At 37.8% G+C, this 60,948-nt stretch overlaps 2 protein-coding genes across 2 annotated transcripts; both read right to left on the reverse strand.

The window, feature by feature from the left end:
- Nucleotides 1-11,909: 11,909 nt before the first annotated feature.
- Nucleotides 11,910-17,968, reverse strand: LOC144425095 (uncharacterized). The gene is made up of 4 exons (XM_078114384.1): nt 17,951-17,968; nt 15,386-17,897; nt 14,859-15,005; nt 11,910-12,253 (listed from the first exon to the last, which is right to left on the reverse strand). The coding sequence occupies exons 1-4, from the start codon at nt 17,966-17,968 to the stop codon at nt 12,102-12,104; spliced, it is 2,829 nt and encodes a 942-aa protein (XP_077970510.1). The 3' UTR covers nt 11,910-12,101.
- Nucleotides 17,969-27,580: 9,612 nt separating this feature from the next.
- LOC120332005 (mucin-6-like) lies at nt 27,581-59,962 on the reverse strand. The gene is made up of 31 exons (XM_078114385.1): nt 59,796-59,962; nt 59,341-59,501; nt 58,152-58,247; nt 56,546-56,724; nt 56,134-56,261; nt 55,644-55,731; nt 55,129-55,249; nt 54,153-54,253; nt 52,888-53,104; nt 50,746-50,868; nt 50,526-50,640; nt 50,054-50,100; nt 49,481-49,643; nt 48,211-48,332; nt 47,763-47,885; nt 47,356-47,532; nt 45,622-45,837; nt 44,048-44,176; nt 43,176-43,290; nt 42,634-42,683; nt 42,065-42,193; nt 40,480-40,606; nt 39,830-40,085; nt 39,260-39,442; nt 37,338-37,583; nt 36,160-36,316; nt 35,446-35,587; nt 34,515-34,759; nt 29,978-31,072; nt 28,770-29,356; nt 27,581-27,625 (listed from the first exon to the last, which is right to left on the reverse strand). Exons 1-31 carry the CDS (start codon nt 59,960-59,962, stop codon nt 27,581-27,583), a joined length of 5,850 nt encoding a protein of 1,949 aa, XP_077970511.1.
- Between the last annotated feature and the right edge of the window lie 986 nt (nt 59,963-60,948).

The following is a 60,948-nucleotide window of genomic DNA, read 5'->3' on the forward strand; positions in this document are numbered from 1 at the left end:
AAGTTTTTTTCATTTCGTCGTATACTGAATTATTGCATCATTCGGATTTTATTTGGCTTCTTCTCAGTAATAACTAGAATATTGCATCACAAGTTTTTAGTTTAATTATCATCTTGACAAACAGATATTGCAGAAGATCAGAAATTGATATTTAATAGATTCAAATGTCTAAATGACATGTCATTAGAATCGATGCAAACAGTTTGAAGTACTTGAATTAATTGCACCGTAAATTGCTTTGCAACCTAGTACGTTTGCAAAGTAGCGCCTCAGCATGTTTTTAAATAAATTATGGTACCTTCTGCAGACGTCTTGTTGCGCACAGGCGCAAGGAATCGCTGTGTTCTATCTGCATGATCTATAAAATTGTAGTTATATTTGGTAATAACTTACTGTTAAAAACAGTAGGAAGTTCAAAGTTGCAATAAAACGTCATGGTACCAGAAAACGTTACGTTCATACCAGCTTCAACTCGCGAGAGTGGGAAACAGGCGTGACTTATTTGTCAGCACGCTCGGTACGCTTTTACGCAATCACCATCTATTATAGGCTACTACGCTCAATTCTGTATACATACAACAACTGCGAAGAGCTTATCATTTTTCACACGACGAAGAAGAATTTCATTTATCATCATCCATATACAACCAACAAAATTATATTCATATATTTGAGCATCGCTCTCTTGTTATTATTCCTGATCGCAAACAGTCTCATGTGTGCAATTAACTCCGATGCATTGCTTTTGTTTGAGACAGATAATGACCCCAAACCTAGCCAAACACCGCCGGGAAGCAAGATTAGTAGTGATTGTTGTGGTTAGGGCTGGGCAAAATATTCGAATAACGAATAGCGAATCGAATATTAAATTATTCGAATGGCATTTTACTATTCGAATATCGGGTACCACGTGATCTGCGCCGCTTCACTTGGGCACAGAACGTTTCTGAACCGATCGTTGCGCGAGAATTCACCTACAACACTCGCTTACAGACAAAAGCGACAAATTTGAAAAATCGTCCTTGCGTTGTGGTGTTATTTGTTTTCTTTGCGTTTCAATCGTTCGTTTCAATTTCCTATTTTACAAAAAAGGGTCCCGACAACGTTCCCCAAATTTAGAAACGTCAAATCAGACGAGGTATTTAAAATGAATATCCCAGATTTCAAACTCCGTATGATTGGCGGCACGGCCGTTTTATGCATGAACCAAACATAAATTTGTTTAATGAAAATTAAAAGTTGAAATAACTTTCGCATAAAACCATACATAGTATATCACGAACAAGCAATGACCAGAAAAGAAATGGCAGGACATAGTTCTTTTAATGTACATTCAAATAATCCCTTTCATTCTTGACCAAGTAATGTTTCGAAAATGCATACATTTCACTCGGGCATGCATGGGGGGTGGAGTGTAGAAATCGTGAACAGGAGTATAACGTAAAATCAATCGTGAATTTCGATGTAACAACGCGCACTGTCTCGTTTACGAATTGTTGTATCATCGGAAATGATTACATTCCTTATATTTTGAGCATTTTTGCACTAATAAATAGGGCGTGACATTATCAAAATCGTCAAGAGAAGTAAAAGTAAATTTGCAAATTCCGTAAACAGAATTCCGAATTACTCGGTAACGATATTAGCTATAATGATCACGGGGTTTGTTGAAAGAAAACGTCGGAACTTGAAAGAGTTAGTTATAATTAGCGCATGACCATCTATTAGGTACAAAAGTACAAAGGCGCAATTATTTTTAGCATTAGGGTCGCATATGTAAATTATTATTCACGAAGCGCTGTTTATTAACGTCATCTCGCCATATGGCCACGCAGAAATGCCTTTATTGCCGAAATACTCGTATTTAGTCACTATTTTAAATCAACATTCAGGATTGACGCAAGCGCAGCTTTGTGAGGTTTATCTGTAAAGTAACATAGACAACAAAGAAAAGCATAGCAAAGTTATTTACGGTATTGTTTTTATAAATATCTGCATCCCGGTATCGATAACAATATTACCGTTCGCTTTAATATTGTGACGGTAAATTTACAAACGTTGATAAGAAATATGAAAGCCAACGCAAATGATAAAAACTTATAATATCAATTTGGGTTTTGAAATCAATCCTTAATGTCTTTAACAGCTGTTGCCGAAGTGAACGCACGGGTAAACCCGAAATATAAACTTCGATGTCCGCCGACCCGAAAGAATTAATATTTTTAAAAAACAATAAAGGCGGTAATATAGATTATATATCACCGCAAAAACGGTCACGGTGACAAAAACAATTAGCGATTATGACGGAATTAACCAGAAAAAAACGTTTGTAGCCGATTTTTCAATGTCTTTATTAATTCCCAAAGGGAGTATCGACCGACTTTCTGGACCTCCTGTTGTGTATAAAAAATATTCGATATTCGACTATTCGGTATTCGTTAAAAATTTCGAATTATTCGATTCGAAAAAAATATTCGATTTTGCCCACCCCTAGTTGTGGTACATTTGCGTTATTTCGTTGCACAGTAACGAAGGCAAGTGTGGTATAAGATTGTAACTTGTAACGACTATAAAGACTTAGCCGACTGTAACCAAGACTATACTTATAATCTGTAATTTATCAGGAATTAAGCACAAATATTCGCAGGACAAAATCACTATGGGTGCTAATACACTAAAGTAGAAAATATCCACGGGTTCAAATTTTTATGTATACAAATATACGTGGGGTTTGGGGCACCGAAACCCGTTTTTTAGTTTTATTACCCGGCGTGTGGGATTCCCATGGGATGGAACAGCACACATTTGTATTTCCCATGTGACACGCGGGACACGGAATTTTTGAGACTCCCATTTTTATATTTCGGGTAGTTTGTAGACCAATATAATATGCAAAATTTGATAAAGTCCCGACCAGATGTTAAAATTATCTATCTAACTAAGAAATTATTGTCCCATCTAACATGAATGCTACCATATTATTTTATGGTACTTTTTCTATTTTGTTGGATTTTCCTTCCCGATTTTTTATGTAACTGCAATAACTCATATATATATATACATTTCAATTGCCAAGATGTTTGTTAATTTATTGCAAGCACAGATTGCTTTACTATTGTATGCGATTTCCTTTTTATTTTTGTCGGGTTTTCTCTTTTTTAATATTTAAGTCAAATTTTTGATCAGATTTATCAGTTTGATTTATGTTGATAATATTAGCCTAATTGAAGAATTACCTCGAAACCATAATTTCTTGAAACATTGTAATCAGGATATATTTTTGGCAATAAACTTCTGGCGCATTCAATGATAAGACATAAAGTCATGTCTTTGATGTAATTAGTCTGCTTTACAAATGTGTCTTTCTAACAAAAAATATACGAATTATCTCAATCGATCATTTAAGGATCGAGCATATACTATATATTTGTAAAGATAGGCTCATTCACCGATAGAAATCCTCCCCGTTGAGAAATTTTATCGTTCTTGGGTTAAAAGTTTGCTTTTGTATTTGTTGTAGTAAAACTGATTTCCTAGAGTTCGTTATGGTTACTATAATATATATGCACACATTAGAAAAAACTTGAACTGTACAAATCGGGGTCGCAACTAGAGCATAACAATAAATAAAAGTCTGAAGATCACATAAATAAAGTAGTTCTTATGCATAATGAGGAAGGAATAATGAGATCCAAAATTGGAGAAGGAAGAAATTTAAGAAAAAGATTGGGAAGCACTGCTGGCTTGTACGCCTACATCTCATACATCAGATGGTTTGTCCACGGGGATCCCATTTATCATACATACCATTTAACAGATGTTTTGACTATATACATTCATATCACGAAATGTTTTAACCACCAACACCTCATTCGCTATGTGGAGTTTTGTCCACATAAATCTTGTTTCGTCAAATATTTTGTCCACATGAATCCCGTTTATCATACATCTTATCAACAGAAGTTTTGTCCATATACATCTAATCCAGCCGTATTTGGTTCTTATAGATCTCGTTCATTAGGGTTTTTGCCACATACATTGCATTCAACAGGTGTTTCGTTCAAATGAATTCCACTCATCAGATGTTTCGTTTCGTTCCATGTTTCGTTCACATACATCATCTCATTAACGATATGTTTTGTCCACATCCATTCCACCTTCAGGTGTTTTGTCCACATCCATCACATTCTTCAGGTGTTTTGTTTACATCCATCTCACTCATCAGTTGTTTCGTCCACATCCATTCCATTCTTCAGGTGTTTCGTCCACATCCATTGCATTCGTCAGGTGTTTCGTCCACATCCATTCCATTCTTCAGGTGTTTCGTCCACATCCATTCCATTCTTCAGGTATTTTGTCCACATCCATTCCATTCTTCAGGTTTTTCGTCCACATCCATCCTCTTTGTCAGGTATTTTGTTCACATCCATTCCATTCTTCAGGTTTTTCGTCCACATCCATCCTATTCGCCAGATGTTTCGTCCACATCCATTCCGTTCTTCAGGTTTTTCGTTCACATCCATCTCACTCATCAGGTGTTTCGTCCACATCCATTTCATTCGTCAGGTGTTTCGTCTACATCCATTTCATTATTCAGGTGTTTCGTCCATATCCATTCCATTTTCAGGTATTTTGTTCACATTCATTCCATTCTTAAGGTGTTTCGTCCACATCCATCCCACTCATCAGATGTTTTTTTGTCTACATCCATCTCATTTGTCAGGTGTTTCGTCCACATTCATCCCACTCGCCAGATGTTTCGTCCACATCCATTCTATTTGTCAGGGGTTTCGTCTACATCCATTTCACTCTTCAGGTGTTTCGTCCATATCCATTCCATTTTCAGGTGTTTCGTCCACATCCATCCCACTCATCAGATGTTTTTTTGTCCACATCCATCTCATTTGTCAGGTGTTCCTTCCATATCCATCCCATTCGCCAGGTGTTTCGTCTATATCCAATCCATTATCCAGGTGTTTCGTTCACATCCATCTCACTCATCAGGTGTTTCGTCCACATCCAATCCATACGTCAGGTGTTTCGTACACATCCATCCCACTCATCAGATGTTTTTTGTCTACATCCAATCTATTCTCCAGGTGTTTCGTTCACATCCACCTCACTCATCAGGTGTTTCGTCCACATCCATTCCATTCTTTAGGTGTTTCGTCCACATCCATTCCATTCTTCATGTGTTTCGTACACATCCATCCCACCCAATCTTTTTTTTTTGTCTACATCCATCTCATTCGTCAGGTGTTTCGTACACATCTATCCCACTCATAGAATGTTTCGTTCGGTGACCGTACATTTGAACCCACGTACATTTGAACCCATGTGTATATCCGCGGGTTCAATCTATATGCGGGTGCTAAAACCCATGGGTTAGGTTAGTATGGGTTCAAATATCCGCAAAACAAAAAAATTTCCATAGGTGCAATAGTATGCAGGTGCAATTGTCGTGGGTTCAAATGTACGGGAACCGTTTTGTTCACATCCATTTCATTCGTCAGGTGTTTCGTCCACATCCAATCCATTCTTCGGGTGTTTCGTCCACATAAATCTAAATAGATACACGAGACAAGGGATACAAGTGTTGTAGCACGTGAAACAACCCAACGTGCTCCAGACATATGCAGTGTACTGATTTAGGATGGGTGTCCTAAATATAACTTTAGCCGGCGTAAGAGATCTTTCGTAGCCTTTTAATCGGAGCACGGGCTCTTAGCTTTTAACTTGCACGAATTGTTCTTCACCTCTATGTTCGGTTTTGTAGGCGCTCGCCCCCCAGCAGACAATAGATGATAGTAGACAAACGACAATTGCGACAATTCTTCTTTACTTTATTGAGCAGTATACACGTCAAGGTTGTATTTACAAGACTGGATAATACTACAGAGAAAGCGATCCTTATATACAGAAAACGAACGATAATTATGTCTCTCCCAGGATTTTAACATAATCAGAATTTTAAATAATACTGTAAGGATTTGATCTATAAATCTATATTCCGGGGATTAAAATGGTGCTATCGATCCCATTAGCCTTATTGATCGAAGTTTTGAATACTAATTACCACCTGGACGTTATTGATCCAGTTATTTTTCGTTGCCATATGTTGCCTAATTTAAAATGGGTTTTTTATCGACCTAATTTATGAATACGGAGAATTTCGAAAATACTAATAATTAGCCTTTCCCTATGTATTTAAAAATGTTTGTCCAAATTACTAATCTTTCCCTATAAAATACTCCCTTCTTTTGGAATGGAATTCCGGGTTTTGAGACATAATTATCGTGCCTATACGTTCGAAAAATGGAATAAAAAACATTTAAATTGCGAAACACGAAAAATATGAAAAGTGAAGAAGAAAACATGCAAAACGATAAAATTTAGTCGACTGAAAATAGTTTCTCTTTTCTGTTACGATATTGAAAGATGTTTGTTACATATTCTATAAACGAATAATTAGATACATTTTTTTTTTCCACGTATATATATATATATATTACGTTTTTTTTTTGTTTTTTTTTTCTTTTTTTTTCATTTTTTTCTTTTTTTTTAGTACGTATACATTTGAATAAACAAACACAATTCATGAAAACTAACACAAATCGCCAAGGGAGGCAAAAAATCAAAAAGAAAGAGTGGGGTATAGGTTAGGGTGGGAATTGGAAACGTGGGGAGCATGAATGGGCACAACAGTCTCGATGTCTTCTCGATTTGATCTATTATTATTCTGAGTTGTTTCTGCTATGGTTGGTTGGGTAGGATTCCCATAATCGACCCAGTGTTGTCTTATTGTTTGAATATAAGGGGTTGATTTGTCTCTAAGCATTGGAATCATACGCTTTATATAGCATATGGTCCATACAACGCCCCAAAACATTCCTAAGTGTAAGCTAACATGTATAGCGCTGATAAAATTGGATGATTAATGAACGACAATGCATTCACGAAGTTATCTTCCACTTCGTTTTTGGCCATAATATAATCGTTGTTTTTGTTTGCTTTGATGGACGGCTTGTGGTCCAATAATATCTTTTCTCTAACCAAATTCAAATGATTGATCGATTTTAGGATATTATTGAAATCCTCAAAGCCTGAATGTCCAGCATGAGGCATATTTTGGAATATGGTTTCATATTACAATGCTTTGAAAGTCTATTTCATTGGTTTCAATGTTGGCCTCAATGCATTGATGTTGGCATTTGTATGCCTTAATGTATAGTTAGTATAAGTATAATAACGACCATCTAATAAAAAAGTAAAAGTACGACCATTTGAGTGTTTACTCAAATTGTAAATAATCTTATGACCAATTGATTATGCAATGAAGGTGAATATTCGATTTCAAATTTCTTGTCATTTATATTAATTAAAATTTGACGGATTCAAACTATTTCCATTAGATAGATTTCATTAACACTGAACTATTTTTAAAAGATGACTCAAACGAGTCACTCTTTTAAGCGTTTATAACATCGTCATAAGAACGGTGCATAAATAAGCTCATCAATATATTCGTCAAAACGAGTATATGACAAATTTTTTTAACAAAAAAGCGCTATTTTTTCTTTTTTTTTCAAAGCCCGAAGCTGGCATCATCAACATATCGCAACAAGCGAACTTACAAAGCGCTATTTATTCAAACACATGAGCTATCTGTAATTCAGTGTGACGAAGTATATTGGATTGAAAGATCAGTTTTATCTGTCGAAATTAAATTTAAAAAACAATAAATCGCCTTTTCTTTTCTAATCTATACTCTTACTGTCATCCTACTTCCCTCTCATTATTGAATCTTCTCGTCCCATATTTTTGAATTTCATTATGTATATTTTTCGATTGTGTTTTTTTGTCATTTTCAATGTGTTTTTGAAATTTACGTATGTTAGGTGACAAATATGCCCAAAACCCCGATTTCCAATCTAAAGGGCGTAGATATATTTAGGGATAAATTCGTTATTTCAAGTAAAATTTATAAAAAGACTGAAAATTGCTTATTTCGAAATTCTCCAAATTGATAAATTAGATCGATAAAGGTCCCGTTGTAATTATATAACAGATGCCAACCAAAAATATAGTTGGATCGATGACACCAGATGCTAATTAGTATTCCAACCCGAATCGATAACCCTAATGGAATCGATATCACCATACGCGCATACGTATATAAGGTTTCAATTGGATATTTGAAAGGGGATATTTAAAAAAAAGGTATTGAAGAAGTCATTTATTGAGAGGTCTTGTATTATGAGTCAAGTCGTCTGGAGCGGTGTCGTGTCGTCATGTCTTCATCGTTTGTGCTCCGTGTCTATCTACAACATTAAACTACATCAACAACGTTCAACAACATGTTCACGAATTTATCCCTAAACTGACACTGACTTTCTTGAAACTAGAAAGGCATGGTGTATTACGATTACTAAACACTGCATTTTATAGGCTACTTGTTAATTAATAATGTCACAATCAAAGTTATTTTAAATGTCTTATTCAATCGACAATATACTTATATCTATGCAAAGTCGTCGTCGTTGAAATTAAATATATATAAGTGTATAATTGGTATAATTGCCGAAATCATCTTGTTAATATCATCACGTGCTCCGACATCAACCATCGGATAATTTCTCAATTTAATAGTCAGAATAGCTGTAGACTATTTTTATTTTTTGTATGTATATACAATCATTTTTTTTTATTGAAAAATATCTGTCATATTCCGCATGGTAGGGATAGATGATGATGTCAATAAATATTGTTATGTGGTTCGGTGCCTGAACGACCACCAATTAGAGACTATACGCTCACGCCCATCCCACCATCATCCCAGTTGTTATCGACTTTTGCGGGAACTTCTGATCAATGCTTACCGCTTAGAGATCGCATACGAGATATCTACAACGGCGGATGCTCTAATTTCGAACCATCCAAAATTTTAAGAAAGCTGCGCAGTTACGTTTGTCCAAATGATGCCCCAAACACCATCCAGGAATTTTTTTGAAGGAAATGTTTTTCCAGCAATTACCACCAGATATTGTTTCAGCTCTTGCTGACCATCCAGATGATACCATCGATAAATTAGCTACTCGAGCTGATAGTATATTCGCCAGACGATCTTTACAATATGCTAATCACATTCCTCAAAAAAATCATACCCATCAAACCCTGTCTATGGTGTTGACAACAGTATAAACTTTTTCAATGTCGAAGTTAGCTAACGAACTTGGTAATTTTCGAATGGAAATTGACGATATAAAGCATAACCCGACACATTGGTCTTCGGAAGCTGCACCCCCTACTTCTATTAGCTCTAATGCGTCAACTCAACATCCTGTGCGTGCCAGAAACGGAGAGCGCACGAGTTCTAGAAATCCATCGACAGCCCATATGCAAAACCATCAATCATTATATAGTAATGGCAGAGGTTACAATGCCAACTACAGAAATCACCGATTCAATGCTCCAACGGCTTGCTGGTATCATCAACGTTATGGAAACCTAGCACATAACTGCGTCCAGTTCCTTTTCCAGTCGGGGTCCTTTTTTCGTCTAGGGTGCTGTAAAAGATCTTCACAGCGCCATAAAAATTCACTTCATAGATTCCAATTTTCTTCTCTACATATTTGATAAAAAAAGGGGTCGAAGATTTCTGGTGGATACAGGAGCAATAGTTTCCATTCCCCCCAAATCGAAAACGTTCCAACCGTCCTCGGCCTGGCCGTAACGAGCTGTGACTCTTGCACTAACTAACGATATCGAATACGACTGCAGTTTTCAAATACCCTATATTTTTCGACCGATACTAGGACCTGATTTATTGTCAAAACATAATCGCGTGGTCGACTTAGGCAACTCGTATCTCTTCGATCCAAACTCTAATACCTATATATATCCGTTCCGTTTAACTACATCGTTTAACTACACGTTATAGAGTTATATATATATATGGTAAGAAGTTCTTAGGCAGATCAATAGCAGCCAACTTCATTTCACGAAGACATCAGGACCACTACGGCCATTCGGAGATTTGACAATCCCTCGACATGCATCTGTTAGAGCGAAACATAAGACAATCCATCGTATTATTACAACCGGCCAACCAGTACATTCTAAAGCTAGACCTCTTCCGCCCCACACACGTCATAAAGTCCGGGACCAACTTGACATACTTGATAAATCAGGAGACATAATTCCTTCCAACTCTCCTTATTCGTATCCTTTTGTAATATCCTCACTTACTCCTAACTTATTACTGTCGCGGACACATTATATCGCATCCAAATTAATTCAATTCATCACAACATCCACGTCAATAGCATTTTTCAGCCTCCACAGTCAATTTTCTCGCATTAACTTCACGCCGCTCAACAAAACGATCAAGAACTGACCGAATATAAAAGCGATCCTGAGAAACATTCTCTCGAATTAGTAAATGTTCCCATCGCAGAACTAAGCGGAACTTTGGTATTCGATACATCAGCAGCTGATAAATTGAGGCCATTTGTACCCAAATCGTTACGCAGGAAACTATTTGACAACATTCAAAGTTTAGCTCATCCTGGTGTTAGAGGCTCAACGGATCTAATTTCATCACGCTACGTGTAGCCAGGAATGGCTTAAAACATTAAACAATGGGTTCGTGAATGTGCTAAATGTGAACGTTCGAAAGTACGTCAATTCTCTCATTGCAATACCCTTTCAAACTTTCTTGTAACCATTAGAAAATTTTCCCTTGCAATATGAACGTTTTTCTGAAATTTACATGCATGTGAAACTGTGTTTTAAAACTGTGTAACCTTACTGTATATATGAAACAAACAAAAAACGGGACAGTGCGGATTGGGTTCAATACATGGGATTCAATTCCGAGGCTTAGTAATATTTGAATCATATGAATATTAGTAATGATTAAATTTTAGGAAAACGAGAACTTTCTTTTCGGCATTTTGGTTAATTTAACGTCAGTACAGCTGACGTTAGATGCCAAATCGACGTATTAGATCAGGGGTCGGCAACCTACGGCCCGCGGGCCGGATCCGGCCCGTGGAGTAATATAAACCGGCCCGCGACGCTTCACTGAATTATAAGTATCAAAACACCCGTTTTGACGATTATATTCTTTAGACTGAGTTATATTATAACCAAACAAGTATATATTTCACAATTGTTCGTTTAATGAGCCTATAATTTAATTATAATTGGACAAATGACAACAAAAAGCAAAAAGTTGATGCTAAGTGCAAAGGGTCCAACGGCGCTGAAAATATTCAAATGAAATATTTTGAGATGCGATGAGGAAATAAATCTAAATTCTATTTGAGAGATGTATCACTGCTTGATTTTTATTATAAAAAATATCATCCGTTTGGTTTTCAACTTTCTAAAAATATGTGCGGCCCGCCAATGACTTGCAACCCTCAATTTTGGCCCGCGCGGCAAAAGGTTGCCGACCCCTGTGTTGGAAATATAATAATTATGACATAACAATATAGTCGTCTCTTTCTTTCACTATACTAGTGCAAATGACTCCTTTTGACCGTCTCACGTAACATTTAAGTCTATCGGACGGGACTGTCTCGCGAAACGGGCACGTATGTTAAGCGTAGTTTCTACGCAAGCGCCTCATGTATGAACCTCAATACTGCACGATACCATCCAACGATTGTGAGATTTGCGAGATACATACAACAGCAAGTTACTCATTAATGTATTATCTATGTCCCACAGTCTTCTTTTCCGTGATATGAATATATATTTTTTGAACCACTCCATTTCCCCATCCCTGGTCTATAACGTATGATACTTTGATATGGAGCAATGAAGGGATCTAGGACAGTATCTGATTATTGAAACTGAATATTCTGATTTCAGTAAATCAAATTAAAAACAGTAAATTGAATGCTGGCATTGCACTAATGCATTTATTGCAGAATCCATCACAATAATGTAATTTCTATCACAAAATTACCCAAAGGTAACATTCAGGTATCAAAGTAATACCAATCATAGCAGTTTGCAAACTACAAAAGCAATAGCTAAAATCAAAAAAAATATTCACGGTCGTCATATAAGCATATTTAATGTAACTGTCATTATTTAACTTGACAAGAAGATGAATCACAAAGACATCCACTTGCAGACTTCACTTTTATTTCTTCATAACTTTCCACTGAGCTTCCATCTGTGCATGCTAATTCCACAGACATTTCATTGTAGCTTGTAGGTGTGCAACAGCTACACAAACCTGCAAAGCATTTTCGAGGTTAACTTGGAAGTCTGGCATACAGCTGTTGCGATGATTTGCAATTGATTATTCACATTCTGTTGAAGCTTATGCAAACTAGGTGGCACTATCTAATAATAAAAAACTCCTATATGAATTAAACTCACAAACAAATGACAAGAAACCAAAACTACCAACACAGACCAAAATGTACACATGCGGTGCTTCCATGTGTTTCAACCAAGTTAATTCACTTATCTTTTTAATATCAATTGATATCGAACCTTGCGTCAACAATTTTGCTTATGCTGTTGGAATTGTGTATATCAGTCGTTCCAAACATATTTTCAAAGTGACTAAAATTTGAAAAAAAAAAAAAAATTTTCCAAAACCTCGCTTCCCAAGCGGCATGTATAGCTTTTAAGGCTGAAAATTTGAATTAATGACAAAATAATAATTTTTAAATAACATTCATTTTACAAGATCTTACTCCAAATTGAGAAACCTTAGCTTATTTGCCATCAGCGAATTTTGAAACCATAACGTGGCTTCACGCAAGCGAAAGAGATGCTGGCAAATTTCACGATGAGATACTTCCCATATGTGCAATTACTATTGAGCAACACTTCAATGCAAGACAAGCGAGGAAGCGAAAATTTGCAGGCGACACAAAGCCGGATCGCCGCGACCCATAGGTTGGGAAACACTGGTGTGTATAACGATGCACAATAGGCCTGCGTTCATAAACAAAAATGTTGATTTGATTTTTATTACCTTGTATAGATGAAACTCCTTGCTTTCATATTTAAAGAAGATAATTGCCCATAATAAACACTGTTTGAAAGTGGTATCGACCAGTGAAAAATTTTCAGGTAGGCCTACAATTTTGCTATATTCGCTGATGGCGTGATTATTCAAGCTGTGAACATCATTATATTGCTTCCTCGAATTCTCCCTTATCACAATTATCAGTTGATAGTTGACACATGTACGTATTATGTCACGCAGACAGGGTGCGCAGAAAGAGGGGTTTCAACAACGGAATTGGAAATTCCCTTGCAACGGCTTCCGAAACAGTGGTCGCAGGGGGTAATTATTTTTATGTTGCGTAGAATATTTAATCTATTATAATCGATTAAATGCGAGATTGTAAAAAGTCCTGCCCTTTTAATTAAGGGTGTTCAATGTAACTCACGGTTCGTCGACTTACGAGAAAATAAAAGTATCGGATATTTATTTCCGTCGTGCAAGAAATATTGTATAAATATTCAAAAGAATAAAAAACGGTCATACAATATTTAGACATAAATTTATCTATCCCAAGTGATTCAAGAGTCTGCACACGAACACAAGTATATTTCGTTTGACCAAAGTCAGACCTCCTCGGACAAACATTATCCAACTACCAAACGTTACAGAAATATATTTGTGTTAGTGGGCAGAAAGCCTCTTGAATCACTTAGAATAGTTATCTTAATATTTGCGACAGCATCCTTGCATTATATGCATACGAATCCACCAGCACAAAAGCACAGAAGAAGAATAAGTAGTTCTCGTAGAAATCGATAATACAATATTTCGACCGCAATTGACGAGGAACCGCGAAGGACTATAAAGGTTTGGTTTATTGTTTTGGTATAGAATTTTATCGTTAGGAAAAATGTGGACCTGATTTGATAATACAGAAGTGACTCGGATCAGATGGTATTTCAATTCACGTTGAAACTGAATCAAGAAGAATGGATCATCGCCACATGGCCTGGAACAGCTATGACAGTTCCCGCACCGTTACCGGTAACCCCAATTTTGTTGGACTATTTGAAATGTTGAAAAGCTTTACAAATATGCCATTATATAAATAGTTTTTTGAAGTACCAAGGGGTCTAAAATTTCATTTAAATAAAAACATCATTGCATTATTCGTTAAAAAACATAGCTTCCCTCGTAATCAGTGCTTCTTTTAAAAGCATGACGTAGAGCAGTACGAAACGTTACTAACGCAAATTTAAGTATAGTTTATCATTTGGATGGATTTTGAAGGTAATTTTTAGAAGAAAACGATAACGGTATTGTTTGCAAACGAAAATTGTAATAAAAATAAATATGTAACTGAGTGTAGCTCTGTATAACGGACAAAAAAAATTTCAGTACAAACGGACGTTTCCCCGACCCTTGAACTCAGAAAAATTTCCCTTATAGGCTACTTTATAATCTGATTCCAATGTCTAAAACCAGCAGTTTTATTGAAATATCAAACAATCAAAATATCAAAATATCAAATTTTATTTACTCTAGTCTATCGCAGCTCAGGACTAAATATTGATTATTACAACTAAACTAAAGATTATTAGAGGACCCAATGACAATTTAATATTTGATTTAGGACTGATTTTTAAAAACCCAATTGAAAACTCACATATAACACGCGAAACCGCAAAAACGAGCCAATGTCTACAACCATGATTGAATAGCTGACAGAGCGGAAGAAGGGTATGAGCGACTGCACATTTGCTATTGTTATGTCATCGTTACCTTATTGCTCATTGATACGGAAAGAAACAAGAAATGACTGGGAACATCCATAGAAAAAAGTAAAATATGATTATGTTATCAATAAGTTTAATACCTTCTATTTGTCCTGTTTCAACATTAGCAGAGACAACAGTCTTGCAGGATCCTTCACAATAACCAATGCTAACTTCTTGAATTGCTTTACACACCGTATCACTGGAATTGCGTTTAATCAAGATAGCTATATTCTTGAGTTGGCAACCTATGTGTATCAATATAAATAAATGTTCAGAGGTGCCAAAAATCAAAAAAAGTCAATCGCCAACAACAAAAATATATTTGTTTTACTAGTAGAATCTAAGAAAAGGTTATCGAAAGAAATACACTATAAAAAATGAAAAACAGTAAAATAAATTTTTAGATGAGTTCATGGGCGTTTAAGTACGAATGATGGTTACAGGCCCGAACAAGTACCTACCCAGTATTATGATATTTTCATTTCAAACCATGTATCCAGAACAATAAACCCCAAACCCGAACTAGTAAAGGAACAAGAAAGCATGTTTCTTCATAAGATTGAAGCATCTTATGATAGTTACTCGTTTCTGGACAAAATATGAAAAATTGTAGAACTAACTCCACCTGATGTTTCAGCTTCAGTTGATCCAGTTCCTGGTAATGGTGTAGAACTAACTCCACCTGGTGGTCTAGTCTCATGTTCGGAAGTTGGCCCAGTTCCTGGTAATAGTGTAGAACTAACTCCACCTGGTGGTCTAGTCTCATGTTCGGAAGTTGGCCCAGTTCCTGGTAATAGTGTAGAACTAACTCCACCTGATGGTTCAGTCTCATGTTCGGAAGTTGGCCCAGTTACTGGTAATAGTGTAGAACTAACTCCACCTGGTGGTCTGGTCTTATGTTCAGAAGTTGGCCCAGTTACTGGTAATGCTGTAGAACTAACTCCACCTGGTGGTATGGTCTCATGTTCGGAAGTTGGCCCAGTTCCTGGTAATGGTGTAGAACTAACTCCACCTGGTGGTCTAGTCTCATGTTCGGAAGTTGGCCCAGTTCCAGGTAATGGTGTAGAACTAACCCCACCTGGTGGTCTGGTCTCATGATCTGTAGTTGGCCCAGTTCCTGGTAATGATGTAGAACTAACTCCACCTGGTGGTCCAGTTTCATTTTCGGAAGTTGACGCAGTTCCTGGTAATGATGTAGAACTAACTCCACCTGGTGGTCTAGTCTCATGTTCGGAAGTTGGCCCAGTTCCTGGTAATGATGTAGAACTAACTCCACCTGGTGGGCCAGTTCCATTTTCGGAAGTTGGCGCAGTTCCTGGTAATAATGTAGAACTAACTCCACCTGGTGGTCTAGTCTCATGTTCGGAAGTTGGCCCAGTTCCTGGTAATAGTGTAGAACTAACTCCACCCGATGGTCTAGTCTTATGTTCAGAAGTTGGCCCAGTTCCTGGTAATGCTGTAGAACTAACTCCACCTGGTGGTCTGGTCTCATGTTCGGAAGTTGGCCCAGTTCCTGGTAATGGTGTAGAACTAACTCCACCTGGTGGTCTAGTTTTATGTTCAGTAGTTGGACCAGTTCCTGGTAATGATGTAGAACTAACTCCACCTGGTGGTCTAGTCTCATGTTCGGAAGTTGGCCCAGTTCCTGGTAATGATGTAGAACTAACTCCACCTGGTGGGCCAGTTCCATTTTCGGAAGTTGGCGCAGTTCCTGGTAATAATGTAGAACTAACTCCACCTGGTGGTCCAGTTCCATTTCCGGAAGTTGGCCCAGTTCCTGGTAATAGTGTAGAACTAACTCCACCTGATGGTCCAGTCTCATGTTCGGAAGTTGGCCCAGTTCCTGGTAATAGTGTAGAACTAACTCCACCTGATGGTCCAGTCTCATGTTCGGAACTTGGCCCAGTTCCTGGTAATAGTGTAGAACTAACTCCACCTGATGGTCCAGTCCCATGTTCGGAAGTTGGCCCAGTTCCTGGTAATAGTGTAGAACTAACTCCACCTGTTGGTCTAGTCTCATGTTGGGAAGTTGGCCCAGTTCCTGGTAATAGTGTAGAACTAACTCCACCTGGTGGTCTAGTCTCATGTTCGGAAGTTGGCCCAGTTCCTGGTAATGATGTAGAACTAACTCCACCTGGTGGGCCAGTTCCATTTTCGGAAGTTGGCGCAGTTCCTGGTAATAATGTAGAACTAACTCCACCTGGTGGTCCAGTTCCATTTCCGGAAGTTGGCCCAGTTCCTGGTAATAGTGTAGAACTAACTCCACCTGATGGTCCAGTCTCATGTTCGGAAGTTGGCCCAGTTCCTGGTAATAGTGTAGAACTAACTCCACCTGATGGTCCAGTCTCATGTTCGGAAGTTGGCCCAGTTCCTGGTAATAGTGTAGAACTAACTCCACCTGATGGTCCAGTCCCATGTTCGGAAGTTGGCCCAGTTCCTGGTAATAGTGTAGAACTAACTCCACCTGTTGGTCTAGTCTCATGTTGGGAAGTTGGCCCAGTTCCTGGTAATAGTGTAGAACTAACTCCACCTGGTGGTCTAGTCTCATGTTGGGAAGTTGGCCCAGTTCCTGGTAATAGTGTAGAACTAACTCCACCTGATGGTCCAGTCTCATGTTCGGAAGTTGGCCCAGTTCCTGGTAATAGTGTAGAACTAACTCCACCTGATGGTTCAGTCTCATGTTCGGAAGTTGGCCCAGTTCCTGGTAATAGTGTAGAACTACCTCCACCTGATGATCCAGTCTCATGTTCGGAAGTTGGCCCAGTTCCTGATAATGGTGTAGAACTAAATCCACTTGGTGGTCTAGTCTCATGTTCGGAAGTTGGCCCAGTTCCTGGTAATGGTGTAGAACTAACTCCACCTGTTTGTCTAGTTTCATGTTCGGAAGTTGGCCCAGTTCCTGGTAATAGTGTAGAACTAACTCCACCTGATGGTCCAGTCTCATGTTCGGAAGTTTGCCCAGTTCCTGGTAATAGTGTAGAACTAACTCCACCTGATGGTCCAGTCTCATGTTCGGAAGTTGGCCCAGTTCCTGGTAATAGTGTAGAACTAACTCCACCTGATGGTCCAGTCCCATGTTCGGAAGTTGGCCCAGTTCCTGGTAATAGTGTAGAACTAACTCCACCTGTTGGTCTAGTCTCATGTTGGGAACTTGGCCCAGTTCCTGGTAATAGTGTAGAACTAACTCCACCTGGTGGTCTAGTCTCATGTTGGGAAGTTGGACCAGTTCCTGGTAATAGTGTAGAACTAACTCCACCTGATGGTCCAGTCTCATGTTCGGAAGTTGGCCCAGTTCCTGGTAATAGTGTAGAACTAACTCCACCTGATGGTTCAGTCTCATGTTCGGAAGTTGGCCCAGTTCCTGGTAATAGTGTAGAACTACCTCCACCTGATGATCCAGTCTCATGTTCGGAAGTTGGCCCAGTTCCTGGTAATAGTGTAGAACTAACTCCACCTGGTGGTCTAGTCTCATGTTGGGAAGTTGGCCCAGTTCCTGGTAATAGTGTAGAACTAACTCCACCCGATGGTCTAGTCTCGTGTTCGAAAGTTGGCCCAGTTCCTGGTAATAGTGTAGAACTAACTCCACCTGATGGTCCAGTCTCATGTTCGGAAGTTGGCCCAGTTCCTGGTAATAGTGTAGAACTAACTCCACCTGATGGTCCAGTCTCATGTTCGGAAGTTGGCCCAGTTCCTGGTAATAGTGTAGAACTAACTCCACCTGATGGTTCAGTCTCATGTTCGGAAGTTGGCCCAGTTCCTGGTAATAGTGTAGAACTACCTCCACCTGATGATCCAGTCTCATGTTCGGAAGTTGGCCCAGTTCCTGGTAATAGTGTAGAACTAACTCCACCCGATGGTCTAGTCTCGTGTTCGAAAGTTGGCCCAGTTCCTGGTAATAGTGTAGAACTAACTCCACCTGATGGTCCAGTCTCATGTTCGGAAGTTGGCCCGGTTCCTGGTAATAGTGTAGAACTAACTCCACCTGATGGTCCAGTCTCATGTTCGGAAGTTGGCCCTGTTCCTGGTAATAGTGTAGAACTAACTCCACCTGATGGTTCAGTCTCATGTTCGGAAGTTGGCCCAGTTCCTGGTAATAGTGTAGAACTACCTCCACCTGATGATCCAGTCTCATGTTCGGAAGTTGGCCCAGTTCCTGGTAATGGTGTAGAACTAAATCCACTTGGTGGTCTAGTCTCATGTTCGGAAGTTGGCCCAGTTCCTGGTAATGGTGTAGAACTAACTCCACCTGTTTGTCTAGTCTCATGTTCGGAAGTTGGCCCAGTTCCTGGTAATAGTGTAGAACTAACTCCACCTGATGGTCCAGTCTCATGTTCGGAAGTTGGCCCAGTTCCTGGTAATAGTGTAGAACTAACTCCACCTGATGGTCCAGTCTCATGTTCGGAAGTTGGCCCAGTTCCTGGTAATAGTGTAGAACTAACTCCACCTGATGGTCCAGTCCCATGTTCGGAAGTTGGCCCAGTTCCTGGTAATAGTGTAGAACTAACTCCACCTGTTGGTCTAGTCTCATGTTGGGAAGTTGGCCCAGTTCCTGGTAATAGTGTAGAACTAACTCCACCTGGTGGTCTAGTCTCATGTTGGGAAGTTGGCCCAGTTCCTGGTAATAGTGTAGAACTAACTCCACCTGATGGTCCAGTCTCATGTTCGGAAGTTGGCCCAGTTCCTGGTAATAGTGTAGAACTAACTCCACCTGATGGTCCAGTCTCATGTTCGGAAGTTGGCCCAGTTCCTGGTAATAGTGTAGAACTAACTCCACCTGATGGTTCAGTCTCATGTTCGGAAGTTGGCCCAGTTCCTGGTAATAGTGTAGAACTAACTCCACCTGATGGTCCAGTCTCATGTTCGGAAGTTGGCCCAGTTCCTGGTAATAGTGTAGAACTAACTCCACCTGATGGTTCAGTCTCATGTTCGGAAGTTGGCCCAGTTCCTGGTAATAGTGTAGAACTAACTCCACCTGATGGTTCAGTCTCATGTTCGGAAGTTGGCCCAGTTCCTGGTAATAGTGTAGAACTACCTCCACCTGATGATCCAGTCTCATGTTCGGAAGTTGGCCCAGTTCCTGGTAATAGTGTAGAACTAACTCCACCTGGTGGTCTAGTCTCATGTTGGGAAGTTGGCCCAGTTCCTGGTAATAGTGTAGAACTAACTCCACCCGATGGTCTAGTCTCGTGTTCGAAAGTTGGCCCAGTTCCTGGTAATAGTGTAGAACTAACTCCACCTGATGGTCCAGTCTCATGTTCGGAAGTTGGCCCAGTTCCTGGTAATAGTGTAGAACTAACTCCACCTGATGGTCCAGTCTCATGTTCGGAAGTTGGCCCAGTTCCTGGTAATAGTGTAGAACTAACTCCACCTGATGGTTCAGTCTCATGTTCGGAAGTTGGCCCAGTTCCTGGTAATAGTGTAGAACTACCTCCACCTGATGATCCAGTCTCATGTTCGGAAGTTGGCCCAGTTCCTGGTAATAGTGTAGAACTAACTCCACCCGATGGTCTAGTCTCGTGTTCGAAAGTTGGCCCAGTTCCTGGTAATAGTGTAGAACTAACTCCACCTGATGGTCCAGTCTCATGTTCGGAAGTTGGCCCGGTTCCTGGTAATAGTGTAGAACTAACTCCACCTGATGGTCCAGTCTCATGTTCGGAAGTTGGCCCAGTTCCTGGTAATAGTGTAGAACTAACTCCACCTGATGGTTCAGTCTCATGTTCGGAAGTTGGCCCAGTTCCTGGTAATAGTGTAGAACTACCTCCACCTGATGATCCAGTCTCATGTTCGGAAGTTGGCCCAGTTCCTGGTAATGGTGTAGAACTGAATCCACTTGGTGGTCTAGTCTCATGTTCGGAAGTTGGCCCAGTTCCTGGTAATGGTGTAGAACTAACTCCACCTGTTTGTCTAGTCTCATGTTCGGAAGTTGGCCCAGTTCCTGGTAATAGTGTAGAACTAACTCCACCTGATGGTCCAGTCTCATGTTCGGAAGTTGGCCCAGTTCCTGGTAATAGTGTAGAACTAACTCCACCTGATGGTCCAGTCTCATGTTCGGAAGTTGGCCCAGTTCCTGGTAATAGTGTAGAACTAACTCCACCTGATGGTCCAGTCCCATGTTCGGAAGTTGGCCCAGTTCCTGGTAATAGTGTAGAACTAACTCCACCTGTTGGTCTAGTCTCATGTTGGGAAGTTGGCCCAGTTCCTGGTAATAGTGTAGAACTAACTCCACCTGGTGGTCTAGTCTCATGTTGGGAAGTTGGCCCAGTTCCTGGTAATAGTGTAGAACTAACTCCACCTGATGGTCCAGTCTCATGTTCGGAAGTTGGCCCAGTTCCTGGTAATAGTGTAGAACTAACTCCACCTGATGGTTCAGTCTCATGTTCGGAAGTTGGCCCAGTTCCTGGTAATAGTGTAGAACTACCTCCACCTGATGATCCAGTCTCATGTTCGGAAGTTGGCCCAGTTCCTGGTAATAGTGTAGAACTAACTCCACCTGTTGGTCTAGTCTCATGTTGGGAAGTTGGCCCAGTTCCTGGTAATAGTGTAGAACTAACTCCACCCGATGGTCTAGTCTCGTGTTCGAAAGTTGGCCCAGTTCCTGGTAATAGTGTAGAACTAACTCCACCTGATGGTCCAGTCTCATGTTCGGAAGTTGGCCCAGTTCCTGGTAATAGTGTAGAACTAACTCCACCTGATGGTTCAGTCTCATGTTCGGAAGTTGGCCCAGTTCCTGGTAATAGTGTAGAACTAACTCCACCTGATGGTCCAGTCTCATGTTCGGAAGTTGGCCCAGTTCCTGGTAATAGTGTAGAACTAACCCCACCTGGTGGTCTAGTCTCATGTTGGGAAGTTGGCCCAGTTCCTGGTAATAGTGTAGAACTAACTCCACCCGATGGTCTAGTCTCATGTTCAAAAGTTGGCCCAGTTCCTGGTAATAGTGTAGGACGAAATCCAACTGATGGTCCAGTCTCATGTTCAGAAGTTGGCCCAGTTCCTGGTAATAGTGTAGAACTAACTCCACCTGATGGTCTAGTCTCATGTTCGGAAGTTGGTCCAGTTCCTGGTAATAGTGTAGAACTAACTCCACCTGATGGTCCAGTCTCATGTTCGGAAGTTGGCCCAGTTCCTGGTAATAGTGTAGAACTAACTCCACCTGATGGTCTAGTCTCATGTTCGGACGTTGGCCCAGTTCCTGGTAATATTGTAGAACTAACTCCACCTGGTGGTCTAGTCTCATGTTGGGAAGTTGGCCCAGTTCCTGGTAATAGTGTAGAACTAACTCCACCTGATGGTCCAGTCTCATGTTCGGAAGTTGGCCCAGTTCCTGGTAATAGTGTAGAACTAACTCCACCTGATGGTTCAGTCTCATGTTCGGAAGTTGGCCCAGTTCCTGGTAATAGTGTAGAACTACCTCCACCTGATGATCCAGTCTCATGTTCGGAAGTTGGCCCAGTTCCTGGTAATAGTGTAGAACTAACTCCACCCGATGGTCTAGTCTCGTGTTCGAAAGTTGGCCCAGTTCCTGGTAATAGTGTAGAACTAACTCCACCTGATGGTCCAGTCTCATGTTCGGAAGTTGGCCCAGTTCCTGGTAATAGTGTAGAACTAACTCCACCTGATGGTTCAGTCTCATGTTCGGAAGTTGGCCCAGTTCCTGGTAATAGTGTAGAACTACCTCCACCTGATGATCCAGTCTCATGTTCGGAAGTTGGCCCAGTTCCTGGTAATGGTGTTGAACTAAATCCACTTGGTGGTCTAGTCTCATGTTCGGAAGTTGGCCCAGTTCCTGGTAACGGTGTAGAACTAACTCCACCTGTTTGTCTAGTCTCATGTTCGGAAGTTGGCCCAGTTCCTGGTAATAGTGTAGAACTAACTCCACCTGATGGTCCAGTCTCATGTTCGGAAGTTGGCCCAGTTCCTGGTAATAGTGTAGAACTAACTCCACCTGATGGTCCAGTCTCATGTTCGGAAGTTGGCCCAGTTCCTGGTAATAGTGTAGAACTAACTCCACCTGATGGTCCAGTCCCATGTTCGGAAGTTGGCCCAGTTCCTGGTAATAGTGTAGAACTAACTCCACCTGTTGGTCTAGTCTCATGTTGGGAAGTTGGCCCAGTTCCTGGTAATAGTGTAGAACTAACTCCACCTGGTGGTCTAGTCTCATGTTGGGAAGTTGGCCCAGTTCCTGGTAATAGTGTAGAACTAACTCCACCTGATGGTCCAGTCTCATGTTCGGAAGTTGGCCCAGTTCCTGGTAATATTGTAGAACTAACTCCACCTGATGGTTCAGTCTCATGTTCGGAAGTTGGCCCAGTTCCTGGTAATAGTGTAGAACTACCTCCACCTGATGATCCAGTCTCATGTTCGGAAGTTGGCCCAGTTCCTGGTAATAGTGTAGAACTAACTCCACCTGGTGGTCTAGTCTCATGTTGGGAAGTTGGCCCAGTTCCTGGTAATAGTGTAGAACTAACTCCACCCGATGGTCTAGTCTCGTGTTCGAAAGTTGGCCCAGTTCCTGGTAATAGTGTAGAACTAACTCCACCTGATGGTCCAGTCTCATGTTCGGAAGTTGGCCCAGTTCCTGGTAATAGTGTAGAACTAACTCCACCTGATGGTCCAGTCTCATGTTCGGAAGTTGGCCCAGTTCCTGGTAATAGTGTAGAACTAACTCCACCTGATGGTCCAGTCTCATGTTCGGAAGTTGGCCCAGTTCCTGGTAATAGTGTAGAACTACCTCCACCTGATGATCCAGTCTCATGTTCGGAAGTTGGCCCAGTTCCTGGTAATAGTGTAGAACTAACTCCACCCGATGGTCTAGTCTCGTGTTCGAAAGTTGGCCCAGTTCCTGGTAATAGTGTAGAACTAACTCCACCTGATGGTCCAGTCTCATGTTCGGAAGTTGGCCCGGTTCCTGGTAATAGTGTAGAACTAACTCCACCTGATGGTCCAGTCTCATGTTCGGAAGTTGGCCCAGTTCCTGGTAATAGTGTAGAACTAACTCCACCTGATGGTTCAGTCTCATGTTCGGAAGTTGGCCCAGTTCCTGGTAATAGTGTAGAACTACCTCCACCTGATGATCCAGTCTCATGTTCGGAAGTTGACCCAGTTCCTGGTAATGGTGTAGAACTAAATCCACTTGGTGGTCTAGTCTCATGTTCGGAAGTTGGCCCAGTTCCTGGTAATGGTGTAGAACTAATTCCACCTGTTTGTCTAGTCTCATATTCGGAAGTTGGCCCAGTTCCTGGTAATAGTGTAGAACTAACTCCACCTGATGGTCCAGTCTCATGTTCGGAAGTTGGCCCAGTTCCTGGTAATAGTGTAGAACTAACTCCACCTGATGGTCCAGTCTCATGTTCGGAAGTTGGCCCAGTTCCTGGTAATAGTGTAGAACTAACTCCACCTGATGGTCCAGTCCCATGTTCGGAAGTTGGCCCAGTTCCTGGTAATAGTGTAGAACTAACTCCACCTGTTGGTCTAGTCTCATGTTGGGAAGTTGGCCCAGTTCCTGGTAATAGTGTAGAACTAACTCCACCTGGTGGTCTAGTCTCATGTTGGGAAGTTGGCCCAGTTCCTGGTAATAGTGTAGAACTAACTCCACCTGATGGTCCAGTCTCATGTTCGGAAGTTGGCCCAGTTCCTGGTAATAGTGTAGAACTAACTCCACCTGATGGTTCAGTCTCATGTTCGGAAGTTGGCCCAGTTCCTGGTAATAGTGTAGAACTACCTCCACCTGATGATCCAGTCTCATGTTCGGAAGTTGGCCCAGTTCCTGGTAATAGTGTAGAACTAACTCCACCCGATGGTCTAGTCTCATGTTCGGAAGTTGGCCCAGTTCCTGGTAATAGTGTAGAACTACCTCCACCTGATGATCCAGTCTCATGTTCGGAAGTTGGCCCAGTTCCTGGTAATAGTGTAGAACTAACCCCACCTGGTGGTCTAGTCTCATGTTGGGAAGTTGGCCCAGTTCCTGGTAATAGTGTAGAACTACCTCCACCTGATGATCCAGTCTCATGTTCGGAAGTTGGCCCAGTTCCTGGTAATAGTGTAGAACTAACTCCACCTGGTGGTCTAGTCTCATGTTGGGAAGTTGGCCCAGTTCCTGGTAATAGTGTAGAACTAACTCCACCCGATGGTCTAGTCTCATATTCGGAAGTTGGCCCAGTTCCTGGTAATAGTGTAGAACTAACTCCACCTGATGGTCCAGTCTCATGTTGGGAAGTTGGCCCAGTTCCTGGTAATAGTGTAGAACTAACTCCACCCGATGGTCTAGTCTCATGTTCAAAAGTTGGCCCAGTTCCTGGTAATAGTGTAGAACTAACTCCACCCGATGGTCTAGTCTCGTGTTCGAAAGTTGGCCCAGTTCCTGGTAATAGTGTAGAACTAACTCCACCTGATGGTCCAGTCTCATGTTCGGAAGTTGGCCCAGTTCCTGGTAATAGTGTAGAACTAACTCCACCTGATGGTTCAGTCTCATGTTCGGAAGTTGGCCCAGTTCCTGGTAATAGTGTAGAACTAACTCCACCTGATGGTCCAGTCTCATGTTCGGAAGTTGGCCCAGTTCCTGGTAATAGTGTAGAACTAACCCCACCTGGTGGTCTAGTCTCATGTTGGGAAGTTGGCCCAGTTCCTGGTAATAGTGTAGAACTAACTCCACCCGATGGTCTAGTCTCATGTTCAAAAGTTGGCCCAGTTCCTGGTAATAGTGTAGGACCAAATCCAACTGATGGTCCAGTCTCATGTTCAGAAGTTGGCCCAGTTCCTGGTAATAGTGTAGAACTAACTCCACCTGATGGTCTAGTCTCATGTTCGGAAGTTGGTCCAGTTCCTGGTAATAGTGTAGAACTAACTCCACCTGATGGTCCAGTCTCATATTTGGAAGTTGGCCAAGTTTCTGGTAATAGTGTAGAACTAACTCCACCTGATGGTCTAGTCTCATGTTCGGAAGTTGGCCCAGTTCCTGGTGATAGTGTAGAACTAACTCCACCTGATGGTCCAGTCTCATGTTCGGAAGTTGGCCCAGTTCCTGGTAATAGTGTAGAACTAACTCCACCTGATGGTCTAGTCTCATGTTCGGACGTTGGCCCAGTTCCTGGTAATATTGTAGAACTAACTCCACCTGGTGGTCTAGTCTCATGTTGGGAAGTTGGCCCAGTTCCTGGTAATAGTGTAGAACTAACTCCACCTGATGGTCCAGTATCATGTTCGGAAGTTGGCCCAGTTCCTGGTAATAGTGTAGAACTAACTCCACCTGATCGTCCGGTCTCATGTTCGGAAGTTGGCCCAGTTCCTGGTAATAGTGTAGAACTAACTCCACTTGATGGTCCAGTCTCATGTTCAGAAGTTGGCTCAGTTCCTGGTAATAGTGTAGAACTAACTCCACCTGATGGTCCAGTCTCATGTTCAGAAGTGGGCCCAGTTCCTGGTAATAGTGTAGAACTAACTCCACCTGATGGTCTAGTCTCATGTTCGGAAGTTGGCCCAGTTCCTGGTAATAGTGTAGAACTAACTCCACCCGATGGTCTAGTCTTATGTTCGGAAGTTGTTCCAGTTCCTGGTGAAAGTGTAGAACTAACTCCACCTGATGGTCCAGTCTCATATTTGGAAGTTGGCCCAGTTCCTGATAATGGTGTAGAACTAACTCCACCTGGTGGTCTAGTCTCATGTTGGGAAGTTGGCCCAGTTCCTGGTAATAGTGTAGAACTAACTCCACCTGATGGTCCAGTCTCATGTTCGGAAGTTGGCCCAGTTCCTGGTAATAGTGTAGAACTAACTCCACCTGATCGTCCAGTCTCATGTTCGGAAGTTGGCCCAGTTCCTGGTAATAGTGTAGAACTAACACCACCCGATGGTCTAGTCTCATGTTCGGAAGTTGGCCCAGTTCCTGGTAATAGTGTAGAACTAACACCACCTGGTGGTCTAGTCTCATGTTGGGAAGTTGGCCCAGTTCCTGGTAATAGTGTAGAACTAACTCCACCTGATGGTCCAGTCTCATGTTCGAAAGTTGGCCCAGTTCCTGGTAATAGTGTAGAACTAACTCCACCTGATGGTCCAGTCTCATGTTCGGAAGTTGGCCCAGTTCCTGGTAATAGTGTAGAACTAATTCCACCTGATCGTCCAGTCTCATGTTCGGAAGTTGGCCCAGTTCTTGGTAATAGTGTAGAACTAACTCCACCTGATGGTCTAGTCTCATGTTCGGAAGTTGGCCCAGTTCCTGGTAATAGTGTAGAACTAATTCCACCCGATGGTCTAGTCTCATGTTCGGAAGTTGGCCCAGTACCTGGTAATGGTGTAGAAATAAATCCACCTGGTGGTCTAGTCTCATGTTCGGAAGTTGGCCCAGTTCCTGGTAATATTGTAGAACTAACACCACCTGGTGGTCCAGTCTCATGTTCGGAAGTTGGCCCAGTTCCTGGTAATAGTGTAGAACTAACCCCACCTGGTGGTCTAGTCTCATGTTGGGAAGTTGGCCCAGTTCCTGGTAATAGTGTAGAACTAACTCCACCTGATGGTTCAGTCTCATGTTCAGAAGTTGGCCCAGTTCCTGGTAATAGTGTAGAAGTAACTCCACCCGATGGTCTAGTCTCATGTTCGGAAGTTGGCCCAGTTCCTGGTAATAGTGTAGAACTAACTCCACCTGATGGTCTAGTCTCGTGTTCGGAAGTTGGCACAGTTCCTGGTAATAGTGTAGAACTAACTCCACCTGATGGTCTAGTCTCATGTTCGGAAGTTGGCTCAGTTCCTGGTAATGGTGTAGAACTAAATCCACCTGGCGGTCTAGTCTCATGTTCGGAAGTTGGCCCAGTTCCTGGTACTAGTGTAGAACTAACTACACCTGGTGGTCCAGTCTCATGTTCGGAAGTTGGCCCAGTTCCTGGTAATGGTGTAGAACTAAATCCACCTGGTGGTCTAGTCGCATGTTCGGAAGTTGGCCCAGTTCCTGGTAATGGTGTAGAACTAACTCCACCTGTTGGTCTAGTCTCATGTTCGGAAGTTGGCCCAGTTCCTGGGAATAGTGTAGAACTAACTCCACCTGATGGTCCAGTCTCATGTTCGGAAGTTGGCCCAGTTCCTGGTAATAGTGTAGAACTAACAAGACCTGATGGTCTAGTCTCATGTTCGGAAGTTGGCCCAGTTCCTGGTAATAATGTAGAACTAACTCCACCTGGGGGTCTAGTCTCATGTTCGGAAGTTGGACCAGTTCCTGGTAATGGTGTAGAACTAACTCCACCTGAGGGTCCAGTCTCATGTTCGGAAGTTGGCCCAGTTCCTGGTAATAGTGTAGAACTAACTCCACCTGATGGTCTAGTCTCATGTTCGAAAGTTGGCCCAGTTCCTGGTAATGGTGTAGAACTAAATCCACCTGGTGGTCTAGTCTCATGTTGGGAAGTTTGCCCAGTTCCTGGTAATAGTGTAGAACTAACACGACCTGGTGTTCCAGTCTCATGTTCGGAAGTTGGCCCAGTTCCTGGTAATGGTGTAGAACTAAATCCACCTGGTGGTCTAGTCTCATGTTCGGAAGTTGGCCCAGTTCCTGGTAATGGTGTAGAACTAACTCCACCTGGTGGTCTAGTCTCATGTTCGGAAGTTGGACCAGTTCCTGGTAATAGTGTAGAACTAACTCCACCTGGTGGTCTAGTCTCATGTTGGGAAGTTGGCCGAGTTCCTGGTAATGGTGTAGAACTAACTTCACCTGGTGGTCTAGTCTCATGTTCGGAAGTTGACCCAGTTCCTGGTAATGGTGGAGAACTAACTCCACCTGGTGGTCTAGTCTCATGTTCGGAAGTTGGCCCAGTTCCTGGTAATGGTGTAGAACTAACTCCACCTGGTGGTCTTGTCTCGTGTTCGGAAGTTGGCCCAGTTCCTGGTGATGATGTAGAACTAACTCCACCCGGTGGTCTAGTCTCATGTTGGGAAGTTGGCGCAGTTTCTGGTAATGATGTAGAACTAACTCTACTTGGTGGTCTAGTCTCATGTTCCGAAGTTGGCCCAGTTCCTGGTAATGGTGTAGAACTAACTCCACCTGGTGGTCCAGTTCTATTTCCGGAAGTTGGCCAAGTTCCTGGTATTGTTGGCCCAGTTCCTGGTAACGGTGTAGAACTAACTGAACCTGGTAGTCCAGTTCTATTTCCGGAAGTTGGCCAAGTTTCTGGTATCGTTGGCCCAGTTCCTGGTAATGGTGTAGAACTAACTCCACCTGGTGGTCCAGTTCTATTTCCGGAAGTTGGCCAAGTTCCTGGTATTGTTGGCCCAGTTCCTGGTAATGGTGTAGAACTAACTCCGCCTGGTGGTCCAGTTCTATTTCCGGAAGTTGGCCAAGTTCCTGGTATTGTTGGCCCAGTTCCTGGTAATGGTGTAGAACTAACTCCACCTGGTGGTCCAGTTCTATTTCCGGAAGTTGGCCAAGTTCCTGGTATTGTTGGCCCAGTTCCTGGTAATGGTGTAGAACTAACTCCACCTGGTGGTCCAGTTCTATTTCCGGAAGTTGGCCAAGTTCCTGGTATTGTTGGCCCAGTTCCTGGTAATGGTGTAGAACTAACTCCGCCTGGTGGTCCAGTTCTATTTCCGGAAGTTGGCCAAGTTCCTGGTATTGTTGGCCCAGTTCCTGGTAATGGTGTAGAACTAACTCCACCTGGTGGTCCAGTTCTATTTCCGGAAGTTGGCCAAGTTCCTGGTATTGCTGTAGAACTAACTCCACCTGGTGGTCTAGTCTCATTTTCGGAAGTTGGCCCAGTTCCTGGTAATGGTGTAGAACTAACTCCACCTGGGGGTCTAGTCTCATGTTCGGAAGTTGGACCAGTTCCTGGTAATGGTGTAGAACTAACTCCACCTGAGGGTCCAGTCTCATGTTCGGAAGTTGGCCCAGTTCCTGGTAATAGTGTAGAACTAACTCCACCTGATGGTCTAGTCTCATGTTCGAAAGTTGGCCCAGTTCCTGGTAATGGTGTAGAACTAAATCCACCTGGTGGTCTAGTCTCATGTTGGGAAGTTTGCCCAGTTCCTGGTAATAGTGTAGAACTAACACGACCTGGTGTTCCAGTCTCATGTTCGGAAGTTGGCCCAGTTCCTGGTAATGGTGTAGAACTAAATCCACCTGGTGGTCTAGTCTCATGTTCGGAAGTTGGCCCAGTTCCTGGTAATGGTGTAGAACTAACTCCACCTGGTGGTCTAGTCTCATGTTCGGAAGTTGGACCAGTTCCTGGTAATAGTGTAGAACTAACTCCACCTGGTGGTCTAGTCTCATGTTGGGAAGTTGGCCGAGTTCCTGGTAATGGTGTAGAACTAACTTCACCTGGTGGTCTAGTCTCATGTTCGGAAGTTGACCCAGTTCCTGGTAATGGTGGAGAACTAACTCCACCTGGTGGTCTAGTCTCATGTTCGGAAGTTGGCCCAGTTCCTGGTAATGGTGTAGAACTAACTCCACCTGGTGGTCTTGTCTCGTGTTCGGAAGTTGGCCCAGTTCCTGGTGATGATGTAGAACTAACTCCACCCGGTGGTCTAGTCTCATGTTGGGAAGTTGGCGCAGTTTCTGGTAATGATGTAGAACTAACTCTACTTGGTGGTCTAGTCTCATGTTCCGAAGTTGGCCCAGTTCCTGGTAATGGTGTAGAACTAACTCCACCTGGTGGTCCAGTTCTATTTCCGGAAGTTGGCCAAGTTCCTGGTATTGTTGGCCCAGTTCCTGGTAACGGTGTAGAACTAACTGAACCTGGTAGTCCAGTTCTATTTCCGGAAGTTGGCCAAGTTTCTGGTATCGTTGGCCCAGTTCCTGGTAATGGTGTAGAACTAACTCCACCTGGTGGTCCAGTTCTATTTCCGGAAGTTGGCCAAGTTCCTGGTATTGTTGGCCCAGTTCCTGGTAATGGTGTAGAACTAACTCCGCCTGGTGGTCCAGTTCTATTTCCGGAAGTTGGCCAAGTTCCTGGTATTGTTGGCCCAGTTCCTGGTAATGGTGTAGAACTAACTCCACCTGGTGGTCCAGTTCTATTTCCGGAAGTTGGCCAAGTTCCTGGTATTGCTGTAGAACTAACTCCACCTGGTGGTCTAGTCTCATTTTCGGAAGTTGGCCCAGTTCCTGGTAATGGTGTAGAACTAACTCCACCTGGTGGTCTAGTCTCATGTTCGGAAGTTGGACCAGTTCCTGGTAATGATGTAGAACTAATTCCAGCTGGTGGTCTAGTCTCTTGTTCGGAACTTGGCCCAGTTCCTGGTAATGGTGTAGAACTAAATACACCTGATATGCTAGTTTGTCCAGTAGTGAAGACAATTCCTGTTGATGGAGAGCTAATTTTTGATGTACTCAAGGGAGTAGAGACAGATTCTAAAAAGAAAAATTCACAGTAGGTAACATTTTGCATGCAAATATTGTTTGAAATTAATAAAATACCATGACATCTGTTTTTATTAAAAATGCAAACAACCTACTTACACTCTCAAGTTTAACTTCAACAATTATTTTCAACGTCCGCAAGATCAAGATAGAATCTAATGTATTGTCTTTTAATTCGAAATCTCTATTGAAAAAAGCAAGAAATACAGGAGAATCTGAGCCCCCTGCGGAGGAACCTGTTGTAAATAGTTTAAAGGGAAGAGGCTCGACTTCAGGAGAGTATGTTCAATGTAATAACAAAAGTGACTCTAACCCGCAAGGAAGGTCTGATAAAGCGCCACTGAAATCTCGAAAGTACAGTCTTACCACCATAGCTGTATGAAATGTACACCTTGGAAAACGTATGTCAAGAAGCTGAGGATCTTTAGACTGACATTACTGGGAGTAGCAGAAACTCGATGGACTGACGAACGCTGCATTGAGAAAGAGGTTCTCATCCTTTTACTGATTGCGTACCATTTTGATGTTTTTACTTTGACCGTGTACCATCGAAAAAACTCCCTTTTGAGGTGGGGAATAATGGCACAGGAAACGCGCTACGGAAGTATTTCATAACGTGGTACTACATCCATTTTACTGCTTCATACAAAGTTCCAATGTAGCAATTATATGCAATAACCACGTATTAATTAGGTGGAAAAACGCGAGAGAATTTGTGTTGACTGCCCTTCAGGGTTGAAAGGTTCTGTTCATTATCTCATTTAGGTGGGCAGTAGCGGGCAAGGGCGATCTCAAGACAGGAACTGGTAACGCTACAAACTTGTGGTCACCATATTTTAGCAAACTCAAAAGTTAATCGTTGCTTCCATAGGTTGAGAACCACTGTATTACAGAAGGGATGGCCATTTCCGAATACTAAACTATTCCGAATACATTCTAAAATAATGTTTTCGAATCTGGAATTCCGAATACATTCTAAAATCGAAAATAACACATTTTTGTTTTAGTTGATTAAAACCCAGTAAATTAGGACATAAGCTTCAATAGAAATATCAGAATGAAGATACAAACCAACAGTATATGTACACAAAGTAATTGATAGTTTATAGCTATCAATAAAAAATAATAGCAACTTGTGACACAGTCAGTTTATTAAAATTATCCACTTTGTACAAATGACCATATGAAAAGATAGCCAAGGAGTTGTCTGACGCTTTCTATCATTGGTACCATGATATTACGATATTAGTCAAGTCTATTGACAAAAATACTACTTGTATTCAGATAATTGTGTATATTTTCTGAGAGTAATAAAAATTTATTGGCAATACAGGCAACAACAATCGAAAATCCATTATGCCTTTATATATTTGCCGGTATATTTGTATATTAATTTATGTGAACCATATTGTTATTATGTGTAACATATTGTTGTGTCTGGAATTAGAAATAAATTGGTAGAGAATAGATGACCACTACTGCCAGCGCGCAGCCAGGATTTTCGAAATCGGAAATTCCCATTGCCGCCTGTAACACCCACCGCGATTTCGCGCTCGTTAAAAGAGCCGTCTTTTCAGCGTATAATGATCATTCTGTTACGTAAAATATTCAATCTATGACAACTACGAGATTCTAAAATATCTTTATATATTAATTTAATGTGTCCTACGTAACTCGCGGTTGCTTATTCTTACGTCAAAAAAAAAACATTACTATTCGGTCCACGGCGATCTGTGACTTAAAATTACGAGATAAACTGCCTGATGTATTTAATTTTAATACGTATTTTTGCAATCTTGCCAACTCGTTATCGCCGTTAGAAAAATCTCAAATAATTATATAAAATCCTGTTAAGTGTAGAGTATAATTCATTTCATACAATGAATATACATATAAAGTTTAGCAGTGAATTAAAAATACATATTCATCGCCGCGATTATGCCACCTGTTAAAAGAGTCGACTTTTACAACAAATAATATAACAACGAATATATATTTTTCTGTTGTGCAAAGTGATGAATTCGTGACCGACACGCGTATTAAAAATGTCTTGCTTTATTAATTTAATTGTCTTCAATTTAATCTGCGGTTGCGTCGACAAAATTAAAACCTCACCACTCTTATATACCATTGCAATCCGCGGTTATAAAAATAAAAACGTGAGGTAAACTGTCCGATTAAATATTGTTTTGATCCGTATTTTGGGAATTTGGCAAATATTTAGATGTGCTTGTCAACAGTGACTCCGCTCGATCGAAATGCTGCCACTCTGATTATTTTTAGATAAAACCGTTCGAAAAATCCATAAATATGCAGTAATATCTCAGAGTAAAATTTATTTCATCACAATAAAATTGATTGAATATACTTTAGATTAATTATATTATATACATCCTCACAACCCGGGAAAAAGTCTCGTTTCAAACCTTGTATCGTGTTAACACGAAAATATTCGACGGCAATTTAAAGTAATGGATAATCAGGCAAATCACGCCCTCAATTAGTGACGATATGTTTCTAAACGCCGACCAAACATAATGTGTGCCAGAGGCACACGAAATTTTGCGATTTTCACTGCCTAGAAGAGCGTTTTTTAAATTTTCGCGGGCCTCAATAAAACTTATATTGTTTACGATTTTATTTTCAGTATTTTAAATTGCCGCTTTTCAATCAAAAAGTTGCGTTGTCTTTAGAAACTCGCCGCCAATGAACGTATTTACCAGATTCACAATTCCGTGCGCGTACAAAAATAAAATAAATGTTATCGTTATCGTGGAACAAATTTGTGGAAAATTTTCGTTTTAGAGAAAATAACACAATCGTAAAGGCGTTTACGGCCTAAATAACACTTCACGCTGATGAGTGATGAAAACAATCACGCGCAAGTTTCTATCGAGAATGTTTTCATTCAACGGAAACGTCTTGAAAGCGGCGTCGAAAATGTGTGACGTCACACAAATATCCGATATTCTTATGAACGTGAATTCCGATATTCGAATGACGAGATATTCGAATACATTCGAATACTTTATTCGAATTGGCCATCCCAAACAGTATATATAGAACATACATAAGCCATATTTATGGATCTATATTGCACAACCTTATTGTCTCATGATTAGCATCAAAAATGAAGAAATTTTTTTCTATGATGAATGTCCTTAATATTTGGGTTGTCACAGAAATTTTCAGCATTGCAATGCATGTTTGCGCGCTTGTTTCAGTACCATGATGACCGTTCACATTATCCAAAAAATGAGGTGAGCTTTGAAGCTTATCCTCAGTTGTGGGAAGATAGAAGACTACGGCAGATTACATTTTACCTAAACCATACATATGAACAAAGATAGGAAAAAGAACTGACTCAAAAGTTAATTAATGAGAATCATTCCTTAGTTACAAAAAATTGGAAAATAAAATTACCAGATCCTACCTAAATATACAGATGTTTCTGCAGGATGTGTAACAGTGTACTCTTCCGTTGTTGAAATTTTCGCAGACGATGCTGAGGGAGAAGTAGTTGTCATATTCATTTGTATTTCTGGACTAGTTGGAGATGTTATGTGAGAAGTGCTCGTGAACTCTGTAACTGTTGTTGTCGTTGAGGAAGGACAATCACATTCATTTATTGGTACACACATCTGTGATGATCTTTCAAATTGTTTTCCTTCCGGACAGCTGTTATTAAAATGAAGATTTTACAATACAAGTTTAACAAAATTGATAAGGAATGCAATAAGTCAGAGAAAAAACAACTGAACTCGCATTCGTTTGGTGTCACAATTTCTACTTCTATTCCAATACCTTTATTATTACAAAACAATTTCTCACAGGTCTGAGTCGAGTAATATTATCATTCAGTATAGCATTCAAAGTTTATTAAACACGAATTCAATAAAAATAATTTATTTCAGTACTCGTGCCCTTGTGTCATGTACATACCGGTATCTATCATTTTCTCGTAAGAGAAAAGAAAGGGTGCCTTACTTGATTTTGTCTGACTCAATTTTAATAGGCTGTGGCAATTTGGCATACAGCTTTGACAGGCCAATGTGAATGAACCAAAACTATAACTGCTGGAAAAAAAGGTTTTCGAAATTTTAAATTTTTCTTGGATGAATGTGAATTTTATATAATTTTAATGAGTTACAAATTTTGAGATTATCCTAATTTTGTTTGCTGTTGTTGGAGAGGGCAGACATGGGTCAAGAAGCTGAATCAGAATTAATATTGATTGGGTAAAAGCACATTCTATTTTGGATGGTAATGTGAACAAATACCATTAATTCACTCTTATGTTTGTGTATTTAAGATGGAGTTTCAAATTACGAAGTGCATTCCAGATTTAAATATTTTGGCCATACTTAGGGAAGCATCCTTCATAACAAACACCATAAGTTGAAGCATCATTGTCATCACAGCATACTCTTCCATCAGTGGAACCACAGCTATCATACTGATACAAACAGATGTATAGATCAAGGTTATTGCTCTCGCACATCATTGCTAAACAAAATATCAATATTGAACTGAATAAATAAACGAAAATCACATGTAGATCCATATATTTCAAGAATAAAATACCTTTCTACAGATGTAACGGAGAAAATTTGTTGTGAACAAACCACACAGGCACAAAATATTGTCTGTGATATTGGTACATCAATTATCATTATATATTGTAAAATTTGTATTTCGAAAGTTTGGGCCAATGTTTCCCTGGGAGGAGTTTAAAATATGACAGTAGATTTATTTCAGATTTAGATGATGAAAAGTGATATTTTATCTCTTTATTTATTTTTTGCTGCCACCTGCTTTCTGTTTCATTTGAAATTTTTGACTTTGATGATCAAAAAAAAAAATAAATTCTGGCTTATACTCCTGACAGCACAATCGTGCACTGGATTTTATATTGTTGCAGCAAAGCATCATCACTAAATTATTTGGTACTAATTCCTCATCCCAACAAATCAAAATTCAGCATGAGAAAAAGCAGTAATTGCATGGCCCTCTAAAAGCCTAATTATGATAGATCTTAGAAAGAAAACATCATTTCTCAAAATACTGTGAATACTTACGACATAGTGCTTCACTTCTCCAATTAATTATAACTCCATGCTGTCCACATTGATGAGCATATGCAGCCACTGCATTACAAAAGCATTCACAGTCTCCTCCACTATGACACGAGCAAGTCATTTCCACACAGCTTTCATAGTATTTATCATATTCAACCTAATAGAGTATTATTATAGTACTATGATACAGTGATACCTTCCTGTTCGAACAACTCGGAATCGAAAAATTTGGGAGTTGACCAAAAATTTGAGTCAAGAACATTGCAATACTCGAATGAAATTCGGAGCCCAAACACCCGAGCAGAGCGTAGCGTGGTGCCAAGTGAGATGACGTCACCCAAAACACGCATCTCGGCTGCCTCATAATAATTTAACAAGCATCAGTTCAAGTCAGAACGTTTGTGGGATAGCACATGTAGAGAAATTATTGTGATTTAGTGGTTTTTCTTGCCGTTTTAGGTGTAGATCACGGCTCCATAATATAGTAGTGATAAACGGAAGTAGAAGAAGAAAACAGTGAGAAAAACTATCGAGTAAAAAAAAATGCGAAATAGGAGAATGGTGTTCAAGTGTCTGAACTTGCATTACAGTATAGCATGGCGAAGTTCACCATTTTCATATTTTTGAAAAATAAAAAAGTGAAAGCTAAAGTTGCGCCGGAAGCGAAATCAATAATTGTTCTTTAGGCACATATTTTTTTAATATTTTGGGTATTTCGGATTCATTTATTCATTATTTATTCATTTTTATGGCAAAAAAAGTTAATTATACAGGAATGAAAATTCGTAACTGATAAGGCTTGTTCAGAGTAAAATATGAATAAGAAGTGCCATTTAAAAATGTTAATAGGTTCAGATAATGGGTATTAAAATGGAAAATGTTTTTTGCCCGGACACAGACAGCTCAAGTACAAAATTAGCTTAAAAATCAGCTCTAGATGCACAGAAATGAATGGTGAAAAAAGTATTATGCTGAGCATAATCTCAGTAAAAAGTTACTTAAATAGTAGCACAAATTGACTTCAAATCAATACAAATGAAATTTTATAAGACAAATATTTTTAGAATATCATTAATGCATTTTTGAGATGTGGTACAAAACAAAGAATGACATTTGGCTATAATATATTTGTTCCAGTCTTAAAATACTGTACACTGATAAATATTACTTTTACTCACATATAGATGGCATTGCTTAAAAGGATTTTCTTTCAAAATGCTGCATTGTTCAAAAGCAAACTCCTTCCTAGTTGGATGCATATTACAATAACTCTTTTCGTAACTTTGTGATACACTTTGACACTCTTTGTTTGTCTTCCAGCTATCAATAAAATCACTTGGTTGTGTCTCTAACATTTGAGAAGGTGAATTCATGTCATTATGTGCATCGTCATCAAAGTTCCCACATATGCCACACACTTTTCCCTGTAAACAGCGTGCTTTGTTTAAATGACGAAATTGAAAGTTGGATGTAGAGCAGGCCTGGGCAAGTTGCGGCCCGCGGGCCACATCCGGCCCGCTGCAACGTTTCATCCGGCCCGCGAGCAGGTTTCTAGATTTAGACACTTTCTTTTTTATTTACATATAAAATATACTTTAACTGTGAACAAACGAAATTTTTAAGATAATGAAAAAGTCGGTAATAACGTTCAACTAATGTTTTTTAAATTGCCGATTGTTATATATATCTGTCTTGTATACGGGACTGTGGAACCATTTAGAAAAACGAGTTTTTATATAAGCATCGGCGACGAGATGCTAGAAGATAAATAAATTTAAATAAGCATCGACGACGAGATGCTAAAGATAAATAAAGGAGCAAGCAACCTAAATCTAGATTTTAGAGTGCCAAAAAATACTAAAAATTGAACACAAACAAGTTTCGATTTAGAACGCCCGTGACAGATTAAAACCGCTGTTGTAGAAATTGGAAACTAAAAATTTCTGGTGCCCTCGACACATATTTTAATTGGATGGCTTTCGTGCGGGCGAGGTACCTTTAGAACAATTCTAAAACTACCGACGGGTCCTGATATATAAGATAATTAATGTAAAGTTAATTTAATTGATTTTCATGGTACTAATTTTACTCGGTGTGATTTTATCGTTGATTTTAAAAATGGTAAAATTTCTAAAACAGAGCTAAGTCAGTGTTGCAAGAATATATCAGATTTCACAAAACATGAATAAAAATAATCTGACACTTTATCTCACATTTTTATATCCGCGGAATGCGGTGGTATTTTAGAGGAATAATGCTTATATTTTGTCAAGGCAACCGCGGGTTAGGTTGATAACAATAAAGCACGACATTTTAATGTGCCCGTACCAATACATTTTAAATATACTCGTATCGAAAATAGGGATCAGATGTAAGTATATTCCGGCAGTTGATCTGACATTTTCATATCCGCAGATAGCCGTGGTATTTTAGAGCAGTGAATCCCGATTTATGCTCACAATGCCTTCCAATGCATCAAAATTTTCCGCGACCCCTGTTCACTTAAAAATGCTATGATGACAGCAAAGGTATATGAATCACGATGTTTTGCCACCGAAGGCATGGTCCTAATTCCGCATTGTTACTCACTCTTCAGCATTAATGATAAAATTCGGCATTGTTATTTGTTATGCAAGCGTGATGTTTCTCTGATCCTATGTATTATCTCAAAATCTCGAGATTTATGTTTTAAACTAATTTTAATAATTGTGCTTTGAATAAAAGTTTTAACGGAGTAAAATAAATATAGTACTTGTTTTATTTAAATGTGTAATAAAATACAATAAAAACGCGCGATTGACTTTACTTAGTCCGGCCGCCACTGCATTTTGAATATTCAATGTGGCCCGATACCAAAAATAATTGCCCAGCCCTGATGTAGAGGCTGATTACATTTAACTAGTATTTTTCTACTACTGCATCGCCACTGTACACTGACTTTGTAATATTTAGCAACCAAAGAAAAAAATTGTATGATCTTATTACATAGTAGATAAACATAAATTAGTAATCAAATCACACAAAGGAAAAATATACAAAATATGATCCAGACCAGATCTGGCCAATGACCCTTACTGCATTCAAAATTGGTATTACTTACCTTGTATTCATAAGTCAGATAAACATAAATTGTTGTTGATTCATCAAATGCCAAACTTATGCCAGAATGACTCGAAATTACTTGGAACCTTCCTTTCTTAGAGATTGTATGTTGTGGATCAACAACTTCATGACTTTTGTCAATAATGGAAATTTCACCATTTTCAATGTGGTATGTAATATGCTGTTTCAATGGTGTGATATTGTTAATATCTTTATAAACCACTTTTGATATTTTGCTTGTCTTTCAAATATATAAGCAGGTTTAATTTGACTGATGTTCATCATAACAGATTCCCTTATTTTGTACAGTAATAAAGATTCATCGAAACAAAAAAGTTACAAATGTGTTACAATTCAAATCTGATCAGTAGCAAAGTTCTCAAGTCTGGAGCTAAATAAATTTGATTAAGATTATTGAATATAAACAAATATCAAACCATTTTAGAAATATAATATTTTCCATATGCTATTAATTCAAAACCCTGAATCAATAGTCAATACTATTTACAATATCTTATCGGGTAGTAATAGAAACAATTACAATGGATTATTACAAACTTTAACGTACATCTATTTCAGCAGTAATTCCAATACTACAAATATTATCATCGCCACCCATACAATATTCATTTTTCATGTATATTTTCAAATTTTCATGAGCTGTTTGACCGCATCCATCTTTAACTAGGATTTGTTCGCATATTGAAAGTGATGTGAACTGCTTTGAATCGAATGAATTGAAGAATATACCGCCAAGAACGCTGCATTCTGCAAGGCAATCCTCTGGGGTTTCTATGCAATTCCATTTTCCCAATTCACAAGTACTAAATAAAATATGGGTAAATAAAGTAATACAGAATTTAGCAGTTCAAAAAACTAACACCATCAGTTGTAGTACTGTGGTACAGCAATTGGAAATTTTCAGTTCAGCACTAAAAATGATAATACACAGGTATTATACACAGGCATACAGGTATTCAAAATCTGAAAACCGGTATTTATGTTGAGCTTATCATTTTCTGGCAGTCATACTTTTGGTTCCTTTATGTCTCATGATTATATTTCACTATGTTATATGATATTTATTATATATATTATATTGTTTGGATTTCCAGTTAAAAATACACATTTTAAATAGTGTTCTAGGATTTAGATGTATATACTATTTCCAACACAGAAATAAATATAAAAACTATCTCTAAGAAGAATTCAACTTACCAAGTTCGACAATTATCAGAAAATGATTCTTCATTATGATAGTATTTTCCATTGTATGAACACAAACATTCATTTGGATGTATACATCCATCATTACTTCTTAATGAACCTTCAGGGCACACACAACCTTGAAAATTGTATAATACATTGAACATAAGATCACACTAGGTTATAACAGATAAGTAGATCAGACCAAAGTTCCTATTTACAATTACTAGTTTGGTAAGAAAATATGTAAAATATCCTGACAAAATTCTTATTCACAAAAGTATACTAGTAAATTAACTTATTAGATGATCATAAAGGGTGTGATGGTATGAACATTAAGGTAACGTGTAAGCAATTCATTGACTTTCTCGTCGAAACCAGAAATGATATTCACAGAATTTGAGAAAATATTTTCCTATTTTTCCTATTTCTTTTCATATCCTAAATTTTCGCAATCGGTATTTCCCCACATTTTTCAGAGAAGTTAGTATTTACAAACTTCATTTAAAAATCTATAGAACTAGGAATGGCAAACCACTGACCAACCATGTTTTTTCGGTGACTCACCAAACTCCCATTATCTCAGTGAGTGAAATGCATAACAACTGCATTATACCGATATGAATTAATGGTAACAATTCTCTCACGATGTCTATGACATAGCAATACAATCATTCTGTTCATTTATCACAACCTGCTTTGCTACAGTCAACATGTTTCATTTAGGGGTGCCAAGAAAATAGAAGGCTGTAAAATGTTCTGGACTATACAAGAACTAGATGCCGCTTTGCAATTTATTCATTTTGTCCAAAAATTGTTAATTGGAAAACAAAATTTCATAAACTTGAATGCATGACTACATAAATCTGAAATAAAAATAGCGGTACATTAACGTGGATGGGGACCGAACAAAAAATATAATTTTCTCACAGTGCAATTTTTTCAATTCCGTTATGAAAATCCATGTTCTTGCACATGAATTTCATAAAAGCGAGTACCAGAAATTACGTTAGTGCTGATAGGAGTGCCGCGTGTGTATGGCTAAAAACTACATAACACCAATCAAAGATTATTAATTACTTGCAATAAAGATGCAACCGAAAGTTTATCAAGGAGCAATCGTGGTAAGCAAAAAACACTGTCCGTCACTTAATGAGAGTAGAAGGTTGAATAAACTAGGCATAAATTCAGGAAAGAAAGAGAAGTTTTATTATTACAAATTTTATTATCTTCTTAATTGTGTAGTGTATATTGTGTACGTCGGAAGTTAGATTTATAAACTGACTACATGAATAGGGAAAAATGACTAATTACTTTGCTGAATTTTCATTACTGGAATAAATTGAATATTTCTGACATGCAAACTTCCAAACAACAAATATTGTTTAAGGCGAGCAAGTCAAAATGAAAAATTGTTGCACACAAATGAAAAAAACACTGAAGGAAAACATAGAATCAGCACACTTTACTCAATCATCTAGAACCAAAGGCCATTCGAATTAATTACACTCAAAATTGAGTTTACATCCTTAGCCTTGTAATATCTATTCTGTAAGTCCATGTACTTAGTTGAATATATTAATTTCATTAGAAATACCTGGTTCACATGTAGTGGCACCACAAGTTGTGTTAGATATATGTGTCACACATGTTGCAATACATTCAGTACCATGTCTATCTGCACTTTCACATGTCTCATATATCATGCCAATGGGGCATATGGTATCTATAATATATATTCGCTTCAATAAATAACAGAAAAAAGTGACATAAAAATAAGTTGAAGTGGATATCGAAATTGCACAATTTTGTTCATAAAATGAGGTATGTGTTAAAATGACTTGAATGACAGAATGTTGTGATGCAAAGCTTGCCTCAGTGATTCGGACACATACATAATCATCAAAGGATTTTCAAGAAAACTGATATTCACTTGTGCATATATACGTAGTTATAATCTTGAAGTGTAATAAAAGGCCTTGAAACAGGCAAATAAAAAGTCAATGCATTCTTCAAACCATCAGAATCATATATTTCATGATATGAAATAATCAAAAATTGTTCGACAATTTATTCTGTCATATTCAACCAGTATGAAATAAATTCATCTCATATCAATATCCACTCAGTGATATAAAAAGCAAAAATGGATTGCAAATTTCTTACCATCAGTTGAATCATCTCGTGTGCATTCAATTCTGCCATGAATACATTCACTGAAACAGAAAAATATTTTTCTATACAAATTCATGAGGGTAATGCTACGAAAATTTCATCCTGTTGAAAAATGTTCTGTCTAAAAAATTAAGCATAAAATGAGTCCACTCAAGTGAACTTCCAAGTAACCTGACTTGTTATGTAGTGACTCAACTTGGAATTTAGGGATTTGTACTAAATACTATATCACACTTGTTGACAGTGCAGGTTGGTTTGGAATGAATTCCAATTTTAGGAGATATAATATTAGTTCGTCATAAAGTGGTATCAACAGAATACTCTGAACTTTACAACAACAGAGAACAACAGAACTTTACAGAACAACAGAACCTCATCGAAAGAAATTTCATAACACATTTTTTCATGTGACATTTTTCAGATTTAAAATCAAAAATCTTTTGTGTAATATCCCGCTATGTGTTCAATGACCAACTGTATTTGGTTAATGATGATATTCAATAATGTTAAATGCACGTAAGCAAAATACTCACCATATAGTTGAGGGAATGGGGTAAAAGGCTTCCCTAGGATGATACCAATTTGTACCTTTGTAACATCCACAATCAGAAATATCAACACATTTATCATCCGAGTTAAGAAATTTGCCTAAAACATGCGAAGGAAAATTATTAACCACAAACTAAAACATTTCAACTTTGAATTTGCATATTTTGAAAAATAATGTAAGTGTTGTTCATGAACAAATTGTTTCGATTCAACTCTTACAACTTCACCTGCCCCTAGATTTGATCCTTCGGAAAAAATGTCATTCACAGACGTTTAGGTAGATTACACTGCCCCTACTAAAATTACTTTTCTTTAGATTATTTCTGGCCAAACTGAAATCCGAAATTTTGCCTGTTTATGGGAAATTTACAGATACAGTAGAAACTCTACCTAGAAAAGGCTCAAATACAACTTACAAAAATTGTTTTCGTAAAAATATTGCTTCAACTAACGTAAGATTTTTGACATAAGAAAGGCCGAAAACCAACAATTTAAAAAGTGTGCGTAGTGTAATTTGTTTATTTTAGGTTAATTTAATGCAAAGTTCAAAGCAGAGATGCCCAACTCTAATTTAATATTGAGTATCACGATCCTAGCACTGCCGTCCATGTTTTGATTTATAAAATTTTACATTTATTCCATTTTTTATCGTAATCTTAGGCAGCAGTGTGCACATTTTATCGTTATCCCGCCGACGTTGATGACAATATCATTAAGTTTGAGTTGACGGTATTACCATAATATATAAGCAAAAATGAAATCATAAGAGTCGACATGAAATATTTAAATCAGCGCCGACTCGAAAAATAAAATGATTTCAGGATGAATAGTTATCTCAATAAATCTTTGATCTTACCATCAGGACAATTGCATCCTTCTGCAAAGTGATGTTTTTGGCATGCTTCAGGCTCTGATATCGATCTGCAAGTACGGCCACACCTGGTGCCATACTCCATATATTCTTGTGTTTCTGGGCAATTTATTTCTAAAAGGAGGTTTTTATATAAGTACTAAATTTATCAAGAAAAACCCTAGAAGAGATTTTAATGCTGGTTTGCTAAAACCAAAACACACATTTCCAGCAGTATTCCGATGTAAATGAACTGCTACCAGCTTTCGATGAGGCAGATTTCAAACAATGTTCATATTATGGAGATTATAGACTAAAATTTAAAACAAAACTAGTTATGTGAGTGCCAATGGGATATGAAAAGGTTTTGAAGATGATCACTAATTTTCTCATATAAAGCAAAAGTTACATAACATATAATACTTTTTGCTATAATGATAATTTGAAAATTGATTTCTTAATTTTCTGTATATACAGGATGACCCTAGAAAACTGAAACCATAAACTTGTGACCGGTAATAACTTGTACAAAAATGAAAAGGTTCATAAAATTTGTTTATGCTTCAACTTCTGAATATGCACCCATAAGTTTCAGGAATCTAGGACGTTTTGCACAAAAAGTTATGCTCTATGTAGAATATGTTCAAATTCACCTACCAGGCATTGGAGACAGACTTGCATTCGTTGCGCAAAATCGTAAAATAACAAACACGCACTCCTCAATGAGGATTTTTTTCACTTGCTCGTTCATCACTTGCTTGGGAAATGTTTTAATACACCAGAGGTTCCCAACCGGAGACCTGTGGCCCCCTAAGGCAGCCACAGAGCAGTTCGAGGGGAACACGATGCCCCCCTCGAATAAGGCTCTAAATCGATTTCAATGCATCTTCGTTTGCATATGTTTCACTTCACAAGGAAATTCCCTGTTCGCCCTAGTTTTATTACCTGATAAGCATGTATTGTTTGATCATGATCGGGAATTGGGATGGCGGTGTGGCTCATCGTGCTAAGCGTCAGGAATATGCTCGCCACCAAACCTCTGATTACTCTAGACTAGAGGGTTCGCGGGGATGGTTATGTGCGAGAGGATCGCTGAACTCCTTGCCGTCATATGGAGGTTCACGTAACCGCTGATCGGTTATCGTTTCCTCCACCATCAAGTCCTATGCTTCTAAAACAAATTACTACGATAACTAAACCCATACCCAACATGGAATGGTAACCGGACGAGAGGCCGTGGCTCGCCATATGGTTAACCCGTCTTATCGGCTTTCCCGGGATAAATATGTAAATTGTATCTACCAATCAAAATAAAACTATGAATATCTATGTGCAAAAAGTCTTGGACTCCTGAAACGTTTGGGTACAAACATACACAAATACAAGTTTAAGTGTGAACAAAATCAAATAAATGACTCTTTTTTCATGGAAGTAATTAAGAAATTTATTGGTTCTGTTTTTTGGGTCCCCCTGTACATCTGAAAATATTCCAAATTATTACCAGCGAAGCATACTCTTGTGGGGATTATACAGGAAGAACATTTTTAATGGATACAAAAAAATGCGCCTGATGGCCTTACCACAACCAAACGAACTTCTCCAATTTGTATTTGTCACTCCATATCCTGCACAATGTTGTGCATACGCAGCAAGAGAATCACATAAACAAGATAATGAATTTTGACAAGCGACAAGATCTACTTGACAATTTGCATAAAATGTATGACTCTCAGTATATGGCAGACAATCTTTGAACACAGAATACAACATTTTGCACTTTTCATCGATGCTGGGATCTGTGGTAAATAAATTTAAAACATGATTTAACAAATTTCAAATTATACTTGAATATAATACTTTTTTCATTATTTTTTTGCAGGAGTGAAAAAGGCCAATCAGAAAACCACCTATTATGAGATGAAGCATGACTTCTTTTATGGTTTCTATTTTATATACAGGTATTGGAACAGACATAAGTATCATAGATGCATGACTTTCATGGCAACAGATGTCTGCAATAGACTACAGCAGGGGTGGCCAACCTGCTTTCGACCACAATCAACTAAAATCTTCGAAATAGCATGTGATCGACTGACCGGTAATAAGGTACTGAATATGCAGATAACTGTACACATATGAAAATTCTACCGCTGCCAATAACCTCGGCTCTATGGGCGCATCTTCAATGAAATCGCTACAAAAATTTTGTTATGTTTTTTTATGTTCCATTAAATTTGTTAATTTGATTGTAATTTGTTTATGTGATTGTAAATTTTTTCAAACCACGAATATTACATGACTGATCAAACTCAGTATCTAATTTTTAATTTCCTCCAAGTCCGATTCTTCGCTCGCTTGGAATTAAAAAATATCGGTCATACTGATGCCACTGCTACTGTTGCGAATAAAATTTATCTCACTACCCTTGGACTGAAACAATAACTCTTGCATACTGCACAAGTTATTTTAGGATCGTTTGTCAGTCAAGACACATGATAATTGACACTTCAATTCCTAAACTTTGGCAGTATCGAAACTTTCATTTGCTATATACTATCGGACTTGCCCAGACTCAAATACTGTATTTGTATATTGTATATATTGTACCGTTGTGAATAAAATTTATCCCACTACTCTTGCATGGAGACAATAACTCTCGCGTACTGCAGAAGTTAATGTGGGATCATTTGTCAGCCATGACACATGATAATTGGCACGTTCATTCCTAAACTTTGGCAGCGGTGAAACTTTCATTTGTTCCGAAATAATATACTCTATCGGACTAGCCCAGACTCAAGCACTGTATGTGTATATTGTATTTCGCACATGTACAGTACTGTATTCCTTCTGTTTTATGTATGTTATCAAATTCACTCAACATCAGAAAAGAGCTACTACTCAAACATGGCAATCCAGACAGAGCGGTGCAATGGCAAGCATTCCTCCAACACTTAGCACAGCTTTTTAACTGTCTTTCCAATATGATTAAATTTTAATAACAATCAAAACGTTACCTTCCTTCTTAGAATGCTAAAAAATCTTTTAGATTGTTTATTTAAACATTTTCATGTAATCCAGTTGAAATAATAATACCTGCACATTTGAATACATCTCTGTAAATTTAATCTTTGGGGTCAAATGGCATTGAATTTGGAGGATGCAAACTCATAAACCAATATAAGAGATTTACAGAGATTAGACTATGACTTTGACTGAAAGCTGTTCAGAGAACTAGGTCATTTGTAGAAATTATTTATGAAACCGGTATTGTAAAGCACATTCTTATATCATATAATGGAAAAATTCTAACAAACCTCTTAACATTTCAGCATCATCATGACCTATTGGATCAACCGGCGTACATGACCCTGTGTTATTGATTGCCCATTTATTGCCAAAATCTGTTGCAGTGTTAGCAGTCATATTGTCATATGTCAAAAAGTCATCAGTTGTTAGACCAGTGTATGTTCCAGCCATCCCCTTCAACTTGCCTGAGAAATAAAAAATTGATAAATTGCAGTGAAGTCATATTTTTGAAATCGTGGAAAAATCATATTCAACATATATCATAATTTTCATTGTAATCAGATCTATTCAAATAAATCAAAAACGTTTATAGATAATATATATATATATATATAACGAAATATCATACTTCAGACACAAATATCTCTAAACCCTCACATACATTTAATTAGGAAATATGATTTACTAAACTTACCATGATATGATAAAGGAACTTCTACAGTCAATCCACCATTTATAAACCATAATATACGCACATCCAAATTTTCGATAGTTACAAGGATGTAGAGTGAAGAGATATATTCAATTTTAATTGAATCTGATCAAAAAAAGATTCTTGGTATGTTAATTCTTGATAAAATCTTTAATATTTGAATCAAATTATCCAGGAGGAAGCTACTTCAAATTTCTTTTAATTTATGTTAACTTGAGATACTCAAATTTTTGCTATTCACTTATCTCTCAAGTGCAAAGTATATTGATTAAACTTGTCCTACTCTATAGATTATAACAGAATTTTAATAATAATAAATTTCAGGCAAAAATATATTTCAATTTCTTAGCTTAAACAAAAACAGGCCAAAACAGATATGACTGAGTTATTCACATCGAAAAAGATATTGCAACTTTGTTAAAAAATATACCTTCAAAAAATGGTATTGTTAATGGTATTCCATCAGAATTGCCTGATTCATACAAAATTGCTGGACTATGAATATTGGTCGTCAATTCTAAACTCGTGCTACTTGATATAAACTTCACACTCCTGTTGAGATGAGATGGTTATATTAAATAAGTATTTTATATGCGAGTATATCGAACATCAATTATACACATATATATTTTCAAAATGAAAATTAACCAACAACAACTGTTCATATATCACAACTGCACAATTTTTCACATATAAAAGTAAAATAGGCCTCTTGACCACAGCTTAAATAGTTGGAGTGAGATTTAGAATTATGAGAAACATTATTTACACCCATAAACATGGACCTCAGTTTACGAGACTTATACTTTCACATTAAGGCTTTCTATAATAGTTATATATTGACTGCTGTGCTCAGCCCAGAGTTTAAGTTGTCATAGTGCTCAAAAATTTTCCACCAGTAATTAGAGCCGCTACTACTTAGTCAGAAAATTCGGGACAGACTGTGACGAAAGGTGTTATATCAATCTGATGCACCAAATATTGCGGGTCTATTCAGAGAACAAGTGGATGTGGATACTGAAGTTGTAACTGCTATAGGATAGGATAGGATTTACATATTTATCCCAGGGGAGAGGAAAGCCGATAAGACGGCTTATCCACATGGCGAACCATGGCCTCTCGTCCGGTTACCATTCCAAGTCGGGTATGGGATTAGTTATATTGTTTGTTTTCGAAAGCATGGACTTGGTGGTGGAGGAAGCCGTAACCGACCAGCGGTTACGTGAACCACCCAACGACGGCGAGGAGTCCAGCAATCCTCTCGCACATAACCATCCCTGCATGGGATTCGAACCTGGAACCCACGCAGAGTAATTAGAGGTGCGGTGGCGAGCGTATTCCTAACGCTTAGCCCGTTGGGCCACACCGTCGTGCCAGGGAATAGGGAATATAGGGAAATATTTTGCGGAACCTACTTTCGAGAGACTGACATACGTCCCAGTCTCGCCGGGGTGGTCCCAGTCTAGTTGTGACAGTTCAAGTCTAGTCGGGACAGTCCCAATTTGACAAGCCGTCCCGTCATTCTGGCTGGTTGACCTAAATGTCCCGGCATGCAGTGTGACAGTCATAACAATGTTTCAAAAATTAAATGAATACAAACGATATAAAGCTGATAATTTTAAGGTGTGGTGTGGATATCACTACATACAAAATACACTCAAAATGGAAAAATATTACACCATCTTTAGTAGTTTACCTACCTCAAGCAAGAAAGCGCTTTTGTACATTCTGCAGTGTTCACAACAATATTAAATTCAATTTCTTCGTTGTACTGAACTAATGTGTAAGTGCAGGTTCCTTTGAAGTCGAACCACTTTCCATCATATGTTTTGAAATGTAGACTGCCATATACCATAGAAACACCTGTTTGAATAATATAATATACATGTACAAGTCCGTAAAATAGAACATGTTTCAATATGACATTTCTGTAGCCTACATATTTTCATAGTTTGGTCAACCTTGGCACAAAGACGTTTTAGTAAACGAATTGACATTATGATTTATTTGAGCTGTCGAAAACAACATTTTATATTGTTCTGTATTATCCTTGTTCAAAGATTTTCGAAATATATGTATGTTGATGAGGTGGCCAATCTTTTCTACATTATTCATTCAAAATTTAGACTGAACCTCTGTTTGACACATAAAAAGTTAGTTAGACATATATAGCCATAGTTAATCTCAACGTGACATCATAATCAAGTGACAAGAACACAAAACACAGTGTATATATAAAAATATTAGAAAATTAAACGAAACCATAGCTATACCTGGGCATTCATTTCTTGTGCATGTCCAGCTCTTTGCCTCGCATATACTAGAATTGATAAAAATCCAAATGAACTAAATGAACCACAAAAACGTTGACCAGTCTTTTCTCTCAAATTAACATGATAATATAATGCAATTTTCTTAATACTTAATACTTAATACTCTCGATAATAAAAGTTATTCCAATGTTTTCTCAATGAATATGAAAATGAAGGCATACTAAATTAAGATACCTACAAATGAAACAAACTCATTTTTGAAAATATCAAGATCAAAGCCTATGGTATCATGACTGCCGCAAGCATTGAGAAATCACTTAAAAGAAAAAGCTTATACATTGAAATGAAATTAAGTGTTTATGTTGTACCTAATGAATGAACCTAGCATAATTTGAATATATACAATATAAAAAAGAGCTTTCTTCATAAACCAACCTTTCTTCTAACATAAAATGTTTAATTATTTTCTTACCAATTATTACAACCCAGTTCAATCTTGTCATTAGGCAGATATTTCATTGCTGCATGATCACATGGGCACTGATCACTACTCACACATATTTCATCCACATCTGACCAGAACAAATCTATACCAAAATATTTCATCTTTTAATTAAGCTATATCTAAAATAATTATTTCAATCCCGAACATTAACTATTTTAGATTTAAATGAAATTAATAATAAAAATACCTTTATTACAAACACAATTGTCACTTTCTCTTACGCCACAGTCAATTTCTTCTACTGTTTCACAGGTATGAGGACAACCTGGAGCTCTCTCTGTAAAATACTGAGTTGCTGGACAATTTCTTGCTGTCAACAAATAAAAGCAGGATTTTAGTTTGACAATGCTTGAAAGGAATATATCCCAATAATGAATATTCTATCAGAAATCTGCCATTTCCAAATGTATATGGATCAGTGAACTAGCAGTAACTATGTCATAAAGACAAAATATTTTCAAGTATCATGAACGACTTGGCATTGACTAATTTTGTATCAAGTTGCCAAGACAATATTCATTATTCCCAATATCGGTTTATTTCTGTCTTAAAAATATGTGACACATTTCAGGTCTGACTTGTTTATATGGCTCATCGCTATAAAAATATAATACCGTATATTCATAGTTTGTACATTTCCAACAAATCAGCATAAAGGAAAACATTTCTAAGAACACTAAATTTCAGGGTTCAATTGCAATTAATATTTATTTCGAGTGTGACTGAAGTTTACTTGAATTTTAATCTGCAAAATTTGCATATAGCTTGATTTCATAAATGCCTATCACATGCGTTATCACCAGTGTTCACTTTAAACAAACTTTTTTGCAAAAAACTTGCTATTTCAAAGACTGCAAAATCACCATTTCTTGTCCCTAAGGAGAAATATTTCAAATTGAGAAATAGTAATTGCAAGTACGGTACTTTTGTAGAGCAATTTTGTATTACATAATGATATTTTGCAGGAATCATGAACTATGTGGTGAAGAAAGGGCCGCTCCTGGAGTATGTGCACCAAGATGGCGCACAACCTGAACCCTAAACTGGTGCACATACTATGTTCAGGTTGTGCACCATGGAGCTCCCAGAAAGAGAGATAGAGCTATCTGAGATATCGCAATAACTGCAAAATTCTTGTTCATAATACCATGTTTTATTCATACAAGCGCTCTGACTCTACTTCTCTTGCAAAAACCCTTGGCCCTCTCGACCAGACTCTATTCACAAAAACTCGTGCTCAGACCAGGGCACACAGACTTCTTCATTGTAAAAACCACATGCTACTTTTTCTCTTTGTGTTTGATATGCGAAAGGATAATATAAATATAGAGAACAGCGAACACAACATCGATCAAAATGCCCTGAGTGTATTGTCGACGACAACGAGTCGTAAGTAAATTCAAAGTCCTAAGTTTTGCCATTACAAGGACCTCAAACTGGGTAATGTTTAATAGTTTAACAGTCTGAATCGATGCTATCTATAGAACAGGCCTTTTTCAGCTACGCTGAATTGCCTTTTTTGCCTGTTCACTTATTTGAAAATATCACTAAAATTCTTGAATTCTGTTGATAATAAATGAAGCACAACCGGTGTTAGCAAAACGATGTAATTTGCAGACGTTTCGAATTTCGGCAAATTACATCGTTTTGCTAACACCGGTTGTGCTTCATTTATTATCAACATGAGTTTACCTGGTGGCAATCATGCACTATTCTTGGTTTCTTTCAATAACTTTTAAGATAGATACATGCATGGAATGGCTAATACCATGCCACTGGAAATTAGGAAGAAATATCGAGAAAACAGTTTTGCGAGGGGCGAGAGTCGTTTACGCACAAGTCGAGGCCGAATGCCTGATAAAAATTTATCAAAAGACTTGCTTCGTCCATGTGCTTTACATTACCATACAATTCGATTATCCGAAATTAGCCACAAAATGATTTGAGTAATTTGTGACTCGTTTCAAGGAACAGCCCAAATTACAATCTTAATGTTTTACCAGGTGGAGCGCTTTTTCGACTACCATGGCATTCAAAAGAGGTAAAACAAAAGCCGAGGCACCTAACTTGTTGAAATCTGCTAGGGCACTTTCCCACTATTTTCCCCTTCCCACTCTTAATTTCTTTGTGAACACATTTTATTCTTTCAATGTTGAGTAAGACTTGATTAAAAATCAATTCTACCCTGACGACAACGTTCGTCCAAGTTAGCTATGCGAAATTTACAATATGATGTATGTGCGCTGCATCTTTGTCTCAAAACATGTTCATTTTGGTATTATCAAGCATAATATTTATTTTTTACATACCAATCATAAAATCATCTTACCACACATTGTTTCTCTTCTCCAGTCTTCAACTGGATGAAGAGCTCTTGCACAATCCCTTGATAGTTGTGTAAGTACAGAGCAATGACAATCTAATGTTGTGGTTGGATCGCATCGGCTCATGTCTCGACGACATAGTTCATAATATGGTTTAAAATCCAAATAATCCATACAATCCCCAAATTCCTTTGTGTACATTATGTCGCATAGATAGTCAAACTAAATTGGATATCAAGATGAATAAATTAAAGCAGGGTCGTCCAACCCGTGGCCCGCGGGTGCATTTAGAGTGGCCCGCGTGTGATACAAACAATTTGTTTATTTTTTTAAAACGTTCTGCCAGCCCATTCAAACGAGCCATGAATGCCATTTTGAATCGAAATCAACTGGGAGGAGATATCGTTACATAAAGATGCCAAAGTCGCTAACACTCTTGGTCTTTTACTACTCTATATGATGTTATCGAAAAACAATCGAATGTATATTATGTATTGTTCGGGTTGCCAATGTTTTACGTCCGGAAATAAAAGAGGTTTTTGCAAAAATAGCCTGTCAAGACAGACCATAACTCGTCGTGTTGAAGAGCCTGGGAAATCTATAGCGGAAACTTTAATTGAAAAAGCGGGAAAATTTCCATCGTATTCCGTGGCGCTTGGCGAAAGCACTGACATCAAGTTTACTGCTCAGTTGGCAACTTGGCAATCTTCTTGCGGGGAGGTAATAATGATTTAAAATTATCGAAGAGCCCACAGCCATTAAGTCCGACTGGAGGCATTGATTTGTTGGGAGCTGTGATAAAAATAATCAAGCGTCTTGGCTTGTCTTCGGCAAAACTTTTGGAAATAACCACTGATGGCGCCCCATCAATGGTTGGGAAACAACAGTTTCATTATTCTAATAATTGTGAAAGTTTGGTGTGAGGGTATTGTTTGTTTTTTCCTAACCTGTAGTCAGTGTAGCAAAACTAGAACATAACTACCATGTTAAGTGGCCCGTGCAATTATTAGTGAACTACATGTGGCCCTTCCACCGAAAAGGTTGGCCGACCCTGAATTAAAGATAGATATATGAAGATTATCTCTAGTGTCAAAGAGATAGAGATTTGACCAATTTCATTTTATCATAGAATGAATGATTGTATTCAGCAACAGGCAAGTAAGTCTCAGCATCTTGAGACTTTCACTTATGCACTAGCTTCAATAACAAATATAAGTCAAAGAATAATTTGCTAATCTGCTGCATCAAAAAAAATAAACATAATGCATACATCCAAATATTCAGAATATTCATCAGATAAAGAATCTTGTGGACATCCATTGGTAGTTGCCCAGTCATGTATAAACACCTGTACATCATGTATGACAACTCCTGAAAAAGTAAACAACAAATTTGATGATTACTACATAATTATTCTCAGAAGTACATTAGGCAAACTTCAAACGCAGTGAGTTTGGGTACAATAAATTGGATGGTTAGATTTCCAATGGTATCTTTGTTTCTGCCATGAGTAGAAATTTTCTTTTTTAAATACTAATTCTAATACTAATTTTTATTCAAATATTTCTGTATATCATTTTATGCCAGATTTTATGTCATATGCCAGAGTATGCAGTGTTAGAGCCACAATTTTGACTTCTGTATTTTAAACTAAAGTCGATTTCATTATTCTTCGCTAACTCCAAACGCTGTCTATGAGACGCAGCTTTGGCATTGCACCTTTTTTGTCAGATCCCTATTAAGTTTAGACTTATTTGTGTTGATCTATATTTTATCTGATCAACCTGTCTATTGGCTGAATAATAAAGTTCTTTACATGGATCCTTAATAGTAACGAATGTAATGTGTGGTTTTGCAGCACGGAGAAGCCTTAGCGACTACCATTAAAGTTGTTACAACAAGTAAACTACGGTACATCATACTAAAAGATTTCTGAGTCTTCTCCGTTCATGTGAATGTAGAGATGTATCAAAGTCCAATTGAGAGTTATTTAAAATATTGATGTGGATATTGACTAGTCTAGTCTTGTTCCAGATGTCAATCATGTGGCAAATATTTTGCATCATGATATACAATACAGGTTAATTAACTTCTGTTGTAATCACTCCAATATTTTGTTGCTGGTTCATGATTACGCTAGATTTGGCGCAGTAGAATAACAAATTACATATAAGTATGTTTCAATGACTTAGTTTATTTTATTTGTGCCTAGAGGAGTTGTTTAATTAAAATAATTTATATTTAACCTGTTCTAGTTTTCCAATCATCAAGACCAATATTGTTCGCATTTCCACACAAACCTTGTACACTACCATCATAATTATTCTTTATCATTGAAATTGACAAGGCTTTAGTTTTTACATCCATCTGAACAAGTACAGGTTGAATTTAAATGCAAATTCTAACATTTATAGTTAGTAACAAATATCTAAAAAACACAGAATCGGGTACATGCCAACCAGGTCCCCTTTGAAAAAAGTTCAGAGCAAATTTATCACAATTGTGCCAGATTTAAAAGGCATGTTTAATGTCATGTGGACAAAAAATTTCATACCATAACACATTTAAAAGACTTAACTATCAGTTTTGTATAATAATATAAATTAATTCATCGCATATTCAGAAAGGGCATAATTCCATCCTTGGCTGAAAATAATGAAATACAAAAAATCCTACATTGAAACTAGTGTAACTAATGGCATAATCAACATTTTTGTGATGATTTTTAAATCGACCAACATTGCCAGTAACTATTTATTACCTTGATAATATATTCTGAGCATTCAATCCACAAAAATTGCCTCCTATTCGACACTTGAAATCCATGCCAAAAAAACGGCAATGCCTCCCTGAAACAAGACACGATTTGGAAGTATACTCATGTTATCTGATAATGGTTTTGTGTATGTCTCTCTAATGTCATTTTATCCTTATAAAATAATGCTAGCTATGATAATGTAAGTTTGTACGCTTATCTAAAATATATTTTCTACATTGGCCTACATACTACAAATACTAAGCTAAAATTTGAAGTTAAGCACCCAATGCCCAATGTTATCATAAGATGGAGTATATATGGACTACGGTATATATTACATGCAAGACTTTCAATTTTCAGCACACATGCTTTTCATTCATATTACATTTAACACAAACATTTTTGGAACAAACTCCACAAATTGAACATTGTAATAATATGCTATGCCAGATCTATAAATAGTGATAAAATTACTGACTAAAGTAAATATTACCTTGGAATTCCGTCAGTTTTAATTTCTTGTTGCGAACTCACAGTCATTCGATTACCTCCAACATTTACATTGAAAGATTCAAGACATGCTACATTTCCATCACATTTCGCATCAATTTTAACATTTACCTAAAATTTTAGTATAAGATTGTCAACTGCAGAGAATATATAAAGTATCTTAAGCTTTTCTGTGGAAAGAGAGACTTTCGTGACATATATAATTATAAATACATTCAAGATTTAGGAGATGTCTCACTGTATTCAAAACAACACTTACATTTTAAAAGAAATTTTAATATGATGCAGTATATTGTAAATAACTCAATCAATAAATAGTAGGATATAGCAATGAGATATAAAAACTAAAAAGATTTTATTAAAAAGAGTAGAAAAACAATTATTGAAATACACACCGCAACACTCCCAATGACAGCAAAGGCATATTCACAAGATCCAGCAAACGTGTAAAATTTTTCATCAAATGTGGAAATATGATTCAATCCAAACAATGAGCATTCCCTTTCGAAAAACGGAGGGTCTATTGTAGGAGATACGTCTGTCACACTGAGTCTATCACGATCCTCAGGAATAGCTAAAAAAACAAGTCACTTCAAATAAAAATATCTTGCAGCAGTAATAGCCAGTTGATCAGTGATGACTAATGAAATAATAACATTGATAAAAATACAAAAAGTTATTTGTCTACTGGTTGAAAGATGAAACACAAGTTCTTACTATTTCATACAAAATTTATTATTTTATTATTTTGAAAAAATCGTTTCTGTTCAGATGGTCAGACTCAGAATACTGGAATAGAGCTCATTAAAGCACACAAAATGAATGAAAAATCTAAAAAAAACTTACTCTGTGAAATTACTGTATACCAAATTAGCGTACTTAGAAAAACTATGGCCATTCAAATAAATTTAAATTACTGTAATAAATTTTCCGGCGAATAAGTCTACCCGGTAAATAAGATGAGGCCCGTTTTTATGCCTGAAAAAATGGGTTTTTGCATATAACCTCCCAATAAGACGGCCAGTAAAATCGGAATTTCAAATTACCATGCAACGGCTTCTGAGGTATTTGTGCATTCGTTAAAATAACCCATAATGAATTTTCTTGTAGCGTAATATTCAATCCATGACAACTATGGGAATTCAAACTGTCTTTCAATTTTAATCTAATTGTGCTTGACATAACACGCAATCTGTGGACATATTAATGTGAGATGAACTGCCTGATTATATTTAGTTTCGATACATATTTTTGTGCTCTTGCGAATTCGTTATTGCCATTATAAAAATCTGTAGATCTGCTATAACATCCTGGAAAGTAAAATTTAATTAAGGGCAATAAATATACATATAAAGTGTATATATTAAACATACATATTCATTATCTCGAAATCTCCAGAAATGAAATGTGTTGCTTCATTAATTTAATAGTGATCAATTTGATCTGCGATTGCAACAATTTGAATAGTATCTCTATTCCAAAATGCCAACGCAATCCGTGGACATAAACATGTACGATTATATGTTGCTTTGATACTTATTTTTGCAAATTAAAAAACATATCTGAGCTGTTGCTGAAACACTCCGCTCCATCACAATGCTGTCACTTATTATTTTTTTGAAGGATATCACCGTGAAAAAATCTTAAGTCATTGATAATATCCCACAGAGTAAGTTTTGTTTCAAAAAATGAATTAAATATAATTTACATTAATTAATATACAAATATCATACTCGCCCAATAAGACACCCCCCCCCCCCCCTAAAGTCAGGCCAAAAATTTGGGTCTAGAAAAGCGACTTAGTCCCCGGGAAATACGGTAATTGATTTGAAGGCACATCATATCATAAATACAATTAAATCAGGTACAAGAAAACCGATCAAGAGCGTGCAGTTCTTGAATAGCTTAAACTTAAGCTGAAAGTCAAGATCTTTTTCAGGCATAATGCTAAATCAGTTTGTAGTTTCCAGCAATTAGTAGCTAAGTAGATATCTGATTTACCATATGCACAGCGATATCCATCATAGTTTGCATGACAATCACAAAGATTGTAGCCAACACATCTTCCACCATTAAGACATTCTTCTTCACATTGTTCTAAATGATAACAATGAACAATTTTAGTTTTGAAATATAAAGATAAAAGAAATATAAAATAAAAATGAAAAATGTTTATGTTTGAGAAAAATCATTTTTATTTTACTTGGCACAAATATCACAACAAATTTCACAATTATAATGTAAATTTTTTATTCCAAAATAAAATAAAATTTGATCTAATTTTATTATGTTCTGGCACATGAATGGATTTTTTAGATTGATATAACAACTAAAAATTCAATCGATTGTGTGGTAACTCGAGGTACTGCGAAGCATGGATCAATTTTATACTTGCAATATCAGTATCTGTTTTTTGAAGCTTAATGCATGAAAGCAGGGAATGGCAAGTGCCTCTTTTGGGACCAAGTAATGATAAGTCGTTTCGCCAGACTTGTTTTATTGAGAACATTCAAAAAGGTTGACTAAAATACGAATGAAGAAATTGGTAATCAATCGAACAGAATATAATAAAACTAATACTTGCACAAAAGAACTAAATATAACAATATTGTCCCAAAACGACAGATACACAACCAAGGAATAATAGTAACTATAAAGGTAATACAATAATCTCAGTGACATGCTAATATCATAATGTTTTATATCAATTCGAAATATGGTAAAATGGACACTATAAATGAGACTACTAAATTAATTGAAACCACAACACTATGAAAAATCATTGCAATTCCAACAAGAAAGACAATCCTAAATACCTTACTGCTCTTAGAAGGACGCTGGGGAAATCATTACCAATTACGAAGAAATGTAAGTTAAAAAACAGCCGGATCCGGCCAAGTCGGATCCAAGAAAAAAGGACCGCTGACAGCGAAATGCTACAGATTAAAATGTAGACACCTCTGGCAACATTGGGTTTGAAAAAATGGATTCAGCTAATATAGAGCCATGCAGAACAACTCAATTCTTCAACAATAGTTCTGACTGTTAAGAAAATATTAAAAAGTTTTAGAAAAATCCATACAAATGTTAATACATGTTTTTGCAATGTCAAAAGGTGAACACAATGACTTAAAAAATTTCATGATCTCACATTAAAAACAGCAAATGCAATAGGAAATAAAACTTTCACCTGCAACTGTCGTATAATAATATAGATGAGTATATTTCTCATGTTCTAAGTGTGTGTATACTGAAACCACTACAAACGATTGAAAAGTCATTGTCTTTAACCCCGTCATATCACAAAACGAATCGAGTTGATCTGTAGAACTCAATTCTATTCTTCCCTCACTGTGAAAAATTAACAAAACATGCCAGTATAATATATAACATTCCAATATAAAATTCCTATCTTCCTTTTTCCCATCCAAATTTTTAGATTCAGTGCAAACTTAGTATGCTTCGTAACAGTTGAACTTGCTTAAATTGTAAAATAAATTTCGTGGTATCGCTTTGAAATAATATTTTGACTTGTATTGTTTTGGTTTGATATTTCATTATCTTCGATCAAGACTAAAATATGCACATATTCATGATGCTTCATAGTAAATAGAATTAAAATCAAAAATTTAATAAAACTCTCACTTGCATCCCACATCTGATTGAAAACCGACATGTAAGATTTCGTGAGGAGGAGCTACAATTTGGAATATACAAACTGGCACAGTATAGCTCCCCAGAATTTCAAACGAGCCGCTTTCATCAAAATATGTTCCACCACAATCTATAAAAAAAAGTGTGATGTTTGCCATATTTAACCAATTAAAAATGATTTAATGAGCAAATATAAGATATGGCATTTACTAAGTTAGTGCGTCAGTGAATCGACTCGAATCTTATTAAGAGAGTCAAGATGACTTGGGTCACCTAAATGCAAAGGCTACTCAAACTTGATTAAAGTAAGAGACTTAACTTGAGAATTGAAGTGTAAGGAGTCATTATAATGTGAAATAAAAGTTTAATGAAATACTCTACACCAAATAGATATCTAATTTCTGTATTGAAAAAAAAAGAAAATGTACTAGCTTGATGCAACAGCAACTTAAATTATGCCATGTAGATGTCGAATTAAATTGTTGTCAATGCATGATTGAACACTGGTTTGAATGTTTGATATTAGTTGTCTGCCACTGAAATTTACTATGACTCAGACTTGACATGTGACTCCAAACAGCAGTGAATCAAGAAGGCAGTGACTTGGAAAACTGGCTCCAGGAACTTGTATGTAACAGTGTATAAATGAATGTTGTGCTTCATCTACAATACATCTATTTCTCATAGTTGGCTAAAATGCTTACCCGGGAATCTGGATAGTTTCATCGTTCATGAAGTGAAATGAGCATGGAAAATATATAACATTTATTATGTTTTGGTATGCTTGAATCAAGCATGAAAAATATGCTGAATATGAAATAAGGAAGCGCAGATAATGCTTGGTGACCGGTAATCTAAGATTCTCCGTGTTTCTGCATTAGTTTCCATCATTTATATTCACAGTTGCCCACTTTATTCTAATATGGACCACACTAAATTTTAATTGAGATACCCATTTGTCAACGTTAACTAACATGCCATTGGCACGACAAAACTATCTATTGGTCAATAACGGTTTTCATATTTTTTCCTCTGTTTCATCTGTTGTTTGACACACCTCTAAATGGTTTTATATATGGCTTTAATGGTGAGTGTTATGTTTGCAGACATTTTTATGAAATCGGTTATCCAGTAAATAGCAAGA

This window comes from Styela clava, chromosome 7 (genome assembly GCF_964204865.1).
Source record: "Styela clava chromosome 7, kaStyClav1.hap1.2, whole genome shotgun sequence".
Taxonomy (NCBI): Eukaryota; Metazoa; Chordata; class Ascidiacea; order Stolidobranchia; family Styelidae; genus Styela; species Styela clava.

Excerpts from the sequence above, each read along its gene's own strand:
- LOC144425095 (XM_078114384.1), bottom strand. Across the intron at positions 15,006-15,385 it reads AACTGAAGCTGAAACATCAG|GTTGCCAACTCAAGAATATA; the intron begins GTGGAGTTAGTT and ends TGATACACATAG. Across the intron at positions 12,254-14,858 it reads TGAAACAGGACAAATAGAAG|GTTTGTGTAGCTGTTGCACA; the intron begins GTATTAAACTTA and ends AATGCTTTGCAG.
- LOC120332005 (XM_078114385.1), bottom strand. The coding sequence starts at position 59,962 with ATGGCAAACATCACACTTTTTTTTATAGATTGTGGTGGAACATATTTT. Across the intron at positions 44,177-45,621 it reads GAGAAGTTCGTTTGGTTGTG|AAATAAATTGCCCAGAAACA; the intron begins GTAAGGCCATCA and ends ACCTCCTTTTAG. Across the intron at positions 27,626-28,769 it reads GAACTGGACCACCAGGTGGA|GAACTGGGCCAACTTCCGAA; the intron begins GTTAGTTCTACA and ends CACCATTACCAG.